The sequence below is a fragment of the Triticum urartu genome, chromosome 6, assembly GCF_003073215.2.
Source record: "Triticum urartu cultivar G1812 chromosome 6, Tu2.1, whole genome shotgun sequence".
Classification (NCBI taxonomy): domain Eukaryota; kingdom Viridiplantae; phylum Streptophyta; class Magnoliopsida; order Poales; family Poaceae; genus Triticum; species Triticum urartu.
Window position 1 is genome coordinate 406,243,755 of NC_053027.1, and position 72,089 is coordinate 406,315,843.

At 42.9% G+C, this 72,089-nt stretch overlaps 1 protein-coding gene and 1 long non-coding RNA gene across 11 annotated transcripts; one reads left to right on the forward strand and one right to left on the reverse strand.

Annotated features, from left to right (window-relative positions):
• Nucleotides 1–22,080: 22,080 nt before the first annotated feature.
• On the reverse strand, nucleotides 22,081–27,141 carry LOC125513806. Of its 8 annotated transcripts, none has more exons than XR_007286167.1 (8): nucleotides 26,628–27,135; nucleotides 26,030–26,163; nucleotides 25,797–25,942; nucleotides 25,623–25,716; nucleotides 25,137–25,277; nucleotides 24,773–24,887; nucleotides 24,303–24,672; nucleotides 22,081–22,611 (listed from the first exon to the last, which is right to left on the reverse strand). It is a non-coding gene; the product is annotated as an uncharacterized LOC125513806 (long non-coding RNA). The 8 variants fall into 8 exon arrangements; XR_007286164.1 differs by having other exon boundaries at nucleotides 24,773–24,902; nucleotides 26,628–27,134; XR_007286168.1 differs by having other exon boundaries at nucleotides 24,303–24,902; nucleotides 26,030–26,193; nucleotides 26,628–27,141.
• A 13,985-nt stretch (nucleotides 27,142–41,126) lies between these two features.
• On the forward strand, nucleotides 41,127–43,129 carry LOC125513808. Of its 3 annotated transcripts, XR_007286171.1 has the most exons (4): nucleotides 41,127–41,735; nucleotides 41,842–42,118; nucleotides 42,286–42,405; nucleotides 42,519–43,129. XR_007286171.1 is itself a non-coding variant. In XM_048679015.1 (2 exons), the coding sequence occupies exons 1-2, from the start codon at nucleotides 41,498–41,500 to the stop codon at nucleotides 41,923–41,925; spliced, it is 330 nt and encodes a 109-aa protein (XP_048534972.1). In that variant the 5' UTR covers nucleotides 41,127–41,497; the 3' UTR covers nucleotides 41,926–42,335. The 3 variants fall into 3 exon arrangements, 2 of the variants coding, with proteins under 2 accessions (XP_048534972.1, XP_048534971.1); XM_048679015.1 differs by lacking the exon at nucleotides 42,519–43,129 and having other exon boundaries at nucleotides 41,127–41,743; nucleotides 41,842–42,335; XM_048679014.1 differs by lacking the exon at nucleotides 42,519–43,129 and having other exon boundaries at nucleotides 41,842–42,335.
• Nucleotides 43,130–72,089: the final 28,960 nt, after the last annotated feature.

Sequence of the window (72,089 nt, forward strand, 5' to 3'; positions counted from 1 at the left end):
CGACAACTACATTACCATCATCAACTGAGCAGATGACCTTGAGGACTACACGGGTCCGCAAGAGTGGTCACACTCTTCCGTGTCTTCTTACGTTATGCATCGCTTAATATGATGACATGCTACTTTATCATCGTGTTCATCTATTAGACTCCGAGTCAGGTCCAAACTAATCCTGAAACTTGAGTTTTTAAATGGCTATGGGGTACATATTGGGGCAGCATTCAGTACTATCTGTCTACAATCTGGTTAATCTCGGGTGTCTACTATGAGTTTCATGGGTGCACACAAACATTAAAGGAGCCATTATCTGTATTTTTTAACTAAAGCTATTATCTGCCTGCTATCATGGTTTTGGGTCTATCCACAGTTTGCTACCATCACTCTGGATTTGTGCATGCACTCCTTACATAATCTCACTATGTTTTATACTTATGCATGTCAGTTATTGTACACAATGGAACTGAACATGTAGAGCAAAAGAGACGAGCCTTGCATGGCAATAAAATTTCATGCAGATGTCGCTCCATGGTGGGCGCAAAGGCAGCCCCCCCTCCACCCATTTCGGATTGTAATCAAGAGGAAGATAACTGTTCTGAGGGGGATTCAGAAGGAGAAGACCACTCCTATTTACCCCCGAGGTCTTCGCTCTAACTTGGCATGCTGATGTTGGTAATATCATGCATATGGTGCCTTGCATTGCTTATTTATACATCAAATATGTCATCTGCTTAGTTTAGACATGCTTTGTGTGAATGCCATCTATTTAGTTTCTTTATCGTATATGTGAATCATGCAATGCCATCTTGTTTAGCCAGGCATCATATATGTGAATTTTGCAATGCCACCCTGGTTAGCCAGTCAACTTCTATGTGAATAATATCATGCCATCATTTTTTTTATTACGTGTTAAATTTGTGAAATTTTTTAGTACATTCAATTACTCTTCCTGTGCATCAGCCATTCGGCACGGTCATGGAAAAATCTGGAGTGGAAGCAAGGTCTTCAGAGCAGACAATGCTATCTGACGAAGCGCATGTCTTGCTGGTTACGGATAGCTCCTCAGAGGAGGATTCAAAGATAGATGACCAGTCCTATCCCCCCCAAGGTGCATGCTCTAACTTGGCAGGGTTATGTTGCTCATATCGTGTGTATGGTATCTTGCATTGCTATGTCATTTGCTTAGTTTAGATATGCTTTGTGTGAATGCCACCTGTTTAGTGTCTAATTACCATATATGTGAATTATGCAATGCCATCTTGTTGCAAGACATTATATATGTGAATTATGCAATGCTATCTTGTTGCAAGGCATTATATATGTGAATTATGCAATGCCATGTTGTTTAGCCAAGCGTCATATATGTGAATTATATCATGTCGTCCTTTTTTTGTATTTCTCATTGCATTTGTCAACAATGTTTGTATATTCAACTGCTCTTCCTGTGCATCCGCCATTTGAATTGGTGATGGAGAAATCTGGAGTGAAAACAAGGTCTTTAGAGCAGATAATGCTACATGCTGAAGCAGATATCTTGCTGGTTACAGATAGCTTTCAGAGTAGGATTTAGAGGCAGATGACCAGTCCTATTATCCCCCTGAGGTGTATGCTCAAACTTGGCAGGGTTATATTACTCATATCATGCATATGTTGTATTGCAATGCTTAGTTTTTACATCATATACACAATATTGAATGTCATCTCCTTAGTTGACACATCATATATGTGATTGCCCTCTGCTCACTTGCTTAGTATATAAATCATATATTTGAATTATATCATGCCATGATATTTACGAAGACATCATGTATTTGAATTATGGCATGCCAACCCATTTTCTAAAGACATAATATAGTTATATCATCTCATCCTGTTTACATAGTCATCATATTTTGAATTATGTCATTCTATCCGCGAATTATATCATGCCATCATGTTTCCATCAATGGCATGTTTGTGATTTATGGCATGCCAACCACTTTAATAGAAACATCATATAGTTATATCATGTCATCCTGTTTACATAGTCATCATATTTTGAAGTATGTCATCCTATCATGTTTAGTTAGCCATCATACATGTGAAATTGTGTCATGCTATCCTGTTAAATTAGCCATCATATATGTGAAATTATGTCATGCTATTCTGTTTGGTTAGACAACATAAATGTGAATTATTTCATGCCCTGTTTTCTTCCATACTATCCATTGCACATGTCTATCTTACAATGTATGTACATTCAATTACTTTTCTTGTTTATCAGCCATTTCAATTGGAGGGGGTGATGGCAGTATCTTGGGAGTAAAAACACAGTCTTCAGAAAAGATCGTGCTACCTGTCGATGCAAATAGAACCATGGTTGTACTTGCCCAAGAACCAACCCCACCACACATAACCCAGACTCACCCAGATTGTACCCCTACCCAGTTGGACAGAGAACCAGCTACACCCCTTCTAACCCCAACCCCAGCAGATAGTAACCCAGTTCCACTTGACACAACACCGTCTCCACCACAGAGCACCCAAACATGAGCAGTTAGTAAGGCAACTGCAGTGCCCAAAGAACGAGGACCACCACTCCGAACCCCAAGTCAACGCTTAAAGCAGAAGAAGAATTGTTCTCAGGTCAGATTCCGTAGCTATGGTTCATACTACTCTGCTCTTTCATCACTGTATTTACTCATACCAACTAATTTCAAATTTGAAGGATGCAATTGAAACTCCAATGGCGCAACAGGTATGTTTTAAACCTGTTTCTTTAACGTGTTTGTTGTTGTAACTTGCTCTATGTTGATTTCAGTTTCAATTGAATATACAGTTATGTTCTCATGCCATGCACATTACAAGTGTTGTTATTGCTGTGTAGTTTCCCACACTTATATTCTGTCTATGCTGCTTTGTCTTAAATAGATATGATTCGAACTGTCTATATCTTGATTTGGCAACATAAACTAGAATGATATAGACCAAACAGTGACCATACTACACAAATATATGTTTCTTTCATGTTGTTATCCTGTCCACCTTACTACTGAACTGGTTTACCAAAATGAGTTTCATATACAACATGGTAAACCTGTGATGTGTTTGTTTGTTTCTCTTTTAGAACGCGGATAAAATATTGGAGAAGAGTACCCTATTATGCAATGGTAAAGGAAGTAATGCACATAAGGTTCAAGATAGTGAGACATCCCTGTTGGTATCCAAGAAAGCTGATAAAAACTATATTGAAGACACTGAGACAACCCCAAAGTCCTGTCTTAATATAGTGTTCGAGTTACTGGCTACTACTGCTGGCACCAGCTCTTCGAACTCGCCGCCTGAATCAGTTTGGCATCTTGAGCCTCAACTTCAAGTTGAAAGACATCGATCAGATGTTATGCGACAGGAAGCCGAAGGACTGAGGAAGTCCCTGCAGAATTCAGATGCATACTTTCTGGTGCAACAGCAAGTGCCGGAGGATTTAAGCGCCAAACAAGAGAAAGTTAATAAGCTTGCTAAGCATCTTGCCAGCATTATGGGTACCCAGGATATTGTTTCTTGAGCTCTTTTGAAGTAGTTTCAGTTCTAGACTTGTTTTGTTGTGGCGTTTATTTGCACTGGTCGCCAACTTTGACAACCAGTGTATATGATATGCTGTTTTGTTCCCTATATTTGCACTGGTGGCGAACTTTGATGCCCAGTGGATGTAATATGTGTAATAGCCATCATAGCCTAGCGTAAGTTGTTTGCTTATTTATTTCCTTGTTGTCTTGTTTATTTGTTTGCTTGTAGTCAGTGCAGTTCTTTTTCTGCGGTTTGCTAGTGGCCACAATAACCTATTTTTTTAAACTAGGCCACAATAATCATGGGCTACATATTTACTGTAGTTACCATGGGCCTCCTATGGGTCGTAGAAACAATGGTCCTTCTAAGGGCCGTTTAAACAATGGGCCTTCTATGGGCCGTAGCATCAACGGGGCTTCTACGGGCCGTATGATCGATCGACCAAACATGGGCCAATAACGGACCGCATCATGGGCCGTAAACGGGCTAGGTTTGGAAACGTCCGTTCATGGGCCAACAATAACGGGCCGTTGTTAATCGGCCGTATTTGATGACGCTAGGAAAACGGCCCAACGGATTAATGGGCTGCAAACGGGCCGATTGTAGCCACAGGCTGAATTTGGCCCACAAGCAGAAAAGGCCAATAACGGGTCGTAAGTAACCGAATGCTGGAAATGAGCCCAAGAATAAATGGGCCCTGAGAAGGCCGAAAGATAACACGGGTTGGAAACGGCCCAATGGATAATGGGCCGTTAACGGGTATAAAGCGGTATACTGTTCATTGCGGGCCAGATTCACCAGGGGCCGTTAATGGGCCAAGAGTTACAAATGGCCTTGTATGGGCCGAAAGACATCATGGGCCATACATGGGCCGGAAGTTACAACGGGCTGGAATCATATTGGACGGCACAGATGAAGCTACTGGGCTTAATTTCGATAGGCCGTAACGGGCTGTGAGTTAGCGGGCCGTAAATGGGCTATATACGAACAAGCCGTCAACAGGCTTTCCGTGGGCCGACTCGTTACCTTTTGACCAAGTCAAATGGGATGGCCTTTTCGCCAGAATGGGCCTCTGTTGGGCCATGCCACATGTCGACGTATCATAGGCGCCTCCTGTCGAATGAATGGATAACATCTGTCCCAACAGTGAGCCAACATGTGTTTCGGGCTATTAGCAGGTTATCGGATCCAAAACTGGACCCGATAGCTTAACGGCGACCCGTTGCGATGGATGCCACGTGTCGGTCACCCTTGACGAAATCACTTCCATGATGCGCCATTTATCGTCATGGAAGTGGACACTTCCGTGATGATAATTTTGGTAATGTCATGGAACATTTCTACGATAGCACATGTATGACTATCTTAATTCTGTCATAAAATTGTTATGGATGTACATGCATGACAGAAAACGTGACCTACTTTGAAAAACATGTATCATCACGGAAGTGTATTTTTTTGTAGTGAAAGGTCCCTCCTATATATACTAGCACTTCAAGATTTTGCAGTTTCTTCTCTTCTTCCTCTACTTCGACCTCTGCTTCAACGACATCACCGCCGCCCCCTGTCGCGCGCCATCACCGTCGCCGCCCCCGTCGCACGCCGTCGCCATCCCCATCACCGCCCCAGCCTGTCGCCACCCCCCGTCGCCTCGCCTCGGGCGTCGCCCCATTGTGAGACCCCCTGCCGCCATGGCCACCCTCATCCCATCGAGCCCACACACACAGTACACACACACACATTTTCTTAAAAAAAAATTCTGTTTTTCTCTTTTTTTAGTTTTTTATACTTTTAGTTATAGAAATGTTAGATGAATTAGATATATATAAATGTTAGATTAATGTCAAAGTTTTAGATGAATTAGATTAATGTCAAATGTTAGATGAATTAGCTAGATATATTAATGTTAGATGAATTAGTTTTTTATACTTTTAGTTAGATGAACTAGATATATTAGTGTTAGATGAATTAATTTTTTATACTTTTGTCAAATGTTAGATGAATTAGCTAGATACATTAATGTTAGATGAATTAGCTAGATATCATATGTCAAAGTTTGATCATATGTCAAATTTTGAATTTTGACATATGCAACATTTGATCATATGTCAAAGTTTGATCATATGTTAAAGTTTGAATTTTGACATATGCAACATTTGATCATATGTCAAAGTTTGAATTTTGACATATGCAACATTTGATCATATGTCAAACTTTGAATTTTGACATATGCAACATTTAATAAGGGATTTATCAAGAATTCCCCCATTAATAAGAGATTTATCAAGAATGCCCCTATTGTGGATGTGCATAATTAAGTTGATCCATATTTTTCCTGATCTCATATATGCTTCTATATGTGCACGTTCTCTTGTGTCAAAGTATTGAAGAAATCCATGGTTTCATCATTAGGTGGAAGTAACAGGTGCATGATGGTACGAAGCTCTCCAAAGTTATTTTGGGACAGAGTCTTGATAGGATAATTCGCTTTTTGGTACGAAGTTTAGCAAAGGCTTTCCAAATAGCGATATTCGGAAGGCTCTTGCTAAACTTCGTACCAAAAAGTGAATTATCCTATCTGGGACTCCATTCCAAAACAACTTTGGAGAGCTTCATACCATCATGCGCTTGTTACTTCCGGCTAATGATGAAGCCATGGTTTTCTTAAATCCTTTGACACTAGACAACAGGACATATACAAGGGTAGATGAGATCAGGAAAAATTTGCACCATTTTCTGCACATCCACAAAGGCACCATTTTGTTAAATACCTTAAAGGTTAAGAGAATCCGTTATGATTCTGAATCCTATTCCTATAGCCAGGGACTAAAGGTTTGCCTCGTATATAAGAAATCACAATCCAATCATTTAAAAAATGTTACATTTGCATATAGAATTTGGATATAGAATTTGTTCTCAATGTCAACGTTGCCCGGTACGCATCCTCGTTGTTGACCCGTTCACGAAGACATCCTACTTCAGAGGAGCCATGTCCGGGACTGGGCTCCGCCGAGCTGGCACTGGGAGGTGCTACCTTCAGGGGCGTGCCGCTTGGTGAGGAACCCGGCCCCGGGTCCCGTCGTCGACCCGGAGCTCATTTGGTGGCGTTCGCGTGGGCCACTTTTGGTGTGGAGGGAGCCAACCACGCCGGAGGTGGCACGTCGCCGTGTCAGGGAGGAGGACAAGCATGTTCGTCGCTACATGGCTGTGTTGGACGTCACGTTCTCCAATACATGGCAAGTTCTTCATGGATCTCACCCGAGCTATGATCCTGTGATGGTTCCTTCTCTTTGGGTGTCCACCGCCCGCGCCTCAGGAACCGCAAGTGAACTAGATTATTCGATAGTATTCGATCTATATTAGCTAGCTAGTGGTGTATTCGATAATATTCGAGATTATATTATTTGATAATATTCGAGACGATGTATTCATGATTATATTCGATCATGCATATTAATTATTTGTATTATTCGAGATGCATATTATGTACTATGATTCAGTTTTTCCTTATTGATTGCATGCATGCATTCTAATTTGAATACTAAATTGTTTTATATTTCTTAAGGATGAGCTAAATAAAAGCTATGGACAGTACCGGCAGAGAAGGAGAGGAGGCCCTGTTCAACATCATACGCTCATCCCCTCACCCAGATTAGTTTGAAGAAGATGACGGCTCACAATATCTGAACCCTATCGGTGAGGGTATGATATTTGATGAAGACGAACGAATAGATGAAGTCGAGAACTATGATGATGAAGAAAATGTTGTTCTCAAAATAACAAAGACCGGTGAGGTATATTTATATAAGCAGGCATCTGGTGATCATCACATGTTTTAATTGATTTGTATGTATATTAACGAATCGATCTTTCTTCTTTCAGCCCTCCGGATCGAGCAAATCTTCTACAGGTAGCAGGACAGTGCGAGGCCCAGCCAAAAAGTTGAAGGATGGCATAAAGTACAACATCGATGCCATCAAACCTAATGGCGAACCGCGCAAGCCTAAGAAGAATGTAGGAAAGTTCATTCGTCAGTGTGGAGTTCTTGTGAAGGACCAAATCCCGATCTCCATTCAAGAATGGAAAAAAGGCAGCAAAGGAATGTCTAGATCTTACTTTTGTTGACCAAAGAGCAAAAGATCGGCTTTGAGAATCTCTCATGTCACATTTGACCCTACCAGATCATTTCACAGATGCAGATGTGGAGAAAGTCAAGAACACTGCTCTTAGGAAGATGGCGATAGCATTCAACAACCACAAGAAAAGTATATGGAAAAATTACGTCGAAGGAGGAAAGAAGACTCCAAAATTCAAGGGAACACTAGAGAAGGCAAGAGATCACTGGGACGCTTTCATGAAATTCAAGGAATTGGAAGTAGCTCAGGAACGGTCGAGAATAAACAAGATCAATGCCGCGAAAAAGATATGGCACCATAAGCTAGGGCCAGGTGGCTATGAAGTGGCCCGGCCTAAGTGGGGTCACGCTGAGAAACAGATGTTGGATGCAGGGGTCTCTCCAGTTACATTGAGCTGGCCCCCCAAGTCCAGGACTTGGTTCTATGCGCATGGGGGGACGTTGGACCCAAAGACGGGCGAGGTTTTCGAGCGGGCAAGTCTTAAAGGAGCCGACCTCAATTTAATTGTTGCAATAGAAGAGGCTCAAACGGGGGTGTTCACGCCCAACAGAGAACGACGAGCTAACGTGCGCCCTGAAGAACCCTGAACACCCGGGAAGAACACGAGGAGAAGGCGTTGTTCCATGGTTTGAGGGGTTTGTGGACTGGAACGCCGACTACAGAAGCCGTGCAAGAAAGAAGATGCAGGAGGAGAAGAAGAGGAAGCTGGAGGAGGAGAGGAAGCAGGAAGCAGAACGCCTTCGCATAGTAGAAACAAAGCACGCGGAGTTGGCACTTGCTTTCCAGCGGCAGCAGCAGCAGATCAACTCACTTAGCCAGGAAAGGGGGTCTCAGCAGCGGCAACATGTAGCGGATCCAGCATTGGATAGCACCGTCCCATCCATGCCAAGAAGTAGTGTGGGTTCCGCCCCGGGCAATGAGGCACTGCTAGATAGATACCCTGTGGATGACATCATGGATAACACTAATTGTGAGCTACACTTTAAAATGAAGAACATATCCATGAAGGTGGCGGATGGTGTTGCTTATACAAATCCCCCAGAAGCTACCTTCCATTGCAATCTGATTCCAGCTAGCTATGCTCGTGTCGCGGTTGATGAAGTGGTGGCACAATATTCGATGCTAGAGCTTGACATTCCTGGAGGTGACGACGAGCGCACACTGGGAGATTCCATACATCGTATCATTCTATTGAGAAAGGATTGCAACGTGTTTCCAAGGCCACCGACACCGCATCAGCCGGCTCCTCCTCCAAGTCTGCCACCGCGTCAGTAGACTCCCGCTTCTCCAAGTCAGCCACCGCCTCAGCAGACTCCTGCTCCTCCAAGTCCGCCAAAGCGTCAGGACCCTCCTCCTCCTAGTCCGGTAGCGCGTCAACCCACTCCTCCTCCAAGTCTGGCACCACGTCAGCCCAGTCCTCCTCCTCCAAGTCAGGCACGGCGTCAGCCGTCTCCGCCGCCTCAACGGGCTCCGCCGCCTAAGCAACAGCGGAAGAGAGCCACCGCGGCTATGGCGGCTAGCGGTACAAGTACAGGAGGCAAGAGATACCAATTTGGTCCAAGCCACAAGCCTTTTCCCAAGAGGCCTTACGACCTGACCGAGGAGGAAAACGAAGGCGAAGTGCAAGCCCAACTGAGGGCCCATTTTGGACCGAAACCGCCACCGCCGCTAAAGGAGCATGTACTTGAGCATGTCGTTGACCACTTTATTCATATGGCTGAACCACCAGCTCCTAAGCATAGGGACTCAGACTATGAGTGCCAAATCAAGCACACAAAAATGAGTCGAGCTCAAGCTCCAGCCAAGCAGCTGCCAAAAAAGCGAGAAAACTATTCCCCAGCTGGGAGAACATGCGGCGCAATCGATTCCCCCGCTCATTGTACCAACACATGTGAATACCGGCGCCGATCAACTGGTAATAATTGATGATCATAGAAGGCAGGCTGAACAGATCGGATGCACTATAGAACAACTCCTAGGCATCGAGCCCATGCAAAAGTTTATAGAGCAGCAACTAAAACGGAAATATGCCCGCGGCCAACCTCTGGTGAAGCCTAAGGAGGTCAAGCTTCTATCAACGAGAATGTATCAATTGCATGAATGGTACATGAAAGAAGCCAAGACTACAGAAGGGGATCGAGAAGAGGTGTCTAGAGGGGGGGTGATTAGACACTAAGTAGCAAAAGTTGCAGTTTTTAATTTCTTTACGTTGAAGTGGAGTTTTGGCACAAGTTTAACAAACACAATACATTTCAAGCAAGCATGCAAAGAGTATATGAGCATGGAAAGGGAAGGGTTTGGAGAATTCAAACGCAATTGGAGACACGGATGTTTTTGTCGTGGTTTCGATAGGTGGTGCTATCGTACATCCACATTGATGGAGACTTCAACCCATGAAGGGTAACGGTTGCGCGAGTCCACGGAGGGCTCCACCCACGAAGGGTCCACAAAGAAGCAACCTTGTCTATCCCATCATGGCCATCGCCCATGAAGGACTTGCCTCACAAGTGGTAGATCTTCACGAAGTAGGCGATCTCCTTGCCCATACAAACTCCTTGGTTCCACTCCACAATCTTGTTGGAGGCTCCCAAGTGACACCTAGCCAATCTAGGAGACACCACTCTCCAAGAAGTAACAAATGGTGTGTTGATGATGAACTCCTTGCTCTTGTGCTTCAAATGATAGTATCCCCAACACTCAACTCTCTCTTTCACAGGATATGGATTTGGTGGAAAGAAGATTTGAGTGGAAAACAACTTGGGGAAGGCTAGAGATCAAGATTCATATGGTGCGGATGGAATATCTTGGCCTCAACACATGAGTAGGTGGTTCTCTCTCAGAAAATGTGTATTATAAGTGCAGGTATGTTCTGATGGGTCTCTCCACGAATGAAGAGTGGGTGGAGGGGTATATATAGCCTCCACACAAAATCTAATCGTTACACACAATTTACCAATCTCGGTGAGACCGAATTGAGAAACTCGGTCGGACCGATTTAGCAAACCTACTGACCGTTAGGATTTTCGGTGGGACTGAGATGCAACTCGGTAGGACCGATATGGTTAGGGTTAGGGCATAACGTAATCTCGGTGAGACCGATTACACAAACTAGGTGGGACCGATTTTGGTAATAAGCTAACCAGAGAGTTGGTCAGGCAAACTTGGTGAGACCGATTACACAAACTCGGTGGGACCGATTTTGGTAATAAGCTAACAAGAAAGTTTGCATTGTAATCTCGGTAGTACCGATTGCGCAATCTCGGTGGGACCGATTTGGGTAATGGACATACACAGAGAGATTACAATCCCATCTCGGTGAGACCGAGATCCCTATCAGTGAAACCGATTTGCCTAGGGTTTGTGGCAGTGGCTATGACATCTGAACTTGGTGGCGCCGGATAGAAAGAATCGCTGGGACCGAGTTTGACTTTTGGTTTAGGTCATATGTGGATGTGGGAAGGTAGTTGAGGGTTTTGGAGCATATCACTAAGCACTATGAAGCAAGAACCTCATCAAGCAACACCTCATCCCCTCTTGATAGTATTGGCTTTTCCTATAGACTCAATGTGATCTTGGATCACTAAAATAGAAAATGTAGAGTCTTGATCTTGAAGCTTGAGCTAATCCTTTGTCCTTAGCATCTTGAAGGGGTTCCACATCCTTTAGTCCATGCCACTTAATTTGTTGAACTTGTCTGAAACATACTAGGTAAAAGTATTAGTCCAACAAGAGATATGTTGTCATTAATTATCAAAATCACCCAGGGAGCACTTGTGCTTTCAATCTCCCCCTTTTTGGTAATTGATGGCAACATACATCAAAGCTTTAGATAAAGACATAGAGAATTGCAAGTAAAGCTTTGGAAAGACATGTAACAAGCATAGGCTCCCCACATGTATGCAATCATGTGAATATGGAATATAGAAGCATGTGAGAGCATAACCATGACAGAGTAGCAATGTGTTACATGTATCTTGGCTATATGCATCAGGGCAAAAGACATGAATATGGGAAATGTACCTTCATGCCCATGAGTCCTTCTTGCAAACAGTACGTACATCAGCAAGAATTTCTCATACACATGACTATATACTTACCTTGTGGTCTTGAGTTGGCTAGGATGGGATGAGTCTGTGTAAACAAGGTTAGATAACACAGATGCGCCCACTAGCTAGAGCAAACAAAAGAAACCACAAGAGTACCAAGACTGGGATGACATGTAGAGTGAGTACAGAGTACCACGATAGATATTGACATGTCCCCAAAGAGAAAGATATGCAATGAATTTAATAAATTTCTTTCCCTTGGATGTCTTGCTCCCCCTGAATCTAGCATGGGATACTGGGAGAAGATAGGGAACAGAAAAACATAGCTCAAAGAAACAAATGAATAGAGCTAATGCAAATAAGCACATATGAACATGTCTTTCCCCCAAGAAGACATGTGGCATCTCTCCTCTTGAACATCAAGAATCTGGGATCCTTGAAGATTACTCTTTCCTAGAGTATTCCCTCCCCCTAGAGATATGATTAAGCTTTGATGTGATCACTCTCTCCCCCTTTGACATCAATTTCCAAGAAGGGTCTTCTGGAATTTGTTGTGAATGGGTTCGGTCCTTGAACCACAGTACAAAGCATTAAGGTAAATGTGATGCTTGTAGAGGACAAGATTCATTGAGTGGAGCTGGATCAAGAATAAAGCAGGAATAACTGGCAAAATGTTTTTCCTATAGTGAAATCGATGTCACCGAGTTGTATGCTTCGGTTGCTCCGAAAATCTTTGGCTAGACCGGAGACATGAAACCGGTGGAACCGAGTTCATCACAGAGAAAAACACTTGTCACCTCAGCTCACTGGACAGATAAGATCTCACAAAGATATGCAATGAATTGGAAGCAGAAAATGCAGAACAAAAGGCAAAGAAAAGAAACTAAAAGATCTAGATGAAGTTTTTTTGAAAGGGGAAACAAATATGCATGAGACAAATGCAAGAACACAGAAAAGAACACAAGAGAACTTCATCTAGAGTTGGGCGGTGACAAAGTCACCTATGTTAGAGTATATTGACTTAGGAGTCAAGTGAGATCACTTGATCATAGGTCGTACTCATCGTTTAAGCTCAAAATGGGGTTACCATTTTTCGTTTAAGTATCTTGATGTATTCACATCTTGTCGAGTTGCTTTGACTCATGACTTGGAGTAAAGCTACTCTAAGATGGAATAACATACCTTGGGTGGCGGTGTTGATCTTGATCATGTAGTTGAACTTGTGTGGGTTGCTCAAGGTTGATGTAGCCCATCAAGAGTTGGGAGCACCCTTTGGATTTTGAGTTCATCTACCTACATGGGTTAGTTTTCGCAAGGAAGAGCACTTGTGTATCCAACATGACAATAATGAAGCTCAACATAGAATTTGTCAAAGGATATGTTTGAAAGGTTTCGTGCTTCCTTGTCATCAACCACCATTGTGTAGAGACTTGGTGATGTAGAGATTGCTCAAGATGTGAGTGAGTTGCAATATCATAGAATTAGATTCATCCAGGTACCTACAAGGGTTAGATAACATGCAAGGTGCAAATTTTCAAGACATAAGATAATCATCATTGGAGAAATATCAAGTGATTAGTCGTAAGCTCAAGTCTTGCATGTATCCAATGGAGTTCCTACTCCAAGTTTGAAGCATCAATGATGTTCAATTCACCTCTTAACCTGCAAAACACTTTCTCATCAAGTGGTTTAGTGAATATATCCGCTAATTGCTTATCGGTGCAAACATGCTTAAGGTTTATGTCACCCTTAGCAACGTGATCTCGAATGAAATGATGACGAACTTCAATATGCTTAGTTCGAGAGTGTTGCACAGGATTGTGAGCAATCTTGATAGCACTTTCATTGTCACAAAGTAATGGAACATGTTTCACATATATCCCATAATCTTTAAGAGTTTGGGTCATCCAGAGTAATTGAGCACAACATGAACCAGCGGCAATGTATTCCGCTTCGGCGGTGGATAAGGATACCGAGTTTTGTTTCTTGGAAGACCAAGACACAAAAGATCTACCAAGGAATTGACAAGTACCCGAAGTGGACTTTCTATCAACCTTGTCACCGGCATAGTCCGAGTCGGAGTAGGTAACAAGATCAAAGGAAGCCCCCTTTGGATACCAAATGCCAAAATTTGGTGTATGTATTAAGTATCTCACTATCCTCTTCACAGCCTTAAGATGACATTCCTTAGGAGCAGCTTGATATCGTGCACACATGCACACACTTAGCATGATATCGGGACGTGAAGCACATAGATATAACAATGAACCAATCATAGAGCGGTAAACTTTTTGATCAACCGGTTCACCATCTTTGGTTAAATCAAGATGTCCACTAGTAGGCATGGGTGTAGTCATACCTCTGCATTCTTGCATATTGAACTTCTTGAATAAGTCCTTGGTGTACTTCGTTTGAGAGACAAAGGTGCCTTCCTTGGTTTGCTTGATTTGCAAACCAAGAAAGAATTTGAGTTCACTCATCATAGACATCTCAAACTTCTCTGACATTAGCTTCCCAAACTTTTCACTAAAATGAGGGTTAGTTGATCCAAATATAATATCATCGACATAAATTTGGCATACAAATAGTTCTCCATTAACCCTTTTAGTAAAAGGAGTAGAATCTATTTTTCCAATTTCAAAGCCTTTTTCAATAAGGAACTTGGTCAAGCATTTATACCATGCTCTAGGAGCTTGTTTAAGACCATAAAGGGCTTTGTGAAGTTTGTAGACATGATTAGGTTTCTTAGGATTGGCAAAGCCGGGAGGTTGCTTAACATAAACTTCCTCCTCAATTTCACCATTTAGAAAAGCACTTTTAATGTCCATTTGGTACAAAGTGATATCATGGTGATTAGCATAAGCAAGTAAGATGCGAATGGACTCAAGTCTAGCAACGGGAGCATATGTCTCACCATAGTCCATACCTTCGACTTGTGCGTAGCCTTGGGCGACGAGACGTGCTTTGTTGCGAACCACTTGTCCATCTTCATCTTGCTTGTTGCGAAACACCCATTTGGTACCGATGATGTTGTGGTTGTTGTCGGGCTTCTCGACCAATGTCCACACTTGATTTCTCTCAAAGTTGTGTAGATCTTCATGAATAGCGTTTATCCAGTCCGGATCCTCCAATGCTTCTTCAACCTTCATAGGTTCAGTGCTAGAGATGAATGAGTAATGTTCACAAAAGTTAGCCAAACGAGTTTTAGAGCGAGTGATTCTCCTGGTTTGGATATCATTGTAGATTTGCTCCACGGGATGATCTATAGCAATTCTTGCTCGAACTCGTGAAAGCTTTTGCTTGGTTCTTGGTTGAACATCTTCTTCATCTTGTTCTTCTTCTTGGCCTTCTTCATTGTTAGCGTTGTCGTTCTCTTGTCGTGGTGGAGAAGGAGGTTGTTGACGTTTGTCTTGGTGCACTTCCTCATTTTCTTCATCTTGGTGTGTCCCACTCGTGGATGCTTCCGTATCAACTCTTGGTTCACCTTGTCGTGAGGTAGAAGCTTCCACTTGGACGGACGAGGTACTCTCCTTTATCTCCGTTGGACGAATCTTACCAATAGACAAGTCTTGGATTGCTTCCGAGGGATCTTTGTCTCCTACATCAATTGGCAATTGCTCTACTTGCGAGCCGTTAGATTCATCAAACTTCACATCTACCATTTCTTCAACCTTTCGAGTGAAATTGTTGTAGACACGGTATGTGTGAGAGTTTGAGACATAACCAAGTAGGAAACCTTCATGAGACTTAGGAGCAAATTTAGAACGACGATGCTTATCAAGAATGTAGCACTTTGAGCCCAATACTTGAAAGTATCCAACTTGGGGTTTGTTACTGGTGAGGAGCTCGTATGCCGTCTTGCCGAGTAGCTTGTGAAGATACAAGCGATTTGTTGCATGACAAGCTGTCTCAACCGCTTCCGCCCAAAAGTGTTTTGGCGTCTTGTACTCATCAAGCATCGTTCTTGCCATCTCGATAAGAGTCCGGTTCTTCCTCTCAACGACTCCATTTTGTTGAGGTGTGTACATAGCCGAGAACTCATGTGTAATCCCTTCTTCATCAAGAAAGGTGTCCACATTTGCGTTCTTGAACTCCATTCCGTTGTCGCTCCGAACCTTCTTGATCTTCACGTCAAATTGATTTTGGGCCTTCCTAGCAAAGTTTTTGAAGATCTTTTGGACCTGTGATTTGTCATCAAGAAAGAATACCCACGTAAATCTTGAAAAATCATCAACTATGACTAGACCAAATGAGTTACCACCGAGACTCTTGTAGGCATTTGGACCAAAGAGATCCATGTGAAGTAGCTCGAGTGGTCTTCTTGTGGTCATAATGTTCTTAACGCGATGACTTCCTACAACTTGTTTCCCTGCTTGACAAGCACTACAAAGTATATCCTTGTCAAATATGACATCATTAACGCCAAGGATATGATTTCCTTTAATGAGTTTGTCAAGGTTTTGCATGCCCACATGGCCTAGCCTTCTATGCCACAACCAGCCTTTAGAAGATTTAGCAATTAAGCAAGTTCTAGGTTGAGCCTTTTTAGTGAAATCAACAATGTAAAGATCTCCTCTACGTATACCGGTAAAGACCATTTTATGATTATGTCTACGAAACACTTGGCAGTCTACTTCAGTAAATAGGACATTGAAACCGAAATCACCAAGTCTAGATACTAAAAGTAAGTTATAGCCAAGAGATTCAACGAGCATGGCATTTTGTATGGAGCTATCATGTGAGATGGCCACCTTACCAAGGCCAACCACCTTACCCTTTGAATTATCACCAAAAGTGACATACTTTCGAGGGTTGTCGTTTCCAGCAAGCTCACGGAACATGTCTTTATCTCCGGTCATATGATCAGTACATCCACTATCAAGGACCCATTCCTTTCCTCAAGCCATGTAGCCGCGAAGATTTTCCATAAGACCAAAGTGTCTCATCGCATCATCGAGATCAAGTCATTATCATCATCCTCATCATAGTATCCATTTTCAACATCATTTTGTGATTGATCAATTCCTAGAGAGGGTAATTCATTAGACAAATGATCATTTCTATAGTTATCTTTATGAATTCTAATAGCTCTGGAAATGATATTGCTAATGATTCCAACATCTCCTTTGGCACTCGTAAGATTAGTAAGCTCAAATAAGCAGTCACCAAATTTGGGATCATTTGAACTCATCTTAATCAAGGCAATAGACTTATGGAGGATTTCATCTAGATCTTTTAAGGAATAATTTGGAAAGAGTTCCTCAAGAAATTTCCATATGGTGTAGGCACACTTAAGAGTAGGCAAACATCCAATCAAGTTTCTAGGCAAGCCTCTAGTGATAAGATTAACAGTTCTAAGATTGCAAATCATGTCCATTGACTCATCAAGGGTAGGATGCATGGGATCAACATGAGGTGCACAAGGGCTAGCAATATACTTGCTCAAATGATATTCGTTGAAAATCTCAAGCATTTCATTTTTCCAATCATGAAAATATTCTCCATCAAGAATAGGCACTCTACGTCTAAGACTCCCCAAAGTAGACTCATCCATCTTCCTCCAATGGTGTTTAAACCAAGGCAATGGAGACCAAAGCTCTGATACCAATTGAAGAGGATCGAGAAGAGGTGTCTAGAGGGGGGGTGATTAGACACTAAGTAGCAAAAGTTGCAGTTTTTAATTTCTTTAAGTTGAAGTGGAGTTTTGGCACAAGTTTAACAAACACAATACATTTCAAGCAAGCATGCAAAGAGTATATGAGCAGCGGAAAGTAAAGCATGCAACTTGCAAGAATGTAAAGGGAAGTGTTTGGAGAATTCAAACGCAATTTGAGACACGGATGTTTTTGTCGTGGTTCCGATAGGTGGTGCTATCATACATCCACGTTGATGGAGACTTCAACCCACGAAGGGTAACGGTTGCGCGAGTCCATGGAGGGCTCCACCCACGAAGGGTCCACGAAGAAGAAACCTTGTCTATCCCATCATGGCCATCGCCCACGAAGGACTTGCCTCACTAGCGGTAGATCTTCACGAAGTAGGCGATCTCCTTGCCCTTACAAACTCCTTGGTTCAACTCCACAATCTTGTCGGAGGCTCCCAAGTGACACCTAGCCAATCTAGGAGACACCACTCTCCAGGAAGTAAAAGATGGTGTGTTGATGATGAACTCCTTGCTCTTGTGCTTCAAATGATAGTCTCGCCAACACTCAACTCTCTCTCTCACAAGATATGGATTTGGTGGAAAGAAGATTTGAGTGGAAAGCAACTTGGGGAAGGCTAGAGATCAAGATTCATATGGTGGGAATGGAATATCTTGGCCTCAACACATGAGTAGGTGGTTCTCTCTTAGAAAATGTGTATTGGAAGTGTAGGTATGTTCTGATGGGTCTCTGCACGAATGAAGAGTGGGTGGAGGGGTATATATAGCCTCCACACAAAATCTAACCGTTACACACAATTTACCAATCTCGGTGAGACCGAATTGAGAAACTCGGTCGAACCGATTTAGCAAACCTAGTGACCGTTAGGATTTTCGGTGGGACTGAGATGCAACTCGGTAGGACCAATATGGTTAGGGTTAGGGCATAACGTAATCTCGGTGAGACCGATTACACAAACTTGATGGGACCGATTTTGGTAATAAGCTAACTAGAGAGTTGGTCAGGCAAACTTGGTGAGACCGATTACACAAACTCGGTGGGACCGATTTTGGTAATAAGCTAACCACAAAGTTTGCATTGTAATCTCGGTAGTACCGATTTCTCAATCTCGGTGGGACCGATTTGGGTAATGGACATACACAGAGAGATTACAATCCCATCTCGGTGAGACCGAGATCCCTATCGGTGAAACTGATTTGCCTAGGGTTTGTGGCAGTGGCTATGACATATGAACTCGGTGGCGCCAGATAGAAAGAATCGGTGGGGCCGAGTTTGACTTTTGTTTTAGGTCATATGTGGATGTGGGAAGGTAGTTGAGGGTTTTGGAGCATATCACTAAGCACTATGAAGCAAGAACCTCATCAAGCAACACCTCATCCCCTCTTGATAGTATTGGCTTTTCCTATAGACTCAATGTGATCTTGGATCACTAAAATAGAAAATTTAGAGTTTTGATCTTGAAGCTTGAGCTAATCCTTTGTCCTTAGCATCTTGAAGGGGTTCCACATCCTTTAGTCCATGCCACTTAATTTGTTGAACTTGTCTGAAACATACTAGGTAAAAGTATTAGTCCAACAAGAGATATGTTGTCATTAATTATCAAAATCACCTAGGGAGCACTTGTGCTTTCAACTACCGATCGAGAGTCCCTCATGGTGGGAGTGGGGCCAGAGCATTACTACCATGAAAATGCTCTGTATGTTGAGTTTATAGAATTGTTTCAGTTATTCAATCAAGATGCACTTGACAAATCTATCGTCAGTTGCTATTGCATGTAAGTGATTTCTTTCTGTAATTTCAGTAAGTCTCTAGCTTGTTGTAGTGCTCATTGATCATTACCTATAATTATCCCCACTTTTCTTTTCTGTGGTATTATGCAGAATGAAGATGTATGAAATGAAAAAAGTTGGATGCTATGGCATTGGGTTCATTGACCCAAATACTATTAATCAAGAGACATGGACGTGTCCATGGGAACGAAAAGACACAGAGAAAAGCTTGCTAGAGTTCTTGGTGTGCCTAAATACATGTCCATAAATACTACTTCCTTACAACTTCGGGTGAGTCACACTGTCTTGTACTACAAATTCTTTTTTTGCTAAATAGCTAGATGTTAATAAGTTTGTAGAGCGTTTAGGGTAGTTGACGAGTTATGCACATGCCCGCTTAATTATACATGCAAACGTGTGCGCATGCAGTGTCCACTGAATCTTGTTAATGATTGAAGTTGATGAGGGAAAAGTTCAAGTACTGGACTCACTTCCTAAAGACATTAATGACTACTCAATCTTGAGGGGGATGGTCGACAGGTAATTTCAGTCATTATCGAACTATATGTCGGCCTCTTTAGTTCGTCATTTCCTGATATCAACTAATTAATTAATAACTCATTTATTCATTTTCTTTGCCGGCAGGCAACGCTTGGGAAAAGTTCATCAAATAGGTTGATGGCCCATGGAAAAAAGAGCTGAAATGGATTCGACCCAAGGTAATCTATAATACTCCCTCCGTTTTTATTTAGTCTGCATATTAGGTTTGACCGAAGTCAAACTTTGCAAAGTTTGACCAAGTTTATAGAAAAATATATAAACATTTACCATAACAAATCTATATGATATGAAAGTACATTCAATAATGAATCTAGTGGTATTGATTTTTTATTGTATATGTTAATATTTTTGTTTATAAACTTAGTCAAAGTTTATAAAGCTTGACTTTGACCAAAACTAATATGCGGACTAAATAAAAACGGAGGAAGTACCTAAATAGTTCATCCCCACTACCATATTTCTCTTGACATGCAGCCTATCCACCTCAGCAACTTGCCACATCATCAATTATTTTTCCATGTAACTAATTTCTATTAGCATGTAGAATTGCATCTCGTCTCTCTGTTTTCCAGTCTTAAATTACCACCGAAGCTCAATGGTGTCAATTAGCAAAGAGAAGCCCAATCGTCCTGCCCCCACCATCCTTCCATTTCCGCTCTCTCTCTATCCATAAATAAAGGACCAATCTACTCCACTAGCAATGGTATAGAGTGCGGAGGCTAGGAGGCAATCTCTTCGTGGCAGGTCGCCTGTCCGTGGCACCTCCCCTCCCCTTCCAGGCTCAGTCGGGGCTCCTCGCTACGTCCCCTCGATCTCTGCATGTGGTCCGCCCCTCTGGCATGGTCGCTGGTCTGCGGCACGTCCGCCTTTGCCAGCGCTGCCCGCTGCCTCCCCTCGATCTATGTGTGTGGTCAACCCCTTTGGCATGGTCGCCGTTCCGCAACACCTCCCCTCCTCCTCAGCCTCTGCCCGCTGCCTCCCCTCTTCCTCCGCCCCTGCCGCTGTCCTTGGTGGCCTATGTCAAAACCTGCTTCTTTCGCCGCTCCCACAGATGGAAGGCATGGATAGGAGGCTGCAGCATGCGATCGTCGCTTATGTTTGTGGTCGGAATCAGACCGACCACTGGAGTCTCTCCTGGAAGGATGCTCTGCCCAGCGACTGAATCATGGAGTGAACGTCGCGTCGGCCAAGTGCCAAGCCGGTGGACAACTTTCTTTTTGGCCTCGAAGGTATGGGTGGGCTGATGGTAACGCATGGTAGGGCATCCATTAACAGCCACGGCTTGCAGCAGCGTTGGATCGACCTTGAGCGCGTATAAACATAGATATAGCTTGGACTAGAAAATCTGATTTGTGGTTTGCGTCATGTCCCAACATCACCCACACCAAAGGACGGTGCGCTGCCTCCTATCTCCTTAGAAGTGAGCAATTTCTTTGATTACTTTCGATTGGAAACTGATTTGTGTCTTGTAGGAAGCAATTTTTGATGAAAGCTATATGTTCGGTCTCCATCCACCTCCCGCTGGCAGCATGGCTGGTCAGCCTGGTCACTCACATAAAAAATCCTCTGTAACTTAAGCACTCAGCACTGTCGGCAAGAATGTGTCCACATATGATGGATAGTTCTCATATCTCCCATCCGAATGATTTTGATTGCAAGCGCTAGATGGCGAAAAGTTCCTATTTTCAGATCTTGGAGTACTGTTTGCCCAGTGTCTGTAATGCTCTGCCTTTTGTCGACGGCTCTGAATATTTGTGTATGTCTTGCTGTGGCTCCCTGCTTGCTTACTAATCAATCCATCAGCTTTTTGAAACTTGGATAGTTGTCATTTTGAGGAGCTTGCTTTCATGTATCTTGCCAAAGTGGCACCCGTGAATGTTATTTCTCTCTATTAATCAAGAGTTAATTGTTCAGTGTAATCCAAACAATTTGTTTTTAAGGGTAAGCGTAGCTTTATAGATTAATGGTGCTTCTGAAATATTTTATTTGTCAGTAGGTGCTTCTCTCTGCATTTATAGGTAAACAAAATATTGGAGTAAGGGCTCACAACTGATTTAATAAAATCAATATCAGTTATGTATAGTGAAAGCCAGATCAATTTCTCAATTACTATAACCTTTTTTCTTAGATAGACCTAGCAGTTTGGATCCGATGTACCAACTTGTGGAATTATTCTCTATGATGAAGAGTTTGTTCAGTGGATGTTTATCTTCTATAGTTTCTATCTCTCAGTAAGATCCGTGTATAGTTATGCCAGTTTTACATCTAGCCAGACTAGTTGAATGCCCGTGCGTTGCCACGGGCCAATATAGATATGCTAGAGACATTATTGAAATGATTGTTCTTTGTATGAACACAAATGTCAAGCATTCGGTTTATTCTTGCTGAATATCGACGCCATTCTCCCTGTTTCCCTTTTCCACAACAACCAAGCATCCACTCCTTTTCCTCCCCATGGGACATCTCCTTCGCCATCGGGTTAAGGACAAGTTAAGTGTCTTTCTACCACTATCGCAACCTAAATGGTGTATCAGGACAAAAATACAAAAAATATAGCAAAAATTAAGATCTTCATTGTACTAAATAACACTGATAACCTGGAAGGAAAAACCGCAAATGATAGCTTGTATAGTATCATGTGCTGACACAGCGCCAACCCACTCATCCTTGTCAACAGAGCATGTGAGACATCTTTCTCTCACACCAAATGCATCTCGTTCAAACTCCAATCCTCAAGGTCCGAATCTTTCCATGTCAAGACACAAGATTTGGAGCTCTGAGTTGGGGATGATGTTTCTTTGGCCACCATCGTCTCCTTTGTCTCAGAGCGACCGGATGTAGTAGCGCACAACCGAGAGAATGGAAGTTCACAAGAGGCCATATATTGGTTAGGCTGCATGATATCAATTTTAGAATATAATCATATTTTCATCCTTCTCATTGCATAGAGGCAAACAAGATATGAATATCAGTTGAGAATACATCTTAGAAACAAAAGCATCAGCATATACAATAGATGACTTGTAAAATCAACATTGAGACACAACAAAACACCAGATGTGGAAATGGCGGAAAGAGAATCAGAGACAAATTCTATAACCAGGATAAAAAATAATAAAGAAGTACCTTTTACTTTGTCTAAATGGTAATTTTTTGGGTGCGCCTAGGTCTCAGTCGACTCAGACTTACCCAAGTCTTAATCAAGTGATATAGTATATAAGAAGAAAAAAGAAAAAAACTAAAAATAATTTTTTGTACGAATCTCCATGCAAGATCAAAGTAATATAGCATCGATTGAGACATAACGAAGTCCCAGTCGACTGAGACTTAGCAAAACTATAATTTTTACTATGTTACACAAGAACCTCAAAAGCTAGATCACAGTTAATGCTTTTAGATAGGCAGCTCATAATCTAAGGAAAAAGTGATTGCCATATCCAACAACACAAATAGAGAATAGTAAGAAGAAGCTGCATATAAGCTGGTATAAGAGTTTATCTTCTTAATCCAATGACAAAAGGAGAAACCTTGAATCAGATCACGTTTGTTTAGAATAAGGAACCAAAATGTAGATTTGTACCATTGAAATAGAACAATATCATAAAAACATGTCATATGTCGAGAGCTACTTGTGTGTTTATATGTCTATCATCAATGCACCACTACAAGATGACAGTGGCCAATAAACATAACTTAAGCACAAGCATACATCATCAATGCATCAGGATATGCAAGTAAGCAAGAAACAAATGTCGTGTATTTGTCACGCAAGACTTCAGCTTATATGCTATAAATATATAAACAAATCAGTTGTTATCATGAACATAAAAGTCCATCATCAAGTACAAGTCTCTCATTGTGACCAATACTGATAGGTAGAATACTATAGACATAGTTAACCATATAAAAAGATGGGGAATTTTCCTCGCTAGCTAGCCCTCTTTGTTCAAATGGGTCGACTGGTAGATTTATCGTCAATGATGCTAACCCACTTCGGCTTCTTTCCGTTATCGTTACTCAAATCATGAATATTTTTTTCCTATTGCATCCCTTTCGAGCGTAAGAAAAACACTCCATTATTTACCTTTTAATAGTATTTCATTGCATCATTTACATCAAGTATAAGAAAATACAATGTAGTCAAATATAAGAAAATACAATGTAGCCATTTATTAGTTCAACAAGATTGTTTAATTGAGATTAAGCTTAGTGATATGACACAAAGATTCAACAAACTCAGTTACTGATACGCAAAATTATTTATGTGACAAAAAATATGTCTTAATTTCAACATTATTAAAAGGGAATCGCAAGATTATATGCGGTTGGCTACAACTGGAAAATAAAATAAAATAAAATAAGTAAATTACATGGCAGAATCCAGATAAGGAAACTCTACAACCTACAACTTTATCTGAAACATAGGTACTCCTACATCCACACTGACAAAACTATCTATTAACATAATTAGGAGCATCAGCAGATTTAGACAGCAGAACAGAGAAAATGAAGTGTCGCCATATGTACAAGATAGCAGCTGTTTTCTATCTATTATAAAAATTTAGAAAAAGGGATAAATTTTACCATGTGGCCCTGCACCCTGAACCTCTGCCTGGAACAGGAACTGTAGCCGTTCTCGTGCTCCCTTCTCATGCTCGACCCCGCAAGCTTGCCCGACCCTTGTCGTAGTACATCCTTGCGGCCACAGCAACCATGTTGTATCCACCCGCCCTGGCCATGCTGCTGAATGGTGGAATCGTAATAGTCGGAGGACAGCATGCCATCCTCCGATGTGACCTTGCGTGCCTGGAGTGTTTACGTGTCCCCTGCAGGTGTTGTTGCATGCAAGAGTAGTATAACTTCAATTCCCTTAGCCCTATTCATCCAATGCGTCCATCGGTGATACTTGCATTTTGCATTGATGTCGCTGAGAAAGCCACTCTATCTGGTCTTGCTGCGAGAGTGACAAAGGCGAAATAGTTCGACTGATGCTGTTTGAAGTTAAATGGGAAAAATAATACCAGGTCAGTATGTGACAGAATGCTAATAAACACCTGTTGGAATCCTTTGAGGAACTTGGGAGGAATAAGGAAGATAATTTGTTGGAGGAATCATAGTAGAGTGAACTGTTGAGTCCTGCTTGTATTTAATTTTTCAGATCTTGTAGTCCTGCAAGTAGCAGACCTACATCAAAATCATCAGTTTTCAAAATCCGTGAAGCAAGACAATAATTCATATTATACAGAAGAAACCTTTGAAATATCACGAGATTGCTTTGTGGAAAAGCCTATTAACTAATGCATTTTGCTACCTCTAATCAATTTTAGCACAAGGTACGTATGGCGGCACAAGTCATTGTGAACCTGATATATAAATGTAACTGATCACAATCGGGAGTAATGTGATAATGTAAGTTACCTTGCGAGATAAACATGCTTCATGTTGACTGCCTTGCTCTTTGCAATATCATCTTCTAAGTCAGCGAATTGCCTCTAGAAATTGTCAACATCACTTCATAGCAAAAAAATCAAGAACCAATGGCAGAAGTTGTGAATGTTGCTACATAAACAAAATAAAAGAGAAAAAAGTTTACAAGCATGTCACAGAAACCCGGCATATAGAAAGCTCATTTTTTCAAAGCCGTTCATGTAATCCTTGAGAAGCTGAGGGTGGTACTCCAATATCTCCCGAAATATAAGTCCCATTATGTGTTATTTGGTAAACTTTTCTTTGTTCAAGCTCAAACTCAATTTACAAAATTGGTTACATAATGGTATTCACTTTAGTTTAGCTAGACCCTTAAAAGGGAGATAAACCATGAATATATGATTTCGTAACGTAAATACAAATGGATGCAAACTCGAGGGATCATTTAGAACCTGACGAAGAAAATGAGATGCGTACCGCTCGTGTATATCTGCTCGGCCCTACAACCTCAAGCACCATTTCTTGCTTGTGTGCTGCTCAAGAACCATTTATTGCTTGTCTGCTGATGGCCCTGCTCCAATAGCTATGAGTCACCACGCAGAACGGCAAAAATATTGCCGTGTCACAGTACAATGCCACCACCTCGCTCACCGTGTTTTTTCCCAATGTCGCCCTGGCTTCCACCCTTCCTCCCCGTCCACCCATCCCGATATTCGTGATGGTACCGCACCAGCTCAAGCCGACAGCCACCCGCGGGCGTCCTATCCATTGGGATACCCCCTAATAACCTGTAAAATCTGTAATTTGGATCTTAATGTAACTGAAGAACTTCGATACGTATAGAGTAACCGAAGCTACTTTAAGACACGATTTAACTTCAATACCTGATCATCCGTATTGGGAAATGAGATGGAAATAATTATAAGGCAATAAAATCACTTGTTCCAGGAACCAAAGACCAGGTCTTGCGCTCTCCATATCAGCAGACCAGGATTGATTGAAACTTGAGTTGTTTGAGCTGCAGTATCAACATCTATCTCACTCTCATCTTCGTAAAAAGGTAACATCATATAAATGTCAAAAATACTAAGCAAGAGAATACTCCAGTTCTAAATGTTTGAAGTGTATGGAATTAACTGGAAGAAGTCATAACTATGTCAGTTACCAATTAAACATCAGAACAAGCAGAACCTACTTGGCATAAACTTCAACAGTTAAACTCAATAATAGAACCGTTTGTACAGCACCACAATACAGTAACAGTTGCTTTGCACCAATGATCAAGATTATATGTATTGATTTACTTATCAAGCCAATCACTACTGTACCAGTAAGAAACCAAGACACATCTAAATAAATAAACAAATAGGAACAAAGAAGTTGAAGGCTGAAAATACCATGCTAGGAGCAAGGAGAGTCAGGGCAACAAGGGCAGTACATGTCAAATCTATCCAAAGATGGAGTTATAGGTTGCAAGCATACCTCGTGGCTGGGTGGGGCATGGCCGTCTCGGAGAATTATCAGAGGACGAAGCCCAAGCCGCTGTCAGAGAGGAGCAGGTTCGGCCTGAGATTGGGTCGCGTCTCCCCCTCCTTCCCGCCTTCGTGCTGCGCCTCCTCACCCTCCGGCGTCGCAACGAACTTGGGTGTCCGTCTCTGGTGGTAGGGCCGAAGTGGCAGGTGCGTACGACAGGGTTGGGGATTGGGTTGGACCGCACTTGTAGTAGCCCGTCGGCGTCGACGGCGCCATGGGTAGGGTGGGGAGCAAGGAGATGGATTTGGGAATCGTGGTGGCTCAGAGATCGATTGGGAACAATCAGGGAGAGAGGGAGAACCGACGATAGCGGGGACGACGTAGGAGTTTGATCGGAGGGAGGGTGCAGGGTTGGTCGCGGGAAAGAGGGAGAGATGAGGAGATGTGAGATGAGACTGGCAGGTCGTGGGAGAAGTGGAGGTCGTCAGAGTTTTTCTTCTCCTGCTTTTTCGGGAGTTTTTCTCCTTAACTTTTCTCTGCGTGGGAATCCAACGAGGGGAGGAGGGTCAAACGAGGTGGAGGTAGCGAAGGTGAGGTTGAATCATCCACCGAGGTTGAACCATCACGACGTTCGATTGTAACACCCTCGATATGACTATACCTCCCACGTGTCGAGGCACGACTTAGAGGCATAATCGCATTGAAGGCATATGTCGCAAGTGAAGTAATCTTCACACAACCCATGTAATATAATAAGGAATAAGAGATACATAGTTGGCTTACAATCGCCACTTCACACAAATACATGAATAAAGCATTACATCATACAAATACACTCAAGGTCCGACTACGAAACCAAAATAAAAGAAGAACCCCAAATGCGACAATGGTCCCGATCGACCCCAACTGGGCTCCACTACTGATCAACTAGAAAGAAACAACACAACGGACAAAGTCTTCCTCGAGCTCCTCCTGAGCTTGGTTGCGTCATCTGCACGGTCTCATCGGCACCTGCAAGCTGGTTTTGGAAGTATCTGTGAGCCACGGGGACTCAGCAATCTCGCACCCTCGCGATCAAGACTATTTAAGCTTATGGGTAAGGTAAAGGTATGAGGTGGAGCTGCAGCAAGCGACTAGCATATATGGTGGCTAACATACGCAAAAGAGAGCGAGAAGAGAAGGCAAAGCACGGTCGATAAAGTATGATCAAGAAGTGACCCTAAAACAACCTACGTCAAGCATAACTCCAACAACCGTGTTCACTTCCCGGACTCCGCTGGAAAGGGACCATCACGGTTACGCACGCGGTTGATTCATTTTAATTAAGGTCAACTTCAGGTTTTCTACAAGCGGACGTTAACAAATTCCCATCTGCCCATAACCGCGGGCACGGCTTTCGAAAGTTCAAATCCCTGCAGGGGTGTCCCAACTTAGCCCATCACAAGCTCTCGCGGTCAACGAAGGAATAGACCTCCACCCGAGACATTCCGATCAGGCTCGGTACCTCGGTACAACAAGACATTTTGACAGGGTAAAACTAAACCAGCAACACCACCCAGATGTGCCGACAAATCCCGATAGGAGCTGCACATATCTCGTTCTCAGGGCACACCGGATGAGCAAGACGTCGGGTAAGCCAGCCCAGAGTTGCCCCTGGTAGCCTCGGACATCGCTCAGTTGGACCAACACTCAGAGGAGCACTGGCCCGGGGGGGAAATAATGATGACCCTTGCGCGACTCCCAAGGGAAAAGAAAAGGCTAGGTGGCGAATGGTAAAACCAATGTTGGGCATTGCTGGAAGAGCTTTACTTAAAGGCGAACTGTCAAGGGGTTCCCATTATAGCCCAACCGCGTAAGGGAACGCAAAATCCGGGAACATAACACCGATATGACGGAAACTAGGGCGGCAAGAGTGGAACAAAACACCAGGCATAAGGCCGAGCCTTCCACCCTTTACCAAGTATATAGATGCATTAATTAAATAAGATATAATAGTGATATCCCAACAAGTAAAAAAATTCCAACAAGGAACGGCCCTCCAATCTTCACCTGCAACTAGCAACGCTATAAGAGGGGCTGAGCAAAGCGGTAACATAGCCAATCAACGGTTTGCTAGGACATGGTGGGTTAGAGGTTTGACATGGCATTGGGAGGCTGACAAGCAAATGGTAGGCATCGTAGCATTGGCATAGCAAAAGAGCGAGCAACTAGCATAGCAAAGATAGTAGTGATTTCGAGGGTATGATCATCTTGCCTGAAGATCCCGCAAGGAAGAAGAACGAGTCCATGAAGAAGACAAACGGACGTAGTCGAACGGATCCTCACAACACGACGTTATCGGAACCAACCCGAAGAAGCAACACCGGAAAGAAGCAAACAACATAGTAAACAACCACACATAACATGGCATGATGCACAATCGAGTATGATGCATGTCCGGTTTAATGAAGCATGGCATGGCAAAGTGCACAAACAATCCTACAAATTAAGTGAGCTCAATATGCAACGAGTTGCATATTGAGAAACACCATACAAGTTATTTAGTTCGATCTCGTTTATGTACCCAACAATATTAAATGTTGTTAAACATGGCAAGAGGGTGAAGCAACAAAAACTACCTATCTAGGCAAGTTTAAATGAGGCCGGAAGCAACGAAACAACAATCCGGAAAATCCTCATATGCATAATTTAAGGTTTGGTACTGTTCTGCCCTAAACATAATTTTAGAGTTGTTAAACATGCAAAGTAAGGCCATGTTAAACTAGGCATTTTTCTACCCCATTTACATATAAAGATTATTTAAATCGGAGCTACGGTTAATTAGTTATGAATTAAAGCATTTTAGCATGGCATAGGAGCAAAATAATGCAAACATCATTTTAAACATTTCAAACATAGATGAAAGTTGGTTATTATTAATCTACACAAAATTCTGAGCAAGTTTCATATATTAAGTTTTTCAAACCGATGCACGGTTGTGGAATTATTAAATGCATGATGTATGAGGGCTTTTCTGTAAAACTGCAATCCTGCGGATAATAGACAAAAACGTTCTGCGGAAAAAAAATAGGTCCCGGGCCGAATCTGGCCGGCCCAAAAGTGCACAGGAGGGGCTGGGGGTTCTCACATTGGGCCAAGGCCCAGTTGATGCAGAGGCCGGTTGGCTGCTAGGCGCGCAGCTGGGCCTGCTAGCCCTGCGCTCGGTCAACGCACGAGCGAGACGAGGAGGCGAGCTGCTCCTGTTCTCGTTTCTGAAGAAAACAGAAACAGCAGCAGAACAAGGCAATGGAGAAGACAACGACAAGGTTCCTGGCGACGGGATCGATGGGAACCGGCCGGAACGGGCGGGTCGAGTCGTCTGGCGTCGATTCCGGGCAACGGTGGCGGACGGAGCTCGGGTGCGGGACTCCAGATCCATGGCGCTGCAAGGTGCAGAGAGAGAGAGAGAGAGGTTAGAGACAATGGGGAACCATGGAGAGGGGTCGCTGGATTGGAGGGGCGAGGGGCCGCGACCTGCGAGACTCCACTCCGGCGAGTGGCGCGGCCTGTCGGGGTCCTGGATGGCGGCTCGCGGGAGGCCACGGACGGGATGGCTCTAGCAGGAGCTTGGCCGCGGCGAGACTTGCAGCAGCAGGACGGAACGGAGGAGGAACCTGCCGCGGTTGGAGACGTACATGGCGAGGCAGGGCGCGCGACAAAGCTGGGGCATGGCACTCGGAGCTCACGATCCATTCGGGATCGAGCCGAGGAGGGAGAGGAGGCACGGTCGTGAGCACGGCGGCGCTCAGGGAGGCAGCGACCAGCTGGGTCGAGGAAGAGCCTGGCTAGCGCTCGGGATGAACAGGGATCGAGCCCCTAGCTCTCTTCTACGGGTATTGTTGCCGCTGGTTGGTGGATCGAGGTGATCCAGAGGAGAGCGCTGGTTGGGCGGCGTTGAAAACGAGGAGGAGCGACATGGCCGTGGTTGGTAGTTTGGATCGGGAGGGGATCCCAAGGAGGAGGAGATAGTGGCTGGCGGCGGCGGAGGATGGGACAAGACCCCTAGTTTTTAGGGTTTGGTCTAGATTTAGACTAGGAGTCCTTTATATATGAAAAGAAGGGGAAGTTTAGGGTAGATTCGGACCCTTCGATCTAAATTGGGCGGTTGAGAAAAAAAATAGACTAGGTGAGAGCAAAACTAAACCGAAGATGATTGGATATCTAGGTGTAGCGTGATTTGGTCCCTCCGATCAGAATCGGACGGGCCGAGATAACTAGGTTGGGAAGTCCAATAAATAAAATGGAGACGTTTTGTAGACGTTTGGGGATGATCCGGACACAACGGTGACGACTGCCCGGGTCGGGTCCGGGACAATTTCGGACGCGCACGTGAGGGGGGCCGCGGGCTGACGAGAGAGGTTAGGTTGGACCTGGCGGTAGGTAGTGGGCTGTGCGGAAGTCCTCAGGCTGAGAGAAGAGAAGAGAGAGGCCCGGCGACTGTTTCCGGAGACCGAAAACGTCCGACGAAAATACCGGCTATATTGCCGCTATAGTTTAACGGTTGGGCTATCAAACGAGCTCCGAATGCGATGAAACTTGGCAGGCGACCTACTAACAACATAACAACACCACATGCCAACTTTCATCCCATTCCGAGGACATTTTCCCGCCACTTATAAAAATAATATTTCGGATATGCCGCGGGCGCGTGCAAGTGTGTCTGGGCTCAGAACGGACAACGGAAGAAAGAAGGAGGCCGGGACGGATGCAAGTTTTGAAAACATGATGATGCAATGCACATGATGATATGACAAGATGCAACACGCAAGCAAATGACACGGCAATGACAACGAATAACTGAACGACACCTGGCACATCGGTCTCGGGGCGTTACAACACTCCACCACTACGAGAGGATCTCGTCCCGAGATCTAGAATGGCACCGGAGGGAAAACGGAAGAGAAAGAGAAGAGGTAAACTAAGTTGCTTTTCTGACAAACGAGTGAAACCACGAACCTTGAGAGGTTGAACAAATTCGAGAAAAGAATACAACGAAGGTGAACTAGGTCAAAAACACTCCATTAGAAAAGAGGGAACAAAGAGCATTGCGAAAAAACCTTGAGGTTGAAGGGAAGATATATATATATATATAAACACTCCGGTTAAGGAAGGGGATCAAGGAAGACCAAAATTCGGGCAGCACTCCGGTTGAAAAGAGAGGAATTGAATAAGAACTTGATAAGGTGATATAACTTGAAAAGAGGGCACGACACTCCGGTTAAATAGAAAATCATGAAAAGAACATGATCTTGTCAACACAAGAAGATGGGTTGAAGAGAGCAACATCACAAAGCCTCCGGAACAAAAGTAAGAATGGAGTGGGATGAACGAAGGGAAACAAGATCTCGAGGGAGCACGCTTACAACAAATGCTAGAACGGAGTTGTTGGAAAACCAACAACGAAAATAATAAGCTTGATATGGGCTTGAGGAATACAACTCAAACATTATGAGGTGAAATTCTGCCACTGACGGAAGCACTAGATTGGATTGACATGAACAAGGAGACAAGAAACTTATATCACCGGGAGGATAAATGAAGAAACTTGGATCATTTATAAGCACCATAATTAGCAACAATCCTTAGGGAAGGCTATAGGTGAAATATAACCCAAGATAGCTCCAATGACGAGATTGATGGATTTAAAATATCCCAATCTTGACAACATGTGAATCATGAAAACATGAAGTCACATTATCAAGAATGACATAATACCACCTCCAATGATACGTTAAAAAGAAATGCACTCCGGATAGGAAGATGATGAAAGCTTGAGTTTCTTAGAAAAGAATCTCGATGACAAAGTTGGAGAAGGAGTTATATCCTTAATGCACCATCATGTAGAGCCTCCATGAAGAACTCCGGTAACAAAAAGGATGATCAAACGAAAAGAAAGAGAAGTTGAAAATACAAGGTGAATCCTTGCAATGATTTAGATGGATCTCCGTGATAATTAGAGCTTGGAACTCCGGGAAAGAAAAGATGAAACAATCGAAACCAAGAATTTTGATGAGGCTCCGGAATAAAGAATTAATCACTTGGATGAATAAAATAATAATTACGTTATGCGTATCCTTCGCCAATTAAATTGATGACAAGCAACGGATTTGGCATACTACTTATTCTCATAGAAAGGATTAAGATGGATATAGCACAAACTTGAGAAGGTATTGAACGAACCACCGGAAGGGTTGAAACACGAATAAATTGATATGATAACGAAAGAAGAGGAATCTTGCACGAACCACCGTAAGAATTGGAGATGAACGGAATAAAGGGATGAATCACCGGGTAAGAATTGACAAATGAGCGCAGATACATGAGAGAATTCAGATCCATGAGAACGGAGGGATCACGAACTGATTAGAGACCACTTGAATGAAGCGCCGGTAAGATAGGAGAATGATAACTGACAGCTGAGAATGAATAAACTCTGAGATGATGGGCTCCGGAGAAGCAAACTGAAAAGAATCTTGAAATGCTCCGGATAGGTGAAATGAATTCTCACAATCGAAAACAATTACGAGAGGATGGTGACAAGCTGGAATCATGAATCTTGAAGAGGATGGACCAAGATTAAAGAGAAACTCTTCTTCGGTCTTCAAAATCTGAGAATGATGACGAGAAGCACCACCATGAATTATTTAGACACTCCGGAAGAATCAAAACGAAGAGGTTGAGCCAACGATCAAAAGAATTTGAAAGATCTTGGAGAAACGTATTTGACTGATGATAACTCATTCTTACGTCAAACTTGGAAAAGAATTTAGGATAGCTCCGGGAAAATTAGAAGAGTCAGGTAAGATCCTGGGAAAAGACCTGTGGGTTAGGGCCCACTGAAAAGATACACCGTAGAACGATTTCAAAGAGAGATTGCACCGGTTGAATTTAAATGGCTTGAATGAGATAACATCCTTGAAAGAGCTTGAACGAAAGCAGAGTGTAAGCACGAATCTTCGGGATTTCTTGAGCACTCCGGAACAATTGAATAGCAAGAGGTGGATGATTATGAGGTGCAACGGTATGATAAAAACATTGAAATACGGAAAAGAATATGATCAACACCGAAAGCTTGAATTGGTTCCACCGGAGAAGAAAAAGAATGAAGAATGATGAACTAGAAACTTCGTTAGCATCTTCATGAGCATCACCGGATAAGAAAATTGACGAAAAGGAATGGAGATGCTTTCCCTCAATAAAGGATACTTGGATAAGAAATCTGAATCCTTGGAGAAAACAAAGGGGAGGGAGGGTGGGAAAAACAAAGACAATTTGGAATGGATGAAACGAACACCGTTGAGAGGAACTGATACTTGATCTTGCGGATGTTGAAATGATTGGATCCACTTGAGGAGAAAAAAAACACGCCGGTTAAAAAGATTGACAAAGCAATCTTGATGATCAAGAAGGATTGGTATTCACACCGAAGTATGAGAACACCATTTGGGGAAGGTACGGAATCAACATTTGACTTTGAAGCAACTCGAATACCACAACTCAAAACAAAACAAAGGATTGGCTTGCGGAATAAGCCAGAACAAACATATGATAGAAATTTCGCCCGAAGTTTTCGTGGTGGGGCCTACACGGGCTCGATCGTACAGCACCATCATGTACAAGGCAGTGCACATGACATACGAAGCGTCCCCGAGTCGGCATAGCCAAGGACTCTTTAAGACACAACGAGACCACTGTAAAATCGACCGTGAATAGGCGGACCACTAGACGTCGAACCCCAATTTCATATCATACATCTGTCGGAAAGATATCCTAAGAGCTACTTGAATTCCCACCTATGAAACTCCCGAACCTTTCCGGTTATGCAATCAGGTGTTGGGGATACAGGGGAAGCATAATATCTCACCCAAACTAGCAAATCCTACATCCAGCTGTATCCATCCTTCAACACATAACCAAGAAACCTTCGGAAATCATCTACCTCAACCTTCGAAAAGCATCCATTATACAAGTTATGGCAATACTCCCGAACTCCCGCCCCAGTACTGGGTGGCGTCGAGGTTATCTCACCAACGAACTGCATAAAAGAGATTTTCGGTGTTGGCGTACTAAACTCAGGTATTCCAGAACTGCAACGATAAAATTATGATGACAACACCTCAGAGCTCAACTCCCCGGGACACTTCCACTAAACCCCTGACAGGAGGCACCAAGACAATGTTCTCATCACAAAACCATCGGAACGATTCCAAGATACCCACGTGATCCTAAAATTTTTTTAGTGAAATTTGAGAAGAGAAGAGTCAAAACTCTACGTCAGGATGCCTCACCAGAGCGACGAAGGGATTGGGGAGTAAAAAGAATTCCTACACTCTCCGATATATAATTCCTAAATGACTCAAAACATTTTTCTAGACACAACTCGGCTGCTAAAAATGATCAATCAGTGGGGGCTCCTAAGGTCGGGGAAGGCTCTGATTACCAACTTGTAACACCCTCGATGCGACTATACCTCCCACGTGTCGAGGCACGACTTAGAGGCATAATCGCATTGAAGGCATATGTCGCAAGTGAAGTAATCTTCACACAACCCATGTAATATAATAAGGAATAAGAGATACATAGTTGGCTTACAATCGCCACTTCACACAAATACATGAATAAAGCATTACATCATACAAATACACTCAAGGTCCAACTACGGAACCAAAATAAAAGAAGAACCCCAAATGCGACAATGGTCCCGATCGACCCCAACTAGGCTCCACTACTGATCAACTAGAAAGAAACAACACAACGGACAAAGTCTTCCTCGAGCTCCTCCTGAGCTTGGTTGCGTCATCTGCACGGTCTCATCGGCACCTGCAAGCTGGTTTTGGAAGTATCTGTGAGCCACGGGGACTCAGCAATCTCACACCCTCGCGATCAAGACTATTTAAGCTTATGGGTAAGGTAAAGGTATGAGGTGGAGCTGCAGCAAGCGACTAGCATATATGGTGGCTAACATACGCAAAAGAGAGCGAGAAGAGAAGGCAAAGCACGGTCGATAAAGTATGATCAAGAAGTGACCCTAAAACAACCTACGTCAAGCATAACTCCAACAACCGTGTTCACTTCCCGGACTCCGCTGGAAAGGGACCATCACGGTTACGCACGCGGTTGATTCATTTTAATTAAGGTCAACTTCAGGTTTTCTACAAGCGGACGTTAACAAACTCCCATCTACCCATAACCGCGGGCACGGCTTTCGAAAGTTCAAATCCCTGCAGGGGTGTCCCAACTTAGCCCATCACAAGCTCTCGCGGTCAACGAAGGAATAGACCTCCACCCGAGACATTCCGATCAGGCTCGGTACCTCGGTACAACAAGACATTTCGACAGGGTAAAACTAAACCAGCAACACCACCCAGATGTGCCGACAAATCCCGATAGGAGCTGCACATATCTCGTTCTCAGGGCACACCGGATGAGCAAGACGTCGGGTAAGCCAGCCCAGAGTTACCCCTGGTAGCCTCGGACATCGCTCAGTTGGACCAACACTCAGAGGAGCACTGGCCCGGGGGGGGGTAAATAATGATGACCCTTAGGAGCGCGACTCCCAAGGGAAAAAAAAGGCTAGGTGGCGAATGGTAAAACCAATGTTGGGCATTGCTAGAAGAGCTTTACTTAAGGCGAACTGTCAAGGGGTTCCCATTATAGCCCAACCGCGTAAGGGACGCAAAATCCGGGAACATAACACCGATATGACGGAAACTAGGGCGGCAAGAGTGGAACAAAACACCAGGCATAAGGCCGAGCCTTCCACCCTTTACCAAGTATATAGATGCATTAATTAAATAAGATATATAGTGATATCCCAACAAGTAAACAAATGTTCCAACAAGGATCGGCCTCCAATCTTCACCTGCAACTAGCAACGCTATAAGAGGGGCTGAGCAAAGCGTTAACATAGCCAATCAACGGTTTGCTAGGACATGGTGGGTTAGAGGTTTAACATGGCAATTGGGAGGCTGACAAGCAAATGGTAGGCATCGTAGCATTTGCATAGCAAAGAGCGAGCAAACTAGCATAGCAAAGATAGTAGTGATTTCGAGAGTATGATCATCTTGCCTGAGATCCCGCAAGGAAGAAGAACGAGTCCATGAAGAAGACAAACGGACGTAGACGAACGGATCCTCACAATCACGACGTTACCGGAACCAACCCGAAGAAGCAACACCGGAAAGAAGCAAACAATCATGGTAAACAACCATCGCATAATCATGGCATGATGCACAATCAAGTATGATGCATGTCCGGTTTAATGAAGCATGGCACGGCAAAGTGCACAAACAATCCTACAAATTAAGTGGAGCTCAATATGCAATGAGTTGCATATTGACGAAACACCATGACAAGTTATTTAGTTTGATCTTGTTTATGTACCCAACAATATTAAATGTTGTTAAACATGGCAAGAGGGGAAGCACAACAAAACTACCTATCTAGGCAAGTTTAAATGAGGCCGGAAGAAACGAACAACAATCCGGAAAATCCTCATATGCATAATTTAAGGTTTGGTACTGTTCTGCCCTAAACATAATTTTAGAGTTGTTAAACATGCAAAGTAAGGCCATGTTAAACTAGGCATTTTTCTACCCCATTTACATATAAAGATTATTTAAATCGGAGCTACGGTTAATTAGTTATGAATTAAAGCATTTTAGCATGGCATAGGAGCAAAATAATGCAAACATCATTTTAAACATTTCAAACATAGATGAAAGTTGGTTATTATTAATCTACACAAAATTCTGAGCAAGTTTCATATATTAAGTTTTTCAAACCGATGCACGGTTGTGGAATTATTAAATGCATGATGTATGAGGGCTTTTCTGTAAAACTGCAATCCTGCGGATAATAGACAAAAACGTTCTGCGGAAAAAAAATAGGTCCCGGGCCGAATCTGGCCGGCCCAAAAGTGCACAGGAGGGGCTGGGGGTTCTCACATTGGGCCAAGGCCCAGTTGATGCAGAGGCCGGTTGGCTGCTAGGCGCGCAGCTGGGCCTGCTAGCCCTGCGCTCGGTCAACGCACGAGCGAGACGAGGAGGCGAGCTGCTCCTGTTCTCGTTTCTGAAGAAAACAGAAACAGCAGCAGAACAAGGCAATGGAGAAGACAACGACAAGGTTCCTGGCGACAGGATCGATGGGAACCGGCCGGAACGGGCGGGTCGAGTCGTCTGGCGTCGATTCCGGGCAACGGTGGCGGACGGAGCTCGGGTGCGGGACTCCAGATCCATGGCGCTGCAAGGTGCAGAGAGAGAGAGAGAGAGGTTAGAGACAATGGGGAACCATGGAGAGGGGTCGCTGGATTAGAGGGGCGAGGGGCCGCGACCTGCGAGACTCCACTCCGGCGAGTGGCGCGGCCTGTCGGGGTCCTGGATGGCGGCTCACGGGAGGCCACGGACGGGATGGCTCTAGCAGGAGCTTGGCCGCGGCGAGACTTGCAGCAGCAGGACGGAACGGAGGAGGAACCTGCCGCGGTTGGAGACGTACATGGCGAGGCAGGGCGCGCGACGAAGCTGGGGCATGGCGCTCGGAGCTCACGATCCATTCGGGATCGAGCCGAGGAGGGAGAGGAGGCACGGTCGTGAGCACGGCGGCGCTCAGGGAGGCAGCGACCAGCTGGGTCGAGGAAGAGCCTGGCTAGCGCTCGGGATGAACAGGGATCGAGCCCCTAGCTCTCTTCTACGGGTATTGTTGCCGCTGGTTGGTGGATCGAGGTGATCCAGAGGAGAGCGCTGGTTGGGCGGCGTTGAAAACGAGGAGGAGCGACATGGCCGTGGTTGGTAGTTTGGATCGGGAGGGGATCCCAAGGAGGAGGAGATAGTGGCTGGCGGCGGCGGAGGATGGGACAAGACCCCTAGTTTTTAGGGTTTGGTCTAGATTTAGACTAGGAGTCCTTTATATATGAAAAGAAGGGGAAGTTTAGGGTAGATTCGGACCCTTCGATCTAAATTGGGCGGTTGAGAAAAAAAATAGACTAGGTGAGAGCAAAACTAAACCGAAGATGATTGGATATCTAGGTGTAGCGTGATTTGGTCCCTCCGATCAAAATCGGACGGGCCGAGATAACTAGGTTGGGAAGTCCAATAAATAAAACGGAGACGTTTTGTAGACGTTTGGGGATGATCCGGACACAACGGTGACGACTGCCCGGGTCGGGTCCGGGACAATTTCGGACGCGCACGTGAGGGGGGCCGCGGGCTGACGAGAGAGGTTAGGTTGGACCTGGCGGTAGGTAGTGGGCTGTGCGGAAGTCCTCAGGCTGAGAGAAGAGAAGAGAGAGGCCCGGCGACTGTTTCCGGAGACCAAAAACGTCCGACGAAAATACCGGCTATATTGCCGCTATAGTTTAACGGTTGGGCTATCAAACGAGCTCCGAATGCGATGAAACTTGGCAGGCGACCTACTAACAACATAACAACACCACATGCCAACTTTCATCCCATTCCGAGAACATTTTCCCGCCACTTATAAAAATAATATTTCGGATATGCCGCGGGCGCGTGCAAGTGTGTCTGGGCTCAGAACGGACAACGGAAGAAAGAAGGAGGCCGGGACGGATGCAAGTTTTGAAAACATGATGATGCAATGCACATGATGATATGACAAGATGCAACACGCAAGCAAATGACACGGCAACTACAACGAATAACTGAACGACACCTGGCACATCGGTCTCGGGGCGTTACATCGATCCTCCTTTAATAGTAGAGATATCTAGCCAGATAAGTGCTAGGAGCTATACGGCGTACTCGCAACTATATCACGGCAAGCATATATGACTTACTCTACTTCCTATGTAGTATAGAATGCTGTAATGCCCATGTAGTGTGGGCAACGCTGCCTATTAATTAACACTAAAAAGATGTCCGGTGGAAGGTTTCTTTGCATTAGCTTATTCTAGGTGTTTTTTGGAATCTTGAACTGGTAGCAAAATATTTTGGATAATGTCCTCTTGATTTCTGACATTGAATAGATATAAGTGAATACGGTCACATTTCTTTGCTATGCTTATCGATACAAGCTTTGGAATTTTGGACCATAATTGTCTTAGCAATGCCATTGGGGCATCAGCTCCCTATATTTTGTTGCGTGTACAATTTTCCTAAAATGTCATACTCTACTACAGTTTTCTTATCAGGAACGAATTGGGATTTTTTATAAGTAGTTCTTCTATACAACTCTGGCCTCTACTACTTTTGTTGGTAGATTATCATCCTTCTCCTACGATGTTACACATTATACTATTTGAGCATTGCTTCCTTTGGTTGCATTGGTCAATTTTTATGGTCAGTGTTGTAACAAAGGACTTAAAGCTTCAACTGAAACCCAACTCTGACGATATCCTAGATACAAATTGCATTGGGATTTAGATCTACCCATTTAGAGTTTAACTATTTGTCATGCCTCTCATTGTTCCTTACTTTCTATGACCGTCCTCTTGAAATATAAACTGATCAGCTAACATCATGTTCATCTATCAAGAATGTACGCGTGTAATGTTTTCCATTATCCAAATGTAAAATTGACGGTGAATGAACATACTTAATACACTTGGAAATGTCAAATATGAACACATATTCCATTGTTGGTCAGCGCCTTTTTGTTTGGTACCCATCATTCGGTCATTTTCATTTATACATAGTCTATCTCTGTTGATGTTAGTTGAGTTCATTTATTAAAGAGGTACTTAGGATTTAAGTCCACATGAAAACTGACTAGAAATAAGTAAATTTCAGACATTGATGATATGATTTTCCATGGCAAAACAAATATTTACAGAAAGTTGTACACGGATGTCCCGCAGCAACATGCGGGGAAATTATCTAGTTAATTAAGTAGCTAATACTAGCTAGCTACCACCTCTTTAATTCTAGTTTCAATACCATTATCATGCTTGATTAATTATTATCTGATTGAATTATTTTCTCATAAAGACCCTGAAGCAGGTGTCGAGGACTGATTTATGTGCATACTACGTTTGCGAGAACATTCGCATGATGACGTCCGAAAGGACCAGAACTGATAGAGACCAATGGGTATGTTTGCCAGAACACTATTCACAATTTTTACATAATTATCTAATATATATACACACAACTAATACATGCATATTGATCTCTTTCTTTAAAGATGGAGATGCGGGATAAGCTCCTACCATCAGCTCGCATACGAGCAATCTAAAAGGAAATAGCTAGGTTTTTGCTCGATCAGGTCATAGATCCCAAAGAAGAATACTATTACAAGCTATAATGCGTTCATATGTAATGATCTGCAGATTCTAGGAGAAATTGTATATACCAAATTATACATACACATACATGTGTATGTATGAATGGTCGTACGAGACATTCGATAATATATATATATAGAGAGTAGCACTATTCTAATCCGAAGATCAGAATAGTTATTCGGATCACGGTCGGCGCTATATAGGCCCGAAGACACGTTCCCGAGCTACCGAAACCCACGAAGAAAAAAACAAGCCCACTCCACGCCTCCTCGTCCACCACCTCGCCCGATCCCCAACCTCCGGATCTCCCCAGTCCCAGCGACGCCGAGCTCCCCCTGACCCCGCCTCCACCAGGCGTCGCTGCCCCCGCCCCCGCCCCCTTCAACTCCCGCCCCGCCGGCAAGCCGGGCGCCGCCATGCCCGCCCTTTCCTTTGACCGATCTCCTCCTTCCTCACCGTCGACGTCGTGGGAGCACCCATCCCGCTGCCCAGACCCTAGCCAGTGACGCCGCCACCGCCACGCAGCCGCAGCCACGCCCCTGTCGACGGCGCCGCCGCAGCCCCACCCCCGCCGGCGACGCAACCGCAGCCCCGACCCCAGCCGATGACGCGCAACACCACCTGCCAGAGCACCTCGTGGAAGCCCGATCCAGCGAGGATCCTTCACCACCCTCCACTCTCCGGTGACCACCAGCCCGCGTGCGGATGGTGTGCTATCCTGCAGATCGAGGAGGCGTCGAACTTCAGATGGAGGAGGCCACAACCTGCAGCTGGCCGCGCCATGGTTGCGCGTCACCGGCATCCTCCGTCACGCTCGGCACCTCCTGAGCGTTGGAGTGAAGGTCGACTCGTATGCACTCTGCAGTTCATTTTCTACTGATCCTGTAGCGCCTAAATCCATCGCGCACTTATATCGCAAGGTTCTTGCGTGTGTGTTTTGTCCTGCAGGGCATTTTCTTCAGGGCAGTGGAGAGCACCCTCACCCTGATCCCATCTGCAGCAGCGCCCCGAGTCCTCCCAAAGCAGCCTTGAGCCGTTCAAGTATGCAGCCCCGGGCCGTTCAACGACGGAGCTGCCGACCGTTCGTGAACACAACACCCCGGATCCTGCTGCCCACCATCCTGTAAAGGGAGACTTATTGTGAAGACTTCAAACTGAGTACAGAAGACTCGATTAATTTTTGCTCCCTTCTTGAAAGGAAGAGGGGAGTTGGTTCTCTTTTGAGGTTGCGACTCGATTAATCGATTAATTACAGCTTATTTTCGACCTTCCTGTGCTAGTAGATCTTTTCCCAATTCTGATCTTCTTTCGTTTGCTGTTTGGATTTATTCCCTTCGCTCTTCTTCGACCGCGCTCATAAATACGGCCTTGTAATCTTGTGGAAAGGAGCAGTGCAGTGCATGTGAATACATATGGCCTGAAGCTGCTATAATTGTCCAAAATCCGGTGTTTGCTACTGCAATCCGAGTGAAGTATATTTGGAAACATGCCTGCCTCGAGTCTTCTACTCTGGTATGCTCGCATCACACAGTATGACAGTATACTACACAAAATAGCATGGGAGTGATTCCTGCAAAAGCTCAAATTCTGCTGACAAGTTGTGTGCTGCGTTTGGCACTTTTCAGTTCCTGAACCAGCAGTCCTCGAGGCAGGATGTACTACTACCTGGACTCATCTGCCCCGGAGGCACAACACGAACCAAGCCCCATGTTTTTCAGTGACTGACTCAGTAGTCCTTGATGGTCGAACATCCGGCAGCTAGCCCGTACTGCACCACCATATCTTGCCATCTTATGATCCCAGCAAAATGTTGAAGTAAAACACACACCACCAGGAGGAGAGTATATGTCAAGGAAGGACTGGTGAAATAGCAGGGCAAAGATGCCACACTAATGCTGAGCCGGAGTGGTAGCGTGTGTGCGAGAAGACTCGTTTGTTTGGGTTGGGGAGCCAGCCGAGCCAACGCACACTTGGTGGACAGTCTATCTGGTTCGTACGCCCGGCCATGATATTGTGTCCGAAAAGAAGACTCAAATGGGCACGTTCAACTACTGTGTCCCCAGCCATGAAAACTTGTGGCCCGTCATGGTCTCCTCACACCTAAACGGCTGCCATTTTTCTATTAGTGAAATTTCCTCTGTTTTGGATTTATGAAGATGGAACAGATCACTGTTTAGAGTTTTGTTGGTACGCTGTTGCTGCAGTTTAAAATGACAGAGAGAGAGATTTCTTTTAAGAGATGAGCGCTGCTGCCGTCCTTAGTTAAAGAAAAGAGAAGAGAGAGAGAGAGAGAGAGAGAGAGAGAGAGAGAGAGCGCATATAGGATATAGTGGGTGTGTGCTGGATAGAAACCACTAACTTTAGAAAAAAAAGTAAAAGTATTTCTTTATCTGGCACTTAGTGGGTGTGTCTTTCTCTGAATAGTGGGTAGTGCAGGCATATACTATGCTTTGCCTGTTTCATGTCCTCTTCAATTGGTAAATTGTTGGTAGTATGTTACATAGCGCTTTCTTGCATGTATTGCCGCTAGGAAGTTCAAAGAACAGTTACATAGCGCTTTCTTGCATGTATTGCCGCTAGGAAGTTCAAAGAACAGAAAACTTAAAGTTCAGGTATGAAACCACACAAATTTCATAGAAGAAAAAAATACGTACAGACTGGAAAAGTTCACGAGAGAAACACAGAAAGTTGAGAAACAAAAAGCCAATAGTTCATTTTCGAGAAAAAGTGAAGTTCAAAAAAAAGAGAAACATCACTAAAAAATCAATGTGCAAAAAAACATACCAGAGATTTTAGAGGAAAAAACTCAAGAATTTTGTGGGTATACCTAAAAGATTCTATACTATGTCAAGAAGTTTCATGTTTCTCAAAGCACCAAAAAGTTCAAAATTAAAATAACAAAGTAATTCAATATTTATATTGAAGAATGATCCCTCTATCCCATAATATAAGAACGTTTTTGACACTAGCACTAGTGTCAAAAACCCTAGAAGTTCAATTTGAAATAACCGAGAAGGTCAAAGAACCTAGAAGTTCAAATTTAAAAACTTAGAAAGTTGTTTACTTATTTAAAACCATATTTTTTTCTAAGAAGTTCAAAGTCAAAAAAGAGAGAAGTTCAAAGGTTAAAAAAACTCAGATGTTTTCTCGTTACTAAAGAATAAAATGAAGTTCAAATTAAAATAAAAAGGTAAAGCTAAAAAAGTTTAAAAAGAATTATCTCCCTAAAAAACCCATGAAGTTCAAATAAGTTTAAATTCAAATAATAGAAAACAACTCATATTTACAAAAAGAAGGATGTTCCATTTTTAAAAAATAAAAAAGGAGCCTCAAATTTAAAAAGGCGAGCAGTTCAATGTTAATATAACAATAAGATTTTTCTCGTGTCTAAAAACTGAAACCAATAATAAATTTTATGGATTTAAAGCCTAGAGGTTCAAATTTAAAAATATGAAGAAGTTCAATGTTTATAGAAACCGTAAGAAGATCAAATTAAAAAAAGCATCTCAAACAAATTCATATAAAAAGGGATTATCTCTGTTCAAAAAACTTAGAAGTTTATTTTTAAAATACGGAATAGGTCGATGTTTATTAAGAAACTAGGATTTTTTCCGTTACTAAAATAAATAACACCAAGTCCAAATTGAAAAACCAAGAAGTTCAACTTTTAAAAATAGAATAGTTTAATGTATATGAAAAACCCAGATTTTCCTCGTTAGTAAACAATAGACCAAAAAGTTCAATTTCAAAAAACTGGAGCAGTTTGATATTTATTACAAAACTCGAACTTTTCCCGTTACTAACAAAAAGATTCTCCTCCCCGTAGTTGGTATGCATCTACTACAGAAAAAATACATCGACCTTAGAAGTTCACATATAGCTGGGAAGGAACAACTATAGCTCTCTCTATGCACATGTTGTGTTTGGAGAGGCATGGTTTTGATTTTGATTTTGGGCTTGGATGTACAAGTTGTATGATGAAGGTGAGACAACTAAGTGAAGTCCATTTGCACATGTGAAATTCAGTTAGCCGTATGAAAGGGAATAAGATCGTTTGTTTATTTGGCCCCCATTTGTACATCGGGTTATCTAATTTCTTGTTTCCTATTGTTTCATGAAGTTTAATAGTATGCTTTGATGCAAAAAAGTGCTTTTAGTATGTTTTGTTGTTTGTTGGGGAACGTAGTAATTTCAAAAAAATTCCTACGCACACGCAAGATCATGGTGATGCATAGCAACGAGAGGGGAGAGTGTGACCTACGTACCCTTGTAGATCGACAACGGAAGCGTTAGCACAACGTGGTTGATGTAGTCGTACGTCTTCACGGCCCGACCGATCAAGCACCGAAACTACGGCACCTCCGAGTTCTAGCACACGTTCAGCTCGATGACGATCCCCGGACTCCGATCCAGCAAAGTGTCGGGGAAGAGTTCCGTCAGCACGACGGCTTGGTGACGATCTTGATGTACTACCGTCGCAGGGCTTCGCCTAAGCACCGCTACAATATTATCGAGGACTATGGTGGAAGGGGGCACCGCACACGCTAAGAATATGATCACGTGGATCAACTTGTGTGTCTAGGGGTGCCCCCTGCCTCCGTATATAAAGGATCAAAGGGGGGGTGCGGCCGGCCAGGAGAGGGCGCGCCAGGAGGAGTCCTACTCCCTCCGGGAGTAGGATTCCCCCCTTTCCTAGTTGGAATAGGATTCGGGAGGGGAAAGAGGAGAGAGAGAAGGAAGGGGGCGCCCCCCCTCTCCTTGTCCTATTCGGACTAGGGGGGGGAGGGGCGCGCGGCCCAGCCCTGGCCACCTCTCCTCTCTTCCACTAAAGCCCACTAAGGCCCATATACCTCCCGGGGGGTTCCGGTAACCTCCCGGTACTCCGGTAAAATCCCGATTTCACCCGGAACACTTCCGATATCCAAATATAGGCTTCCAATATATCAATCTTTCATGTCTCGTCCATTTCGAGGCTCCTCGTCATGTCCGTGATCACATCCGGGGACTCCGAACAACCTTCGGTCAATCAAATCATAACTCATAATATAACTGTCATCGAAACGTTAAGCGTGCGGACCCTACGGGTTTGAGAACTATGTAGACATGACCGAGACACGTCTCCGGTCAATAACCAATAGCGGGAACCTGGATTCTCATATTGGCTCCCACATATTCTACCGAATCTTTATCGGTCATCAGCCATACAACATACGTTGTTCCCTTTGTCATCGGTATGTTACTTGCCCGAGAATTCGATCGTCGTATCTCATACCTAGTTCAATCTCGTTACCAGCAAGTCTCTTTACTCGTTCCGTAATAACATCATCCTCCTAACCTCATTAGTTGCAATGCTGCCAAAGGGCTTAAGTGATGTGTATTACCGAGTGGGCCCAGAGATACCTCTCCGACAATCGGAGTGACAAATCCTAATCTCGAAATACTCCAACCCAACAAGTACCTTCGGAGACACCTGTAGAGCACCTTTATAATCACCCAGTTACGTTGTGACGTTTGGTGGCACACAAAGTGTTCCTCCGGTTAACGGGAGTTGCATAATCTCATAGTCATAGGAACATGTATAAGTCATGAAAAAAGTAATAGCAACAAACTAAACGATCGGGTGCTAAGCTAATGGAATGGGTCATGTCAATCAGATCATTCATCCAATGATGTGATCCCGTTAATCAAATAACAACTCTTTGTCCATGGTTAGGAAACATAACCATCTTTGATTAACGAGCTAGTCAAGTAGAGGCATACTAGTGACACTCTGTTTGTCTATGTATTCACACATGTATTATGTTTCCGGTTAATACAATTCTAGCATGAATAATAAACATTTATCATGATATAAGGAAATAAATAATAACTTTAATAACTTTATTATTGCCTCTAGGGCATATTTCCTTCAGTCTCCCACTTGCACTAGAGTCAATAATCTAGATTACACATTAATGATTCTAACACCCATGGAGCCTTGGTGCTGATCATGTTTTGCTCGTGGAAGAGGCTTAGTCAACGGGTCTGCTACATTCAGATCCGTATGTATCTTGCAAATCTCTATGTCTCCCACCTGGACTTGATCCCGGATGGAATTAAAGCGTCTCTTGATGTGCTTGGTTCTCTTGTGAAATCTGGATTCCTTTGCCAAGGCAATTGCACCAGTATTGTCACAAAAGATTTTCATTGGACCCGATGCACTAGGTATGACACCTAGATCGGATATGAACTCCTTCATCCAGACTCCTTTATTTGCTGCTTCCGAAGCAGCTATGTACTCCGCTTCACATGTAGATCCCGCCACGACGCTTTGTTTAGAACTGCACCAACTGACAGCTCCACCGTTTAATGTAAACACGTATCTGGTTTTGCGATTTAGAATCGTCCGGATCAGTGTCAAAGCTTGCATCAACGTAACCCTTTACGATGAGCTCTTTGTCACCTCCATATACGAGAAACATATCCTTAGTCCTTTTTAGGTACTTCAGGATATTCTTGACCGCTGTCCAGTGATCCACTCCTGGATTACTTTGGTACCTCCCTGCTAGACTTATAGCAAGGCACACATCAGGTCTGGTACACAGCATTGCATACATGATAGAGCCTATGGCTGAAGCATAGGGAACATCTTTCATTTTCTCTCTATCTTCTGCAGTGGTCGGACATTGAGTCTTACTCAATTTCACACCTTGTAACACAGGCAAGAACCCTTTCTTTGCTTGGTCCATTTTGAACTTCTTCAAAACTTTGTCAAGGTATGTGCTTTGTGAAAGTCCAATTAAGCGTCTTGATCTATCTCTATAGATCTTAATGCTCAATATGTAAGCAGCTTCACCGAGGTCTTTCATTGAAAAACTCTTATTCAAGTATCCCTTTATGCTATCCAGAAATTCTATATCATTTCCAATTAGTAATATGTCATCCACATATAATATCAGAAATGCTACAGAGCTCCCACTCATTTTCTTGTAAATACAGGCTTCTCCAAAAGTCTATATAAAACCAAATGCTTTGATCACACTATCAAAAGTTTATTCCAACTCCGAGAGGCTTGCACCAGTCCATAAATGGATCGCTGGAGCTTGCACACTTTGTTAGCTCCCTTTGGATCGACAAAACCTTCTGTTTGCATCATATACAACTCTTCTTCCAGAAATCCATTCAGGAATGCAGTTTTGACATCCATCTGCCAAATTTCATAATCATAAAATGCGGCAATTGCTAACATGATTCGGACAGACTTAAGCATCGCTACGGGTGAGAAGGTCTCATCGTAGTCAATCCCTTGAACTTGTCGAAAACCTTTTGCGACAAGTCGAGCTTTGTAGACAGTAACATTACCGTCAGCGTCAGTCTTCTTCTTGAAGATCCATTTATTCTCAATTGCTTGCCGATCATTGGGCAAGTCAACCAAAGTCCATACTTTGTTCTCATACATGGATCCCATCTCAGATTTCATGGCTTCAAGCCATTTTGCGGAATCTGGGCTCACCATCGCTTCTTCATAGTTCGTAGGTTCATCATGATCTAGTAGCATGACTTCCAGAACAGGATTACCATACCACTCTGGCGCGGATCTCACTCTGGTTGATCTACGAGGTTCAGTAGTATCTTGTTCTGAAGTTTCATGATCATTATCATTAGCTTCCTCACTAATTGGTGTAGGTGTCACAGAAACAGGTTTCTGTGATGTACTACTTTCCAATAAGGGAGTAGATACAGTTACCTCATCAAGTTCTACTTTCCTCCCACTCACTTCTTTCGAGAGAAACTCCTTCTCCAGAAAGTTTCCGAATTTAGCAACAAAAGTCTTGCCTTCGGATCTGTGATAGAAGGTGTATCCAATAGTTTCCTTTGGATATCCTATGAAGACACATTTCTCCGATTTGGGTTCGAGCTTATCAGGTTGAAGCTTTTTCACATAAGCATCGCAGCCCCAAACTTTCAGAAATGACAACTTTGGTTTCTTGCAAAACCATAGTTCATAAGGCATCATCTCAACGGATTTTGATGGTGCCCTATTTAACGTGAATGCGGCCGTCTCTAGAGCGTATCCCCAAAACGATAGCGGTAAATCAGTAAGAGACATCATAGATCGCACCATATCTAGTAAAGTACGATTACGACGTTCGGACACACCATTACGCTGTGGTGTTCCGGGTGGCGTGAGTTGCGAAACTATTCCACATTGTTTCAAATGTACACCAAACTCGTAACTCAAATATTCTCCCCCACGATCAGATCGTAGGAATTTTATTTTCTTGTTACGATGATTTTCAAGTTCACTCTGAAATTCTTTGAACTTTTCAAACGTTTCAGACTTGTGTTTCATTAAGTAGATATACCCATATCTGCTTAAGTCATCTGTGAAGGTGAGAAAATAATGATATCCGCCACGAGCCTCAACATTCATCGGACCACATACATCTGTATGTATGATTTCTAACAAATATGTTGCTCTCTCCATAGTACCGGAGAACGGTGTTTTTGTCATCTTACCCATAAGGCACGGTTCGCAAGTACCAAGTGATTCATAATCAAGTGGTTCCAAAAGCCCATCAGTATGGAGTTTCTTCATGCGCTTTATACCGATATGACCCAAACGGCAGTGCCACAAATAAGTTGCACTATCATTATCAACTCTGCATCTTTTGGTTTCAACACTATGAATATGTGTGTCACTACTATCGAGATTTAATAAGAACAGACCACTCCTTAAGGGTGCATGACCATAAAAGATATTACTCATGTAAATAGAAGAACCATTATTCTCTGATTTAAATGAATAACCGTCTCGCATCAAACAAGATCCAGATATAATGTTCATGCTTAACGCTGGCACCAAATAACAATTATTTAGGTCTAATATTAATCCTGAAGGTAGATGTAGAGGTAGAGTGCCGACTGCGATCACATCGACTTTGGAACCATTTCCCACGCGCATCGTCACCTCGTCCTTAGCCAATCTTCGCTTAATCCGTAGTCCCTGTTTCAAGTTGCAAATATTAGCAACAGAACCAGTATCAAATACCCAGGTGCTACTGCGAGCATTAGTAAGGTACACTTCAATAACATGTATATCACATATACCTTTGTTCACCTTGCCATCCTTCTTATCCGCCAAATACTTGAGGCAGTTCCGCTTCCAGTGACCAGTCTGCTTGCAGTAGAAGCACTCAGTTTCAGGCTTAGGTCCAGTTTTGGGTTTCTTCTCTTGAGTAGCAACTTGCTTGCTATTCTTTTTGAAGTTCCCCTTCTTCTTTCCTTTGCCCTTTTTCTTGAAACTAGTGGTCTTGTTGATCATCAACACTTGATGCTCCTTCTTGATTTCTACCTCCGCAGCTTTCAGCATTGCGAAGAGCTCGGGAACAGTCTTATTCATCCCTTGCATATTATAGTTCATCACGAAGCTCTTGTAGCCTGGTGGCAGTGATTGGAGAATTCTGTCAATGACGCAATCATCTGGAAGATTAACTCCCAATTGAATCAAGTGATTATTATACCCAGACATTTTGAGTATATGCTCACTGACAGAACTGTTCTCCTCCATCTTGCAGCTATAGAACTTATTGGAGACTTCATATCTCTCAATCCGGGCATTTGCTTGAAATATTAACTTCAACTCCTGGAACATCTCATATGCTACATGACGTTCAAAACGTCGTTGAAGTCCCGATTCTAAGCCGTAAAGCATGGCACACTGAACTGTCGAGTAGTCATTAGCTTTGCTCTGCCAGACGTTCATAACATCTGGTGTTGCTCCAGCAGCAGGCCTGGCACCCAGCGGTGCTTCCAGGACGTAATTCTTCTGTGAAGCAATGAGGATAATCCTCAAGTTACGGACCCAGTCCGTGTAATTGCTACCATCATCTTTCAACTTTGCTTTCTCAAGGAACGAATTAAAATTCAACGAAACAACAGCACGGGCCATCTATCTACAATCAAACATAGATAAGCAAGATACTATCAGGTACTAAGTTCATGATAAATTTAGGTTCAATTAATCATATTACTTAAAGAACTCCCACTTAGATAGACATCCCTCTAATCCTCTAAGTGATTACGTGATCCAAATCAACTAAACCATGTCCGATCATCACGTGAGATGGAGTAGTTTCATTGGTGAACATCACTATGTTGATCATATCTACTATATGATTCACGCTCGACCTTTCGGTCTCCGTGTTCCGAGGCCATATCTGTATATGCTTGGCTCGTCAGGTATAACCTGAGTATTCCGCGTGTGCAACTGTTTTGCACCCGTTGTATTTGAACGTAGAGCCTATCACACCCGATCATCACGTGGTGTCTCAGCACGAAGAACTTTCGCAACGGTGCATACTCAGGGAGAACACTTCTTGATAATTAGTGAGAGATCATCTTATAATGCTACCGTCAATCAAAGCAAGATAAGATGCATAAAAGATAAACATCACATGCAATCAATATAAGTGATATGATATGGCCATCATCATCTTGTGCTTGTGATCTCCATCTTCGAAGCACCGTCGTGATCACCATCGTCACCGGCGCGACACCTTGATCTCCATCGTAGCATCGTTGTCGTCTCGCCAATCTTATGCTTCCACGACTATCACTACCGCTTAGTGATAAAGTAAAGCATTACAGCGCGATTGCATTGCATACAATAAAGCGACAACCATATGGCTCCTGCCAGTTGCCGATAACTCGGTTACAAAACATGATCATCTCATACAATAAAATTTAGCATCATGTCTTGACCATATCACATCACAACATGCCCTACAAAAACAAGTTAGACGTCCTCTACTTTGTTGTTGCAAGTTTTACGTGGCTGCTACGGGCTTAAGCAAGAACCAATCTTACCTACGCATCAAAACCACAACGATAGTTTGTCAAGTTGGTGTTGTTTTAACCTTCGCAAGGACCGGGCGTAGCCACACTCGGTTCAAATAAAGTTGGAGAAACTTTCACCCGCTAGCCACCTTTGTGCAAAGCACGTCGAGAAAACCGGTCTCGCGTAAGCGTACGCGTAATGTCGGTCCGGGCCGCTTCGTCCAACAATACCGCCGAACCAAAGTATGACATGCTGGTAAGCAGTATGACTTATATCGCCCACAACTCACTTGTGTTCTACTCGTGCATATAACATCAACATATAAAACCTAGGCTCGGATGCCACTATTGGGGAACGTAGTAATTTCAAAAAATTTCCTACGCACACGCAAGATCATGGTGATGCATAGCAACGAGAGGGGAGAGTGTGATCTACGTACCCTTGTAGATCGACAACGGAAGCGTTAGCATAACGTGGTTGATGTAGTCGTACGTCTTCATGGCCCGACCGATCAAGCACCGAAACTACGGCACCTCCGAGTTCTAGCACACGTTCAGCTCGATGACGATCCCCGGACTCCGATCCAGCAAAGTGTCGGGGAAGAGTTCCGTCAGCACGACGGCGTGGTGACGATCTTGATGTACTATCATCGCAGGGCTTCGCCTAAGCACCGCTACAATATTATCGAGGACTATGGTGGAAGGGGGCACCGCACACGGCTAAGAATATGATCACGTGGATCAACTTGTGTGTCTAGGGGTGCCCTCTGCCTCCGTATATAAAGGATCAAAGGGGAGGGTGCGGCCGGCCAGGAGAGGGCGCGCCAGGAGGAGTCCTACTCCCTCCGGGAGTAGGATTCCCCCCCTTTCCTAGTTGGAATAGGATTCGGGAGGAGGGAAAGAGGAGAGAGAGAAGGAAGGGGGGCGCCGGCCCCCTCTCCTTGTCCTATTCGGACTAGGGGGGGGGGAGGGGCGCGTGGCCCAGCCCTGGCCACCTCTCCTCTCTTCCACTAAAGCCCACTAAGGCCCATATACCTCCCGGGGGGTTCTGGTAACCTCCCAATACTCCGGTAAAATCCCGATTTCACCCGGAACACTTCCGATATCCAAATATAGGCTTCCAATATATCAATCTTTATGTCTCGACCATTTCGAGACTCCTCGTCATGTCCGTGATCACATCCGGGACTCCGAACAAACTTTGGTACATCAAAATGCATAAACTCATAATATAACTGTCATCAAAACTTTAAGCGTGCGGACCCTACGGGTTCGAGAACAATGTAGACATGACCGAGACACGTCTCCGGTCAATAACCAATAGCGGAACCTGGATGCTCATATTGGCTCCCACATATTCTATGAAGATCTTTATTGGTCAGACCGCATAACAACATACGTTGTTCCCTTTGTCATCGGTATGTTACTTACCCGAGATTCGATCGTCGGTATCTCAATACCTAGTTCAATCTCGTTACCGGCAAGTCTCTTTACTCGTTCCGTAATACATCATCTCACAACTAATTCATTAGTTGCAATGCTTGCAAGGCTTATGTGATGTGCATTACCGAGAGGGCCCAGAGATACCTCTCCGACAATCGGAGTGACAAATCCTAATCTCGAAATACGCCAACCCAACATGTACCTTTGGAGACACCTGTAGAGCACCTTTATAATCACCCAGTTACATTGTGACATTTGGTAGCACACAAAGCGTTCCTCTGGCAAACGGGAGTTGCATAATCTCATAGTCATAGGAACATGTATAAGTCATGAAGAAAGCAATAGCAACATACTAAACGATCGGGTGCTAAGCTAATGGAATGGGTCATGTCAATCAGATCATTCATCCAATGATGTGATCCCGTTAATCAAATAACAACTCTTTGTCCATGGTTAGGAAACATAACCATCTTTGATTAATGAGCTAGTCAAGTAGAGGCATACTAGTGACACTCTGTTTGTCTATGTATTCACACATGTATTATGTTTCCGTTTAATACAATTCTAGCATGAATAATAAACATTTATCATGATATAAGGAAATAAATAATAACTTTATTATTGCCTCTAGGGCATATTTCCTTCATGTTTAATGTAAAAAAACTAAAAAAAGGTGAAGCCTTAAACAAGTTCAAAAACTATGACACATAGATGTCCAAAACAGCGAGAAGTTCAACTACTATACAAAATGCGTTTCAAATGAGAATATAAAAGTTAGAGTGGTTTGATGTCTATAAAAACTCAGATTTTTTATGTTACTAAAGAGAAGCAAAGGGACATTAAAATTGATAAGAGCCAGAAGTTCACGTACTACACGGTATGCATTTTGTATTAAAAAAAGAATGAAAAAGAAAATGCTAAAAAAATTGTTGCTAGAAGTTCAAGTGCTCTACCCGAGAAAGTTCAGAAATTCTTGTAAGAGAGTTTGAACAAAAATACGTGACAGAAGTTCAAGGTGAAAACAGTGGGAAGTTCAACTACTTCACGGAATGCGTTTCAGAAGAGAATTAAAGAATATGAAACTAAAAGCCTTAAAGTTTGTTGTAAGAAGTTCACGTGCCCCACCCTGCATGGTTCAAAAATTATATTTACGAGATGTCCGTCGTTCATTTACATGTTGTTTTCAAAGGTAAAAAACAACGTTGTTTTGCTATTTAAAAAACTGCTCTCAAACGGCAACGAATTTGTAACACATGTGTACATGAAAAACTTGTTGCGATTCATAAGCTTTCCACCGATTCATAAGCTTTCTGTATAAAAATCGAATACTATTCTTTACTCAAAATATGAAAAGGTGATGTTCAAATTGGAATAACAGAGAAGTTCGGAGTTTATTAAAACCTAGGATTTACTTGTTCAAAAAATAAAAAACACAACGCCTTTTTTTGCACTTTTAAAAACAACCCATAAATGAAAAAAAGTTGTTAGAAGTTCAAGTACTCGGCGAGGAAATGTCAAAAAATTCTTGTGAGAGAGGTACACCGTGTATTTAGATGTCCAAAATACATAAAAAAATTATGTTTTTGTGTTTTAAAATAACTCTCTCAGACCAGAGAGAAATTCAAAGTGATAACAACCGGAAGTTCACGTACTACATGGTGTGTATTTCATATAAGAAAAATACAATAAAGTGAAACAGAGTGAAGTTCAAACAAACATGCCCCAGAAGTTCAATTACTTCAAGCAGTGCAAAAAACAACACGTCAAAAACGGAGTGAAGTTCAAACAGACATGCCCGAGAAGTTCAACTACTTCACGCAGTGCTTTTCCATTCATGATGAAGGCAGAAATCATGATCTCATCATTTTCTAATTTACATCAGAACAATAGGAATATCATTTGTGCAAGTTCAAGTCCTCGGTCGGAGAAAGTTAAAAAAATTATTGTGAGAGAGGTTTGTACAAAAGGAATATCGTTTGTGTAACACTGACGAATGGATGAGAAAATTACAAACAAAAATACTTTACAGAAGTTCAACGTGAAAACAGCAGGAAGTTCAACTACTACGCTGAATGAATTTCAGATAAAAAACTTCTAAAATCGTCACAAGTATGAAAAAATGATCAACACGGAAAAGTTGCGTGTTTACAATAGCTTTCCATCACTATATCACTTGCTCAATTTCAGTGAGTGGATGGAGAGCTACGAGCAGTGGATCCAGAGGTACGGGCAAAAAAAGCACGTGAAAAACATAGTGAAGTTCAAGTAGACATGCCAAGAAGTTCAGGTTCTTCATGCGGTGCATTTTTAAAGAATCTGTTTCGTGATAAAGGCAGAACGAATGATCCCGTCGTTTTCAAAATTACTTGAAAACGGCTAGGAATCAGAGAAAACCATCAATATGAAAAAGTTTTGCATTTTCCTTAGCTTTTCATCGGTATATTATTTGCCCCATTCCGATAAAGTTTCTAGAAATTACGGCAAAAATACGTTTTTAGCCATTTTCAAAATTGACATAAAACAGTAAGGAATTGAGAGAAACAATATATACAAAAAAGTTTCGCATTTCCTCAATCTTTCCAACGCCATATCATTTGTTGCATCCGGACACACGGTTAAAAAACTAATTTCAAAATACAAACTCGGTGCAACTTGGATCGTTTTCTAAATTACTTTTAAACCGTTCAAAATTAGAAAAAACTTTCAACATGAAAAAGTAGCGCATTTTCACAAGCTTTCCAACGCCCTATCATTTGCCTCAATTGGATTAGCCGTTTAGAAATTACATTGAAAATACGAAATCGGTTATTCGTTTGCGAAATTTTACGATTTTCCAAATTACTCTTTATCCATAGGGAATTAGAGAAAACTTTCAACATGTCAAAGGAGCGGTTTTGCAGCAGCTTTCCAACGCCATATTATTTGCCTCATTCCGATAAACGGTTTAGAAATGCGATCAAAAATACGATTCATGTTTTTTGTACGAAGAAAAAACGGTTTTCAAAACTTCTCTTAAACCGCTTACATTTTGTCAAAAATTTAACTTGGGTCATGATACTGGTGTCCATAGCTTTCCAACAGTATATCGCAAGCCCCATTTGAACACCTTTAAGTTGAAGTTCAACCTAGTACTCGGAGAAGGTCAGGCGCGTTACTCGGGAAGTTCATGTTGTGATCAGAATATTATTCTGATCCCGTGATCAGAATATATAGTAGCAGTATTCTAATCCCAGGATATCTCAGGATCAGAATAACTATTTGGATCACGGCACGCACTATATAGACAGCGATGAGTTGTTCCAAAACTCCCGAAACTTTGCACATCAGACAAACTCCCAAAATCGAGCCGCCACCTCCGCCGCCCTCCCAAGATTGCCGCCACCTCCGCGGATCACGCCGCCACCTCCGCCATTCTCCTTGGATCGCGCCGCTACACCCTCGTCCCCGGATCGCCCCGCCACATCCCCTTCCCGGATCGCTCCGCCACCACCTCATCCCTCCCCAAATCGCGCCGCCACCTTCTCCCTCCCCTGTCGCGCTGCCACCGCCGCCCACCCTCCTCTACAACGCGTCGCTACTCATCGACCCCCAACGCCGGCGCGCATCCATCCGTCCCTGTACGCTGCCGCGCCTCCCCGAACATCCAGCTTGCCTCCGACCTCGCCCAGTATCTCCTCCCGGCGACGAACCCATGCCTCGCGCGCCTCCTCACTGCTCTCTCCCGTCCATGTGCGCCTCCCCGGTATCTCTGTCAGCCGCCATGCCACCGCCACCTACGACGGCACTCCTGGCAGGGCACTATCGGCCACCACGGGGGCGTCTGCACCAACCCCACCATCGGCGCCCCTTCCTCCATCACCTCCCCGCTCATCATCCCGAAGTCCACCTTTGTCAACGATGTCGTTCAAGTACTATTCCATTCCAAAGTCTACTTGTGAGTTTTGTTCTTCGTGACATTGACACTGCTCTCTAATTAGTTCTGTGATTAACAAGAAAAAAGTGCATGAAGATACAGGTGACTTGTTGTATCAACACAAGGGCAGAAGAAAGCAACGCATCTTAATTACTCACGTGGAGATTGAAGGAGGAGAAAAGGTAACTAGCTGAGCAAAACTGGGGGTGCTTCTGGTCTTCTAGATCATGAGCTCAATCCCTCATCCCGCTGGTGATTGAACTGCAGTGCACGGTGTGGTAGAACCCCCTGTATGGCTCGAGTCCATTACCTCGCGTGCTCCTAGTTGCTTCCTCCAACGCAAGAACGAACAGAGTGATCAGCTCGTTTTCTGCTGCTCTTCTTCTTCCACTAATTCTTTAGATTCGAAGTTCAACTTTGCGTCAGATAGAAGTCCAGTTTGATGTTACTCCACACTCACTCTCATGTTTGTGAATTTTTCCTTGGCTTTCTCTTTGTTGAATCACAGATTCACCGGAGCGACACATGACCTCCTAACATCAGCCAACCAGTGCGAAGGCCGCGGATGGCATGTTCTGTGTGTGCATGATGTCGCTATTGGTTTCTGCTGTGAGGCGAAATTAGTTGTTGTTGTTCTAAAGATTCTGTAATTTGACAGAAAATTACAAGAGAAAATAACTTGTTGCGCTACTTTAGATGTGTAGCATTTGGCCACCCACGTGGATGTACTTAAGTTGCCGTCCAGTGATGAGCAGAGCAATTGCAGACAGTAGTTGCAGAAGAACAATGACAACCCATCTTGCTGTCCAGCGAGCTAGCACCACCCATTTATTTCTGAATGTACTAGTTTTGATGTTTGCTTGAACTAAACCATTAAGCTTATCTAAAATTTTGTCGATCTATTCTTCGTGGATAGTACAATATTTTTTTGACTGAAATGAAGTTTTGATGTTTGCTTGAACTGAACCTTTATTGATTGTACAATTAACAACTTGTAAATTCAGTTTTAGAACCTAGAAAAAGACTGATGCCAGTGGTTGCCGCTAGACATCTCTTTTTCTCTGCCAGTGCATTTCTCTTTCTCTGACAGTGCGTGCGACGTGGTTGCTTCTGTTGCTATTTGCTGCCGGCCATTGCTAGTTGTTGTGCCCACCCCGATGCCACCATCTCTTTCTGGCTGCTACGTGGTATGCTACTGTTGTAGTTGACATGACTGCGAGAGAGATACTTCTAAGAGAGTTTAGTTGATGTTGGTGTTCGTGGTTAAAGAAAATGAGAAGAGAGAGACAGAGAGAGGTGTGTGTGTGTGGGGGGGGATTTATTTCTTTCTCTCGCACTTCTTAGATTGTGTTTTTTTGACTTGTCGCTAGTGTGTTCCATGTACAAAGCATAGAGTATGCTTGTTTGTTTCATGTACTATACAATTAGCAATATGAAAAATATATATTAGTTTTCATATGTATTCTAGTCACGTGAGTTCACCAAAAAAGCATTGCATGTAGTACTCGTATGTATGTGTGTCAGGTAGCACTTGCTCGCATGTATTACTGTTTGGAAACTGAAAAAAAGAAACCTATAAGTTCAACTAGGAAAAACATAAAATTCATAGAATAAAAAAATAAAAAAATAAGTGCGTAAAAGCCGGGAAGTTCAACCAGAGAAACACAAAAAGTTTAGGAATAAAAGTACAATACTTCATTTTAAAGAAAACATGAAGTTCGAAAAAAATAAAATCAATAAAAAGAAATCCATGTGCAAAAATGTACCGGAGATTTTAGAGGAAAAACTCAAAAAAATTGCCGGTATCTAAAACTTTGCGTACTATTCCCCAAGAATTTTGAAGAATAAAAAAGATTGTATACTAAATCCTAGTAATTTGCGACCCACTTCCACCCGGCTTCGCACTCGTGTAGGAGTGGGTGGATGGAGCACGATCACGGCAATCGCTCGATCCGACAGTGGCAAGTTCCGCCGTCATTATCGAAGTGACATAATTAAATAATAAAGCAACTTAAAAGTTCAAATTAAAAAAAGTAGCGGTTCAATGTATATTCCAAAACCTAGATTTTTAGAATATTATAGAAAAAGATTTTACCCATTTCTTAAAAGATCCTAGAAGTTCAAACTTAAATAACATTGAGGTTTAATTTTTATTACAAAACTAGGATTTTCCCTTGTTACTAAAGGAAAAGCTATGAAGTTCAAATGAAAAATAGCACCACTCAAAATTTATAAAAATCTTGATTTTCTCCTTTTTCTAGAAGAAACCTAGAGGTTCAAATTTAAATAACAGAGAAGTTCAATGTTTATTAGAAAACCATGAAGGTCAAATTAGAAAAACAGAGCAGTTCAAGAAAGTTTATGTAAACTGGTTTTCCCATTTCAAATAAAAACTAGAAGTTCAAATTTACAAAAATAGAGAAGTTCAATATTTATTACAAAGCCAAGAAGGTCAAATTGAAAAATAGAGCAATTCAAAAAGTTTATTCAATAATGGATTTCTACATTACTAAATAAAAAAACTCTAGACATTTAAATAATTGGCCGGTTCAATATTTATTACAAAACTGGGATTTTTTTCATTAGTAAAAGAAATAAACCAAGAACTCCAAGTTACAAAACTAGAGCGGTCCAATATTTATAAAAAAACTCAGATTTCCATTTACGAAATAAATAAAATCAAGAAGTTCAAACTAAAAAAATAAAGGTAGTTTGATGTATTGAGAAAACCCAGAAATTATTTATGGTTCTAGGAAAAATAAAACTATGAAGTTCAATTTTTTTAAATGTTTGATGCTTACTCAAAAACATATTTTTTCTATGAATAAAACTATGAAGTTCAAATTAAAATAACAGAGAAGTGCGAAGTTTATAAAAGCTCATATTTTTTTTTGCTACTAAAGAATAATATGTAGAAGTTCAAATTAAAATAAAGGAACAACTAAAGTCATATTTTCCTAATTATTAAACAATGAAAAAAGGAAGCTAAAAAACAAGAAGTTAGGATTTAAAAAATGGAGTAGTTAAATATTCATAAAAAATATTATCATCATTTTGCGTTACAAATGAATAACACCAAGAAGTCCAAATTGAAAAAACTAAAAATTTCATTTTTAAGAAGTTCACGTGCAAGAAGTCCAAATTGAAAATAGAGTAGTTTGATGTATATAAAAAACTCAAATTTGTTGCAAGAAGTTCACGTGCACCTCTGTGCATGGTTCAGAATTTATATTGCCAGGCGCCCGACCTCCAATTACATGTTTTAAAATAGCAAGAAATGATGTCCGATCTTCAACTGCATGTAATTCGACGTATACACAAAAATGTGACAGAAGTTCATAGTGAAAACAACGAGAAGTTCAAGTACTGCAAGGAATGCATTCCAGGTGAGAATAAAAGTATAAAAAATAAAAGCTTAAGAAGTTTGTTGAAAGAAGTTCAAGTGCTCTGTCCGGGGAAATTCAAAAATTCTTGTGAAAGAGGTTCACCTTATATTTCCATGTTCGTAAACACAAAAAAGAAATTGTTTTCTTGCCTTTTAAAATAATTCTCTCAATTCACAAAGAAGTTCAGTGATTATTTGGGAGCAATTTGATTTCAAATAGAAAATAAAAATTCAAATTATAAAAATGGAAAAAGTTCTTGTACTATACGGTTTGTTTAATATGAGAAAAAATGAATAAAAAGGCAAGATCCAATTTTTTTGTTGTTATAAGTTCAAGTCCTCGGTCGGAGAAAGTTAAAAAAAATATTTGTGAGAGAGGTTTGTACAAAAGAAATATCATTTGTGTAACACTGGCGAATGAATAAGATAATTACAAACGAAAGTACGTCACAGAAGTTCAACATGAAAATAGCACGAAGTTCAACTACTACGCCGAATGAATTTCAGATGAGAAACTTCTAAAATCATCCCGAGTATGAAAAAACGATCAACACGGGAAAGTTGTGTGCTTACAGCAGCTTTCCACCGGTATATCACTTGCTCAATTCCAGTGTGTGGATGGAGAGCTACGAGCAGTGGATGGAGAGCTACGAGCAAAAAATCACGTGAAAAACAGAGTGAAGTTCAGGTACACGCGCCGAGAAGTTCAGGTTCTTCACGCGGTGCATTTTTGAAGAATTTGTTTCGCGATAAAGGCAGAACGAATGATCTCGCCGTTTTCGAAATTACATGAGCCGTTTTTGAAATTACATGAAAACGGCTAGGAATCATAGAAAACTATCAACATGGAAAACTTTCGCATTTTCCATAGCTTTTCAGAGGTATATTATTTGCCTCATTCTGATAAAGTTTGTAGAAATTACAGGGAAAATACTTTTTTAGCCATTTTCCAAATTGACTTAAAACCATAAGGAATTGGGAGAAACAATATATACAAAATAGTTTCGCATTTTTCAAGCTTTCCAACGCCATATCATTTGCTTCATTCGGACGTACCATTAAAAAATTAGCTCGAAAATACGAACTCGGTGGAACTTGTACCGTTTTCTAAATTACTTTTAAACCGTTCAAAATTAGGAAAAACTTTTAACATGAAAAAGTAGCGCATTTTCATAAGCTTTCCAACTCCATATTATCTGCCTCAATTGGATTAGCCGTTTAGAAATGGCATCGAAAATACAAACTCGGGTGTTCCGTTTGCAAAATTCTACGATTTTCCAAATTACTCTTTATCCATAGGGAATTAGAGAAAACTTTCAACATGTAGAAGGAGAGGTTTTGTAGCAGCTTTCCAACGCCATATTATTTGCCTCATTCCGATAAACGGTTTAGAAATGCGATCGAAAATACGATTCACGTTTTTTGTATGAAGAAAAACGGTTTTCAAAACTACTCTTAAACGGCTTACATTTTGCCAAAAATTTAACTTGGATCATGATACTCGTGTCCATAGCTTTTCAACGGTATATCGCAAGCCCCATTTGGACAATGTTGGCGGAAGTTCAACCTAGCACTAGGATAAGTTCAGGTCGAACAACTCAGGCAGTAAAATTGCAAAAAACGCAAGGGCATCACGACCCGAGAGCAAAATCCGCCAACGAGCGAGATTCCTATTTAAAACCGGTATTTAGTTGCTAAAAACATTTCTAGATTAAACTAACATCATATAGAACATGACTAACCAAAATAATTCACGGGGGAAGCCACGGTTGCGAAGATAGCCCGAAGGTCGGGTTCGTACATAGGGAAGTTCAGCGCGTTACTCAGGCAGTTCAGGTTGTGATCAGAATATTATTCTGATCCCATGATCAGAATAGTGTTTATGTTTATATATATGATCGGTTCTATGAGAAATTCTATTTATATATATGCATTCGATGATATATATATATATATATATATATATATATATATATATATATATAAAGAATTAAATGGAGAACACAAAACTAAAAGGAAAAATAAACAATAAGCCCAAAACCCCTAAACTTTTTAGTCCTGGTTGGTGTAACCAACCGGGACTAAAAGCCACCAGCCCCCCGACGCGTGCTCGTGCCACATGGTGAGCCTTTGGTCCCGGTTCGTGTTGAACCGGGACTAAAGGGGGGGGGCCTTTAGTCCCCACCCTTTAGTGTCGGTTCCAGAACCTGCACTGAAGGGCCTTATGAGCCGGGACTATAGCCCGGTTCGGCACTAGTGTTCCATAATCCTTAAGAAAGATTGTGAGGTGTCATAACTCCTAAATCGAACTTTTAATGAATTTTTCTTTGCTAATTCTCACTATCTTTTGCGTACAAAAAAATGTAGCTCAGATGGTGTAACGCCCCGAGACCGATGCGCCAGATGTCTTCCAGTTATTCGTCGTCGTTGCCATGTTGTTCGCTTGTGTGTTGCTCTTTTCCATGTCATCATGTGCATTTCATCTGCATGTTTTTCAAAACTTGCATCCGTTCGGGTCTCCCAATTCTTTCTGTTGTCTGTTCTGAGCCCATACACACTTGCACGCGCCCACGGCACCTCCGAAATATTATTTTATAAGTGGCATAAAAATGTTCTTAGAATGGGATGAAAGTTGGCGTGCGGTGTTGTTATAGCGTAGGTAGACCGCCTGCCAAATTTCATCACATACGGAGTCCATTTGATAGCACAACTGTCATCCGAAGCGACACCGTTGCCGGTTAATACATCGGACGTTTTCGGTCTCCCAAAACTGTCGTAGGGCCTCTCGCTCTTCTCTCCTATCAGCCCGAGGCCGTCCGCACAGCCCACTAAGCCAGCCCACCTAGGCCTACCTAACCCCCCTCTCGATCGGATCCGTCGGATTGCGATCGAAGGCTCCGAAAACCCCCTAAACCCTTGCTCTTGTCCATATATAGCCCCCATGCCATTTTGGGCATTCCTAACCTACCCCTACCCTCCACCTACCTCTCAGCCGCAGCCAAGCCCCTCCACCTGGCATTCCGCACCCGGCCAACCTTCCCTCGCCACTTGGCGCCGCCGCCGCCGCACCCCGGACCAATCCGGGCACGCCACGTCACCCTCCCCGCCGACCGCAGCCACTGGGGAGCCGCCACGTCGCCTCCCTGGCTCCCCCCGCCGCCGCCCTGCGCTGCCGCTCACCAGCGCCCCGCCCCGCTGCCTGCCTCCACCTTGCCACCCCGCGCCATGTCCCGCACCGCCGCCCGCTCGCCGGACCTCGCAGCCCATCCCCACCGATCGCGCCCCACGCCGAGCTCCGCCGCCTCGGTCCCTGCTCACCGCCACCGACCGCTGTAGCCAGGCCGGCCCCGAGCTCGCCGCCCCATCGCCACCAACCGTCGCTCGAGCCCCGCCGCGCCCAGATCCGGCTAGGATCCGCCGGATCCGGCTACCCGCGAGCTCGCCCCAACCCCTCCAACCAAACGCCCTCCCGTCTCGGATCTGCTCGTCCCAGATCCTCTCCACCCCGTTTTTCACAAGGGTATAATCTCACTAAGTCCTTGAGTTTTCCAACATTGTGTGTGCATCTTCATCATGTCGTAACTTTGTGCATATTGCTCCATTTTGCATGCATAATATGTCAAATTGTTCATCTCTGAATGCTCTACATGGTGGTGTACTTTGCATGCATGTTAGTATTTCATATTGATGCCTTAATCCTCTTTGCAAAAGTGCTAAATGATGTTATTTGCTGGAAATTGTCATAACTTGCGGATTGTCTTTTTCATAGCATTTTGTGTGATTATTTTTTGAGCATCATGTCAACATGTTTTAGAAGCATATTCATGCCATCTTTACATTGGTGCAATCCACGCATTTTTATATGCCCTGTGGTGACTAGCACAAGCTTGCAAAGTGAGCTACTTGTTGTTTCTAATTTCAGATACTTAGTTTTCTGCTGTCTGAATCTACTACATTATGTTGCCATGTTAACTTGATGCTACTAGTGAATCCATGCATAATCTGGAGATGTTCCGTAAGGATGTTTTGTAGATCTTGTCATGCTCTATCCATGCATGCCCTTGTTTGCATTTATAGCCTGTTGTAGATTGTTGTTATCATGCTCTCAAGTTACTAAATAATGTTCCTGTCAGCCTGTTAATAGTAAGTTCATTATTGTCATGTGAATAGCTAGTGTTCTATGCATCCTATGACCATGTTCTTGCCATGAGTAGCTTCATAAATATGCATTATTGTTGTTGGTTGCATTCACTTGCTGTGATATGCTTTATGTTGAGCTAACCAAGCTTGCAAACATGTCTACTTGTCGCTGTTCCTGCCATGTCCAGTAAATTCCACAAAGTCTGTGAATCTGTTATCATTTGCATTTTTGCCATGATGTTTTGATCATGTTCTAATGGTTTCTAGCAGTAGCTCAGTGATCATGTTTGGTACTGCTCTACATGTGCATGCTTGCCATGCCCCTTGATGCCATGAATAGTTCCTGTAGCATATACTTTTGTTATCTCAAAGTATGCATGATGAATATGTTTTCAGCCTTACTCTATTTTTCACCAAGTCTGAGAATCTATTATGACTTGCTTACTTGTCTTGATGAATGCCAATGATCTAAGAGGTTATATGGAGATGCTTAGTAATCATGTTTTTCCATATTTAACCTGTACTTTAATGCTATGCTCTTTCTTGTTATGTTCTTGCACTGTAGCATCATTGTTTCATGCCTCCAACATGTCAACATGTTATTCCTACTCACACGTATGCCCTGTTTTTCACTAAGTCATAATCTGTGTTATAAAGTTGCTTTTTTGCATTGATCATATTGGTTTAATCTTGATGCCTATGAACCTGAACCTTGATGATAATTGAAGCATGTAATTTGTACTTTGATTGCATATCAAGTTTGTGTCCATATGTTTCCTGTAGCATGTTGTTTCCTTGATTGCAAAGTGCTTAGTTGATGTTTTGGGTAGACTGTGTTTGAAACTTGTTTCGTGTGTATGTGTCGAACCGTGGCTCCGTTTGGAGCATGCTCTATATGAAACTTGCTTATTTTTGCATGTAGTTTCATGTTACCTTGTTGAATCCTTGTTTGGAGTGTTTGTGATTGTGTTTTGCTTGCATTTGCATCAATGTCATGTGTAACTTGTTTTGCTCATATCTTCTAGGCCGTAGCTCCGAATTAAACAAAATTTATATGTAACTTGACTAGAAAGACGCATAGATCATCATGGTGAATTTTAACTTGTTATTTAACAACTTCAACATAATGTGTTATTCAGATCTGGACCAATTTCAAACTTTGCATATGGGGACTTTCTGGAATTGTTATGTGTTGTTTCCGGCCTCATTTAAACTTGCTTTGATGTGTTTTTCTTGTATGCATCATCTCTTGCCATGAGTAGCATCATGTAGCCTTGTCATGCATCATACTTGGATGAGCATAATGCCATGTTATGTGTTGTGTGTTTACCGTGTTGTTTGCTTCTTTCCGGTTGCGCTTCTTCTCGATAGTTCATGTTTCGTTGCGATTGTGAGGATTCGTTCGGCTATGTTGGTTCATCTTCTTCATGGACTTGTTCTTCTTCCTAGTGGGATTTCAGGCAAGATGACCGTCACCTTGGGTCTCACTACTATCTTTGCTATGCTAGCTGTCTCGATGCTATCGCTATCTCACGCTACCTACCACTTGTTTATCAAGCCTCCCAATATGCCATGAAACATCGTCTAACCATTTCCACCATCCTAGCAAACCATTGTTTGGCTAAGTTACCATTTTGCTCATCCCCTCTTATAACATTGCTAGTTGCAGGTGCAGTTGCAGGTCGTTCCATGTTGGGACATGGATATCATGGGTATCACAATATCTCTTATTTAATTAATGCATCTATATACTTAGTAAAGGGTGGAAGGCTCGGCCTTTTGCCTGGTGTTTTGTTCCACTCTTGTCGCCCTAGTTTCCATCATACCAGTGTTATGTTCCTTAATTTTATGTCCCTAACACGATAAGGGTTTATGGGCCCCACTTGATAGTTTGCTTTGAATAAAACTCTTCCGGCAAGGCCCAACATTGGTTTTACCATTTTCCTAATAACAACTAAAACTTGCATAGGGACCGGCTAGCACCCAAGGATTCTTAATCAACCCCGGGCCAGTGCTCCTCATGAGTGTTGGTCCAAACTAGAGCACCTTGCGGCGCCCCCTGGGCAACTTGGGTCTCAGCGACCGTAAGCTTAGCGCATCCATCGTGGCCTGAGACGAGATACGCGCGGCTACTATTAGGGTGTCGGCACGTCGGGAGGTCTTGCTGGACTTGTTTCACCATTGTCAAAAGTCTTGTGCACCAGGATTCCGAGTCGGATCAGAGGGTCCCGAGATGGAGGATTGTCTCCGCGGATCATGAGCTTTTCATGGGCTAAGTTGGGACACCCCTGCAGGGTTTAAACTTTCGAGAGTCGTGCCCGCGGTTATGTGGCAGATGGGAATTTTTAATGTCCGGTTGTAGAGAACTTGACACTAGACCCAAAATAAAATACACCAACCGTGTGCGTAACTGTGACGGTCTCTTTTCGATTGAGTCGAGAAGAGAACACGGTGGGGTTATGTTTGAACATACGTAGTTTAGGATCACTTCTTGGTCATTACTAGTTGCGACCGTTTGCGTAGTTTCTCATCTTATTCTTGTACTCTTAAGTTATCCACCATACAATGTTTAGTCGCTTGCTGCAACCTCACCACTTATCCATTTGATACCCATTAAGCTTTGCTAGTCTTGATACCCATGGTAATGGGATTGCTGAGTCCTCGTGGCTCACAGATTACTACAACAACAGTTGCAGGTGCAGGTAATGCGATGATCATGACGTGAGAGCGATGTTTACTTGTTTTGGAGTTCTTCTTTTTCTTCTTCTTCGATTGAGGGATAGGTTCCTGGTCGGCAGCCTGGGCTAGCAGGGTAGATGTCGTTTGAGTTTCTATTTGTGTTTCATCCGTAGTCGGATGTTGTTCTCATGTATGATGTTCGATGTATTCATGTGGCATTTGTATGCCTTTGTATGTATCCCCATCTATTATGTAATGGTACGATGTAATGATATCCACCTTGCAAAGGTTTCAATATGCGGCTCTATCCTTGGTGGGACCTTCGAGTTCCTCTCGGATAGGATCGCATATTGGGCGTGACAGATGGTTGGGTTTCTTGTGATGGAACCAACCCACTAGGGTTCAAGTCCTACACTTGGCACAGGTGGTCACATTTTCATGGGTTTATTTGAGGCCTTCTCATGACGTGCATTCAGTGGGAGGAAACGTTTCTGTTGACTACGAAAGCGTATGTGGTGACTTCATCAATCTCAAGATGTAGTGTCGGCTTAGTATCTCGGAGGTGCCCATAGGTGTAGTGTGTGCATATGTGCATTCATGGGGTTGAGTATATGTGTGTGTATGTGAGCATCGGCATTTGTGTTGTGTTAAAAATGCATTTTAACCATGATGTGCCAGATTAATTCAAACCATGACACTCACAAGTATGGGTACTAAACATTGAAGCCATATATGGCCACCCAACATAGATGAGGCGATAAACATAACTAATTGGCATAACATGCTTGTGTTGGACTTGAATCACTCAACTCCCTGAGATGTGATTCACACACTTTCAAAGACACCCACATAACACTAGCCGTAAAACTCAGGTAAATCTCCCCCATCCAAATGGCGATGTGCATGCCTATTTATAGGCTTTATAAACCGACCCAAGTATGGTGAGTTGTTTACTCATGCACAACTCATGCTTAGATAACTTCATTGCACACTAGATTCGTAGAACTAATGCAGACCCTAACTTTGCTTTTTTGACTGTTGTTACTGCCATGCAGCTATGATACAACTTGATGGAAAGTTTTGTGCAAGTTGTACTAGATACTCCTGTATGACATGCATGAATATGTAGTTTGCATATTTTTAGGATAATGACAAGATTAATTTTAAGATTCTCCACCTTAATCTTATCCTATCTACATCTTATAATGATGTAGATCACCTCCATCATGTGTCCCACCTTGTGACGGCTTCCCACCACCACATGTCTAGCAAAAGCATCACACTGTGCTTGTCAGCCTCACACTGACTTCATATATTGATGGAATCACACTACCATTGTCGGCTTCACACCTACTATCCGTCGTCATCACACTGATACTTCTTATGAAAATGGTATCACACCATTGTCCTCAGCACTAGGCCGACCCTGCCTAACAATGGTTTCACACCACCACCTTTTTTGTCTCAAATTAACGCTTCATATGACAATGGTATCACATCACTATCATTTTTGCATAGTCCCTAGCTGCATGACACCATCGAGCGTATACTCACCTGAACTCCCCTCACATAATTTGTTTTACACCTCTCGTGTCCATCCCCTTGAGGAACTCTCCTCTCACATCATTTCATTGTCGCAACACTTTCTTGCTCATAAGTAACTAGAAGTCGAACTTTCTTTACCTTTTGACTGTTGTTACCGCCATGTCCCCATGATATAGCTTGACTAGAAGCTTCGAGCAAGTTGTACTACCGACTCTTGTCTGACATGCATCAGTATAGTATGCATTGAGGACCCAATGGCCTCCTCCAGGGTCAAATGCTAACTCCACTAAATAGAACCTTCTTGACGACGTACTTATCCTCCATCGGTTATATAAGTTCACATATATGCCCCCACAAGCATCAAGAATTACACCGCAAAATCATCTATGGATCGAGTCTGGTGTGTGCTAGGGCGCCCCCCATATATATATATATATATACATCTGGGCTATTCTGTTACGCATAACAGAATATTATTCTGTTACCCTTTTTGAACTGACGGTTTCAGGTGGTTGTACTAATGTTTTCGAAGCGGTTGAACTGATGCTTTCAGTTGTGTTTAACATATCGTCTTCTTTAGTTCAAAAACTTTTTGTAATTTTTTTGTCGGAATGTGGCGTGTAATATATCGTTGGAAAGCTCTTGAAAACCATATTTCAAGTATATTGAACGTTTTTGCAAAATCATTATGGTTTAAGAGCAGTTTTGAAAAAACCATTTTTTCCAAAACCAAAAACATGAATCGTATTTTGGACTCAATTTTCAAACGGTTTGTCGGAATTGAGCAAATAAGATGGCATTGGAAAGCTGGTGAAAATCCGCATCTTCCATATATGTATTGTTTTTTCTAATTCTATATGATTTAAAAGTAATTTGAAAAACGGTGAAATTCTAGGCGAAAAGTATTTTCACGATTTTTTGCAAACGGTTTGTCGGATTGACGCAAATGATACGGCGTTGGAAAGCTATGTAAAATGCGCAAATTTTTCGTATAGAAATGTTTTTATAATTCCTTACGATTTAAAAACGAATTCGAATACGGTCAAATTTGATTTTGAACATGATTTTTTTAAAAAGTTTGTCGAAATATGGCAAATAATATACCGTTGGATAGCTATCGAAAATGCGAAACTTAGTCATTTTGAACGTTTTCTCTACTTCGCAACCGTTTAAGAGTAATTTTGAATACGGCATGACGGATCCTGCTGTTTTCTCGTGTGAAAAACAGAGTAGTCGTACTGATATATATGTATGTTTGTACTGAGCTATTTTTTGTAGAGTAATTTTGAATGGTTCCGAAAAAGAGTACTTGTACTGATGCTTGCATGGGTTTGTACTAAGCGTGTTTTCACTAACTAGACTTTGCTCTGTTTTTTTGGTAATATTTTTCTCGTAAGTTTTCAACGGTTTACTGTATCGTCGCCCCTGTATTTCTATGGTTTGTATCATCGAACTGAATGATATTTTATTCAAAAAGAAAATGTGTTTGTTTTGTTTCCTTTTTTTAACTCAACATTTTTTGACAACGTTATTCTGAACTTCTCTCATTTTACGACTTGTACTGAGGTACTTACTAAGCAAGATTTTCATGGGGTTTCTTTTTTTGCTTGAACTTTACAATTTGAATTTCTTCCATTTCTTTTATTCCGAACGGACCACCGTTTTTAACTCGTACTGAGGTACTTACTACGCCCAAACTAGGGTGGCGGCGGGGAACGGGGTGGCCGGGCGGCGGCAGGGCGCGGGGTGGCCGGGCGACAGTGGGGACGAGGTGGTGGGGTAGCCGGGCCGGCCTTTGCGGGCTGATGGAATTTAGTCCAGTTGGTTTCATCGGATTGGTGAATTTGCATTTCGCTTCTATATAGGGCGTAAGGCTAACAGAATATTATTCTGTTACCAGTAACAAAATAGCTCTGTCCTATATATATATATATATATATATATATATAGAGAGAGAGAGAGAGAGAGAGAGAGAGAGGAGGCTGCCAGGAGGTGCCCCAAGTAGGTTGAATCCTACTTGGGGTCCTCCCCATGTGGCACCTGAGGGAGTCCTGGACTAAGGGGTCTTCGGGCGTCCGGCCTGTTATCTATGGGCCGGACTGATGGGCTGTGAAGATATGAAGACCGAAGATTGTACCCGTGTTAGGATGGGACTCTCCTTGGCGTGGAAGGCAAGCTTGGCGAACAATTATGAAGATTCCATCTTATGTAACCGACTCTATGTAACCCTAGATCCCCCCGGTGTCTATATAAACCGGAGGGTGTAGTCCGGAAAGGATATACTCAATACCGTAGTCATACAGGCTAGACTTCTAGGGTTTAGCCATTACGATCTCGTGGTAGATCAACTCTTGCAATACTCATATTCATCAAGATCAATCAAGTAGGAAGTAGGGTATTACCTCCATAGAGAGGGCCCGAACCTGGGTAAACATCATGTCCCCTGTCTCCTGTTACCATCAACCTTAGATGCACAGTTCGGGAACCCCTACCCGAGATCCGCCGGTTTTTACACAGACATTGGTGCTTTCATTGAGAGTTCCTCTATGTTGTCACTGAAAGGTTCGATGGCCCCTTCAATCGTCAACAAAGACGCTGCCTGCGGAGAAACTTTCCTCCCCGGATAGATCTTCGTGTTCGGCGGCTTCGCACTGCGGACCAACTCGTTTGGCCATCTGGAGTAGATCGAAAGCTACGCCCCTGGCCATCAGGTCAGATTCGGGAGCTTGAACTACATCGCGGGCATCCGTGGAGACTTGATCTTCGCAGGATTCGATACCGCGGTGGCCGCTCCCCGTCACCCCGTTGATCATGACCTAAATCTTACATCGGGCCGCATCCAGGAGATCGCTCCTATAACTGCTCTGGCCCTAGGGCCGGAGCAGGCCGTGCCATCCAAAGATGGGAGGATTAACCCCACCTCGGAGGCCGCAGACTCCACGGCGTTGGAGCCGCACATGGACCTGGTCTCACATGATGCGTGTGCCACCGGAATGCCGAACTCGTCTCTGGCCGTAGGTTCCGAACCGCGCGAGCCCGTGGACGCCGAGCTTGATCGTTTATCGATCTTCAAATTCAGCGCCGCAGACATCTTCTAGCACTCACCTTTGGTCGATGTGCTAAACTCAATAAAAAACCTGTCCTTGGTGGAGGACTCTCATCCGAACTATATCCGGCTCGAACTAGGGGCTGATGATGGAGAATTTTACTTCCCACCCGCCACCCACTTTATAGCCACGATCGAGGATTTGACCGACGAACTTGATTATGACT

Coding starts and splice junctions, on each gene's coding strand:
- LOC125513808 (XM_048679014.1), top strand. CDS start 41,498: ATGACGCGCAACACCACCTGCCAGAGCACCTCGTGGAAGCCCGATCCA. Junction 41,736..41,841: donor TCCTGAGCGTTGGAGTGAAG/GTCGACTCGTAT, acceptor TTTGTCCTGCAG/GGCATTTTCTTCAGGGCAGT.